We start from the raw sequence: 72,089 nt of genomic DNA, 5'->3' as shown, positions 1-72,089 counted from the left end.
AACAGTAGAACCTATTCAGTTTCACACAACAGAATCAGTTGCTCAAATTCCACCCGCCTCACAGTCCAGACATTTTAAGGTCACTCTTTCAGCTATGTTAAAGTCTAAGATTCAATGTAAGCAAACATTCCTGCAATCCGGTAAGGGGCTGAAAGTTCTGGTGGTGGCAAGGGGGAAAAAAGCAATTCTTTCTTGCTTTATAAGGAAGGCAACAGTGATAACAATTTGATAGGTGTCCTGATTAGGCTTTTGATTGCTGTGAGACACCATGACCAAAAGCAGGTTGGGGAGGCAAGGGTCTCTTGGGCTTAAGTCTCCACATCATAATCCATCATTGAAGGAAGTTAAGACGGAAATTAAAACAGGCAGGAGATGACGCAGAGAATGTGGAGGGGTGCTGTTTACTGACTTGCTCCTCATGGAGTGCTCAGCCTGATTTCTTATAGAACCCAGCACCACCAGGCCAGGGATAAGCACTACCTACCCACCATGGTCTGGAGTCTCCTCCAACCACTGCCAAGAAAATGCCTTACAGTGGGATCTTACAGAAGTTCCCTCCTTTCCAGTGACTCTCGCTTGTGTCAACTGACATAAAACTAGCCAGCACAAAAATGTAATAATGCAGTACTTAAATAGCATTTACTGTGGGCCTGGTGTTGCTCTAAGGAATTTATAATGCTGTCGTAATTGTGTTAAGGATACTATTAGCCTTAGTTTTCAAAGGGGCAAGGTTAATTTGAAGTGTAGAGGGGCTAAGTGACTTGTTCACAGGAATCTAGAAGCAACAAACATTTACTGAGTACTTGTCGTGCTCCAGAAGTTAAGTCCAGAAAGTATATACTCCATCCCATTACCTTGTTTAATACTCAAAATAGCCTTAAGATAGTATTGTTGCCATTCCTTTTGGATAAAGCCTGAACCCAGAGTCCAGACCTTTAATCACACACTAGGTCACCAAGAGCAGGGGAACAGATACAGACTAAGAGTGAGTGGACTGGGAATTGCATAGACCTCAGTGAAGGTGCCAGGATTGTAGCCCAGAGCTCAAGGCAGAATGCTGTGCCTTCGAGCCACTGCCCTCTGCTGTTCGTGAGGTTCGCCCATGCACTGTGCCCGCCGCACCTGAGCCATCGCCTCCCGCGTGAGCCACCCTAACCAGGGGAGGAAACGCAGCCAGCTCTGACACCCGTCTCCGGGACTCAAGTACTTCCCCACACCCGCAGCCTTACGCACATCCCTCCTTCCTCAACAAGCTATGAACCCTCGCCTGGCCCTAGCAACCCATATTCAGTTGCCATGGTGAAGGATGTGCGAGGAGCCGGAACAGGCGGGGCCATGACCCGAGGACCCTCGAAGGGTCAGTAAAGCCAACTGAGAGGCTTTTGAGTTACCATGGTGACGCAAGCTCCTACAGGCGCGGGAAGGCGCTCTCGGGTAGCAGTCTGTTCTCTTAAAGGGGCCGAGAAAACTTGGCCTCGTCCTGGAGTAGCCATGGTGACGCCAGAGTAGCGCCGAGAGAGGCGGGGGTCCGCAGCCCTAAGGGTCGAGCACGTGCCGGGTTTGATATTCTGTCTACTGTTCCTAGGAAGGTTCCCGGCTTTATCATAACCCCACCAACGACAAAAAGAGTCTTGATGGGTCAGCGACTCTTACTGGGCTCTGTCAATTCCAAGTTGGATCTACTTGGAGCTGCCCAGTATTAGTTCACATCTGTCAGTGCCTGCAAACCTCCTGTTGCCATAGTGATGCGGGATCCTAGGAGGTGCACTTTGCTTGCCCTTGCTTATGAGTTGGAGAATCCCATGAAACCATTGCACAGGGTCTCTGCTAACACCCAGGACTGGGCTTGTGGAAGACAGACTGATGCTTCCCGGACCATTCCTGGCTTTACTCTGTCAGTGGATATGCAACAGTGTAATAGGTGAACCGAACCCTGACACTGCGGAAATACTGACCGTTAAGGACGCTTAGTTTTATAGATATCCCACAAAGTAATGTCTCCCAACTCTTATTACATGTTGACCTGGTACTACTATTATATGTTGTACCGTTTCATGGGTGTTGGGGGGAGGGGTTGCATGTGCAATTTTCTCTCTAGAGTAATTATCCAAAACTAAATTTACTTTGTCAAAAGACAAATGCAGGGGTTTTGTTGTTTTGAGACAAGATCTTACTGTGTAGCCCTCGCTGGCCTCGAATGTGCTATGTAGAACCCTTTGGCTTTGGACTCACAGAGATCTACCTGCCTTCACCACCACAATGATGAGATAGATTAAAGGAGTGAGCCACCAAACCAGACGATAAATGCAGTTTTAATATTTGTGGATATGGCTAACTTGTTCTACAATGACAGCAAATTTTATACCCTCCCAAATTAGAATCCAATACTTTCAGTTAGGATTATGATAGTGATGAACTATTTTAAGACTTTTCTAGAACCAATGCTATTAATATATTTAATGCTTTTTTAAGAGAGGGGGGAGGGAGGGAGAGAGAGACAGACAGACAGACAGAGAGAGAGAGAGAGAGAGAGAGATATTTTATGTGAAAACACTGTTGCTCTCTTCAGACACACCAGAAGAGGGCATCAGATCCCATTACAGATGGTTGTGAGCCACCATGTGGTTGCTGGGAACTGAACTCAGGACCTCTGGAAAAGCAGTCAGTGCTCTTAACCACTGAGCCATCTCTCCAGCCTCCATTTAATGCTGTTTTGATCAGTTGTTATGCTACATTGCACTATCCAATTCTACTTATTTCATAATAAAGATTTTGTAAACTGAGTTACTTTGGTTTCTGTCATTAAGTTTCTGGCTACCATGTTACTGGAAACTAACAGACTAAGGCGCGACCCTGCCACTCAGAAGCTGGCCTGCCACAGCTGGACCAGGCTGTTCTCATCTTCCCCAAGAAGAGCATCACAGAAGTCCAACCGTGGGAAAACCTGCTTTGGGGACAAAGAAGCAGAACAAGCCTATTTGTAGCTTTGGCAAAGGCACAGACAGACCGACAGACAAAAATCTTGTCACTCACAAAATACTGAATATCTCCCCTACATGGAAAAATGAACGATTGCTACTTCTGTTACAAGTTTCAATGTTATCTCTGTTCCCGTTGACTATAGATTTGGATTTATGGAGATTCTCATAGAGATCCGATCTACAGCAAGCCTAGCTTCCATAGACCCTTTCCTTTCCAATTCAGCCAACCAAACTCAGGCTCAGTAGTGTTTTCCTAACACCAGTAAGTGAAGGTGCCACACAGTTCCCTCCTGGTGTTCACTCCAATACAACTAATGACTTCCTCAGTTTCTGGTGAAGAGGTTTTCGTGGTATCATGGTTAGCGAAACTGCCTTCAGCTACATGTACCATGTCCTGGTGGGCTTTGGTTAGGGGAGGCTGGTACAAGTTCCATTCTCTTCCGGGAAAAATTTGTAGGTCTAAAATCTGTGACTTGGCAGTCTTTTATAAATGTTTAACTAACTCTACACAGGTTGTTTTAATCTGTACTGACTATTTCCGTCAGTTGAGATTTCTCCCCATTGGTTTTTTTTCTTTCTGTTTGTTGAGTTTGTTTTACAATTTCCAATGTTGTTGTTGCTGTTTTGCTTGTCTTATGAGACAAGGTTTCTCTGTGTAGCCCTGGGCATCCTGGAACTCACTCTGTAGACCAGGCTGTCCTCAAACAGAGAGCCACCTGCCTCTGCCTCTCGAGCTGGGATTAAAGGGGGTTAAAGGGGAATAAAGGCACGGACTACCACAGCCCAGCTCCAGGAGCGTTCTTAAAATGTGAGTCTTCTGAGATAAAAACAAAAAGTTAGCAAATACAATCTTTTTGAAATTAAATTCATTCCCGTGTGTGTGTGTTTGTGTGTGTGTGTGTGTGTGTGTGTGTGTGTGTGTGTGTGTGTGTGTGTGTAGAGTGGTGGTGTGGGGGGTGAGTGTGTGTATGTGTGGTGGTGGTGGTAGTGGTGTGTGGGATGGTGGTGGTGTGGGGGGGTGTTGGTGGGCGGGTTCTGGTGGGGTGTGTATGTATTGTGTGTGGGGTGGTGGTGGTGTGTATGTGTGGTAGTGTGGGGGGTGTTGGAGGTGTGGGGAGGTTGTGGTGGTGTGTGTATGTGATATGTGTGGTATGTGGTGTGTGGGGGTGGGGGTGGGGGTGGGGGTGTGTGTTATGTGTGGTGGTAGTGGTGGTGTGTGGGTGTATGGGTGGTGGTGTGGGGTGTGTTGGGGTTGGGGTGGGAGATAGTGGTGGTGTGGGGGTGTGTATGTGGTGTGTGTAGTGGTGATGGTGGTATGTTGTGTGTGTCTGCATGCAGTGTTGCTTATGTCGAGATCTGAGGACTATTTATGTCCTTCTACCTTATGGTCTTGGTGACAGAACTCAGACCATCAGGCTGGACACCAACCTTTACCAACCAGGTGATCTGGTTAAATGAGCTCTATGTCCTCAGACAGGCTTGTGGTTTGAAGGAGAAATTCCCCATCAGGGTCCTGGGTTTGACACTTGGTCTGCAGCTCAGCACTGTTGGGAGGTAATGGAACCTTCAGAAGATAGAGCCTTGCTACAGCTTCTCTTCATGGGTGGAGATGATATAAACCCCTGCCTCCTGCTTCTGCCGCCAGACCGCCCTGTACTGTGGACCGCGCTCTCAAACTATGAGCCAAAATAAAGCTTTCCCCCTGAAGTCGTTTAAGTTTTTGTTCCCAACAGGAAGTAGCAAATATAGCAGCGTCATCCAGTATGACCCAGGCAGGGGGTGGGGATAATCTGCACAGGGATACACCAGAATAGTAGAAGGAACAGGTGAGGCCATAGTGGCCATCTAAAACCAAGGAGGGAGACCCAAGAGAAACTAAATGGCTACCATCTTGATCTTGGACTCCAGGCTCCTGGAATTGTGAAAAAGTAAACTTAATGTTGCTTAAGTCTCTCAGTCAACAATATTTTGTGATGGCAGCCCAAGACTATCACAATGTCCAAATAATAGGATACTTGGGAAATGGGTTGTAGGGCAACCATCTTGTGGAGAACAGTTACTTCAAGATATACCTGTACAAGTCCAAAACTTTGACATCGTGAAGAGCTTCACTTAATGCTCTCCCTTTGATTTGTGGAAGTTTCATTGTATCTAAATACTAACGCTGAGCTCTGGAAAGCCACTCTGATATCACCTTCGCAGGAGGGAAGGGGTATACTGAAGGTAAGCATCAGGTGGAGCAACGGCTACACGACACATTGTTTCTGTCCTTCACTTGTCTCTGTTATTTTAAATTGTTTCAATTTCATAGCTTTGAGATTCATTTCAGTGATTTTTGAACTCCTGTAGTATCTGTGTGGCATCACTTAAAACAGTGACTATCTTCACAAGTGATTTCATATGATGATATTTTAGAGGACAACTTAACCTTGCTGCCTGAGTTACTTTTCACATTACTGTTATAAAATGCCAGAAACCCGATCCAAAGCAACTTATAGAAGAGTTTATTTGGTTTATGATTCCAGAGGAATGGAGTCCTTGGTGGAGGACTTGGTGGAAAGTAACTGAGACAAAGCTGAACACAGTCAATCAAATTGTGTGTCGCTTTGGGTTGCTCTGAGGACAAGGCGGGGGACAAAATGGGTACAACATGCTCTGTATAACTGAACTTGGGGTGCTGGGGGACAGCATACGATGACAGGGACTGCCAGCAGTAGACCGGTATGGAGACATCTCAGTGGCCTGAGGCAGCTCCTTGAAAAAAAAAAAAAAAGGGTGGTGTCTGGGACCCTGAGAAGCAGGAGACACATCCCTCCAGGGGACCCGCCATCTGAAATAGGAGGCTGCCTACAGTAGACTGAGATGGAGACATCTCAGTAGCCCGCAGCAGCTCTTTGTAAAAAAAAAAAAAAAAAGTTGTTGCCATTTCTCCTAACCTTAGCCCTGGACAATGGCTGTATTTCATTTGTGTGTGACTGCTTTTCAGTTGGCCTTGGTGTGCATAATTATTCTATTATATCTGACTTTCCTACTTCTTTCTCCTTCTGCTCTGGTGAAATTCTGTGAAACTAGATGTTTTTTGATGTAATGATTCGAAAACAATTGGAAATTGAGGCACAGGGGCACAGCACAGCACAGCACAGCCCTAATGGCCCAGGTGCATGCTGTGTGTTCTCATCTTGGAAACAATGTAATAACTGCACAATAGTAGTTCCAGATTAATGCTTGACTTGCAAAGAAAGTTTGAAGAAATTATTAGAAAATGAATTAGAATATAAGAAATACTCAAGTTAATTAAAAAAAAAGAAAATGAATTAGAGCCAACATTGGGACCCCCAAGAAAGGAAAAAGTTATTGAAGTTAGGAAATAAGTTTTGCATAACATTTGAGAGTAGTTCCTGGATAAGGAAATATAGAATGCATAAAATTATATACTAGTAAAACTAAGTCAAAACACTGGGACTCTTATGAGAGTCATTGTGTGCAATGTAAAGGAACAGAAAACTAGTGGAACCACTGAGTTCAGGGTTAACCTGATTCTGGCCACTGCCTGGCAGCTTTGCCCATGTCATTTATCATTAGAGCTTCACAGGAAAATGCAGGTAGCTGACCTCGGAGCTCTGAGCTCTGAAGTACAATGAGTCAAAAGTTAAAGTTTACATAATGATAAGTTTGAAATTATTATTATTTTGGCCACAGGCCTGGGAATGTGGGAAGTTTGGAACTATGGTAATTCTTTTTTTTTTTTTAAGATTTATTTATTTATTTTATGTACAGCATTCTGCCTGCATATGTGACTGCAGGCCAGAAGAGGGCACCAGATCTCATTACAGGTGGTTGTGAGCCACCATGTGGTTGCTGGGAATTGAACTCATGACCTCTGGAAGAGCAGTCAGTGCTCTTAACCACTGAGTCATCTCTCCAGCCCACTATTGTAATTCTTAATTCTTTGTGGGATGTGGTTATTCTTTTGAATTTGATTTGGCAATGATTATACAATGTCTTTTTTCTATCTGCTTTTGTATTATCAATAAAAGACTGGGACAAGAGAAGGGCTAGAGAGTGAATGAGATGAGAAAGCAAATGAGAGAGCGAGTGAAGGAGAGAATGAGGAAGGGGGAGAGAGAGAGGGAGGGAGGGAGAGAGGGAAGGAGGGAGAGAGAGAGAGAGAGAGACAGAGAGAGAGACTTTAAGCCTTGAAATTGCCTGTCAGTTTGTACCCAGAGTAGTCTGAGTATATTTATTATGTGCCTTCCAGATGTCCCTGCTTCCAGTTGAGAATTCCGATCCTGTGTCGAGGCTGGACCCTGGCATTGGGGCTTAGTATTTTGAATGGATGTCCCTTGAGCTTGTTAAATGGATACAATAAACTGCTTCCTGGCTTCCACCTCTCCTTGGACTCAGCCTTACTGATGCACTGGCTAGGAAACACAACAGTGCTTTCATCTCCCTGGCACTGCGGTGCTAGCTTCCCTGGGCACCAAGAACAGATCCTTGCCGGGCACCAATGGACCACTCAATATGCAGGAGATTGGCCATTCTTGGGTCCAGGAATCTCTCTTAAAGTGTAATGGAACCCAGTCCCAGGAAGCAGGTCAGGGAACCTCTCCCAGTAGACTACAAGCAAGAACCTGGGTTCAATTGGTTTTGGATATCTGGTTAGCGTTCCTTTGGATGGAAAAGACGGTTGGTTGGTTGCCTTCTAAGGGCCCTTGCTATGTAAATGATCTGGGGAAACACAGCTCCACAGTGACTTCTAGGCAGAGGGCAAGGGATCTCAGTCGTATGGATGCGTGTGTCTGAATGAATGAATGAATGAATGAATGAATGAGTGGCAGCACCTGACTCTGGGGGAACTTTTTCCCTCCCTGAGAATTCCCATCCAAGTTTGGGTTTATATGAACCTGCCATATGCCAACGGGCTCCAGTGTGAAGCAAATGAAACCTACCCAAAACTCCCTCGCCCTTCCCTCTTCCCTCTTGTGTGTGAGCGCCACCTACTGGCACCAAATGAGAGAACAACAGAATAACCCTGCACCCTTAGACAAATTTCAAGAAAAGACATTGAGCAAATGTAAGGTCAAATGGAACTGTCTCGCAAAAGCATTCTGGGCCTCCTGTAAAATAGATTGCTCACCATTTGGGATGGGATGATTTCTGAGGAGTCATGAGAAAAAGGAAAGAGCCATCAGAATGTCCAAAGTTGTCCCAGTGGGTACAGGCCATCCCGGTCAATTCTCCTACACAGACTGATGACAGAATATGACTTTCTCTTGCCCCATCTCTCATGTGACCCCTGTGATGCTGACTCTCCATCTCACCTGTCTCTCTGTCTCCTCTCTCTATTTCTGTCTCTCTCTGACCACACCTCTCTTTCTCTCTCTCTCTCTCTCTCTCTCTCTCTCTCTCTCTCTCTCTCTCTCTCTCCTTAAAGAAAGCCTCTTTAAAGTGGAGCTTTAAGGTTATATTGGCCTGGGCAATGACTTCCTTAAATGCCCTTAATGCGGGGGAGGGGGGGAAGAGAGAGAGAGAGAGAGAGAGAGAGAGAGAGAGAGAGATTATAAAAACTTAAACTAAGTCATACATAAAAGGTCTAAATAAATTAATTATACAGGGTTTATAGTACACAATTTAAGAATGATATATGTTTAATATTTAAGGTTTATTAAAATTCCTAAGGTTATAATGACCTACTCATGGCAACGGATACTAACTTTGTTAACCTTTGTCCACTCGAGAAAACTGAGTCAAAGCAAACCCAAACTTCTTTGAAACTCTTTGGGTCGTTTTGTTTAGAATTCACCAAATGTTATACAGAGGTTAAAGCATAAGGCTGAAAATGCTCTTCTTCTGGGCACTCAGCAAAGCTCGAAAGACTACACCAGAGGGGATAAGAAGGTCAAAGGGGACATTCAATACTTTTGTCCTTGAGATTCATGGTGAGCCAGAACTCAGGGGACAATAAGACACCTCTGATAAATTGCCTGTCCTTTTGATCAGAAAGTCATGTAGTCTCCAGAGATTAGATTCTAACCAATGTGAATCCTGTGATCAGGGAAGCCACTAGGGACCTCAGGCTACATGTGCTACAATTCTTAAGCTAATTATATGGGGGGGTCTACACCATTGCTAAACAGATATGGGGGAATGTGTGACTCACAGTGAGGAAAGGGGAGAATAAACATTTTAAAAGCCTAAAATACATACTGATTGTCCCGGACTAGGTCTTTGGATAGATAGAGATATGTCCCCTCCCTGCTGCTTCTGCTGATAATGTGGCTAAAATTATCTGTCTCCCTGCAAGTTACAAAAGGGGAAATGCTGTTACTGCCAAGGGTAACCACAGAGCAGACAGAGAAGCAAAAATAGCAACTTTTAAAAGTAGTGGGGGGATGGAGCTGGCAATATGATGAGATGCATGAACTCCCAGGCTGTTAGGTAAATGGGACCCCAGGTACTCACAACAGGAAATGACTTGGGTTAAGATTGGAAATGGGGACTATTTGGCCTTTAAAGATGAAAAGATAACCATCTCTGTGGCCATGGTCCTTGCATTTGATAAACAGCCCCATCGGGCACCCATGTCAGCCTGGACAGCTCTGGAAAATGTGTTTGGCTGAAACTTTTATACTTCTTGGCTTTCCAGCATACCCCTATATATTACACACACACACACACACACACACACACACACACACACACACACACACACACACGATTGGTCCCAATCTGGTGCTAGATTTCCGAAGGATTCCTAAGAGCTACTGGTCTTCAATCTACATTGGAATCCTGAAGAAGTAGGTTCTAATGCCAGCAAAGGAATTCCTGAGTGGTAGGATAGATGAACTTGCCAACGTGAATAAGGGCAATCAGGTAATAAGTAAAAGCTTCCTTCTTCCATGTCCTTTTATGTGGGGCTGCCACCAGAAGATGTGGCCCAGATTTAAGGGGGCCCATCTCAAATGACCCAATCAAGAAAGTCTCTCACAGGTGCCCAGTTGCTTGGATTTTAGTTGATTCCAGATGTAGTCAAGTTGTCAACCAAGGTTAGCCATCACAAATCCATCCATCCCTTTTCAACCCGACAGTCACTTCTCTATGTCATGCTTAGTTTATAAATGACACCAATAATGAGATCATAATTTCATGGGACATGATATACCCCACATATGCCACAACACGCATAGCTTAGGAATTGGTGTGACTGAGGTGACAGTGAATAAAAGGACTATATATACACAGAGAAAAGGCTGGGACTGAGGGGCTGTGTGCCCTGATGCAGCTGCAGCAGCAGAAGCCCTGCAACTCAGTACACAAATTATATGCAACACAGTACACTGATTCCATGCAACACAAAGGTATTGGACAGAGGTGGGTGAGCCGATCTTGGCGGGAGGCCTCTAGAGAGAAGCAGTCTCAGGTGGCAGTCTTGGAGAGGGGGAAGCTGCAGTTCATAATTTCTGTACATCCTGGTTTAGCTAATGGTTACCTGTCGGATGATGCCATACAGGTGAAGGCAGGTACAAGACAGAATGAGGTCTGTCATTGGACTAGAAGGAAGGGTAGGCGGGAGAAAAGTTTTAAAGAGAGGAAGAGACTGGAGCGAGGTGGGAGAAGCAGTGGAGAGAGCATGGAGGCTGACGTTAAGATTCCTCTCTGCACCTTTCCAGGTTGTTATGAATGTTCTTAAGGGATGGATGTGTATAGGGCTTTGTGTGTCTCAGAGGGCAGTTATATCTTATCAATTGGTTGTAAGTTAATTGTGTGGATGCATTATACATTGAACATTTAACACATAAATCTGGTTGTTGGGTTCCAGTTTGCTGAATAATGATTTCACTGGGTGTTGGGAGTGTGAACAGAGTGTGTGACAGGAAGCCTGTTAGGCTACAGAATGCTTGGGGATAGCATGGTGTGGGGCCATGCTAGCACAGCCTATGGAATGCTATGTGAGTCTCGGGTGTGGTAACAACTGCCAAGGAGATGGTGTGTGAAAGCAATAGCAAAGAAACAGCTAGAACGCTCGGATTCTTGGGAGTGGGAGCAGCGCAGGAACCAGGACGAATGTCTTCATTTAAAATTTTATAGCTTTGCCATTACTCTGAGCTTGATCCAGGCAAGACTTTGCCAATCCCATGGATCTGAGGTGTTGGGATACTTGATAGGGACACACTCATATCAACAGCACACATTCACTCAGGACTTCCACCTTCTCCCTCACACAATCATAAACGCAGCGTGTAATTCAGAGTAGATGGTAATGTTCTTCAAGGACTGGTTAGGATTTTAGTGTCCTATAACTTAAACATGAAAATAGCCACTGATATTATTTCAATTGATGTTACATGGCATGAGGAAGATGAGTAAAGAAAGCACAGTATTTCCTCAATATATGTGTATATGCACAAACACATTCTTAACAAAGCAGGACAGAAATGGTGCCCATTATAAACTGGTCATATCACCTTAGCTGGTATTTATAACCACCTTCCTCTATTACCCTTCATCTGCATATATTTCCTTCATCTTCAGCAAGCACATCAGAAGGTCTTGGTTCCTTTCCTGAAGGAGTGATACTTTCTTCCTGAAGGGTCTGGGCCCTTCGTCATCTAGCCTGGATTAAGCCATTGTAGTTTCCCATTGACTTTACTGGCAGGACATCTTAACACCAAGAGTTGTCCTAAAGGATCTCCTGTACTCCAGACATACTCTTCCTTCCCTCTATTGTGAAGAAGCAACTCAATTTCTTCTTGGTAGTCTGGATCAATCATTCCTCCTAACAGTGTTATTTCTTTCTTATCCTGTTGGCTTAAGAGCATCAGAAGCCCAAAGTGGACAGAAAGAAGTCTGAGTTCCAGTTCAATGGAATGTTTGTAGTATTTCCTGGCAGGAGAGCTCCCCAATCTGGAACCAAAATTCCTAAGCCATTGTAACTTAAGGTCATCAGAACAGGAAGCAAAGCTCTTCCTAGGGGGTCATTAGGGATGATTGTGAGTGGGATAATTCCCATTTCCACCCCTTGATTCCTGCTCCCATTAACCCTAGTGATAGACACTCCATATACTGCATTCTGGAGATCCCGACTCAGCCCTCCAGGCTGCTGCCACCTAACTGGCACCGTAACTGCCTTCAAAAGGCCACACCACTGTTTTATCAAGCCAGCTGCTTCATTATGGAGAACATGGTAAGCCCAGTGGATTCCATGAGCATGGCTCCGCCATTGTACGTCCATGACTCTAGAGCGAGTTCCCTGATCAGAAGCGATGATGTATGGAATACCACGGTGGTGAATAAAGCCCACAGATGGTAGTCTGACAAAAGCATTATGATCAAGAAAGGCAAATCCATAACCATAGTAAACATCGATTCCAGTAAGACAACATGCCCATAAATAAATTGGTTCGACAAGGTCAACCTGCCACTGTGTCACTGGCTAGTCAGCCATTCCTGGAAATGGTGCCATACCAGTTGAACCCAGGTTCTTACTAGTAGTCTAATGGGAGAGGTTCCCTGACCTGTTTGGTCTCTGCTGCTACTAGATCTAGCACTTAGCAGCAACTATAGCCAGGTCAGCTTTAGTGAGAGGTAGTCCATGTAGTCAAGGCCATGTTTAACCTCTATCTTTGCCACCATGGCTACTTTGTTCACGGGACCTTAGGACAATGACAAGAATGGCTGTGGAAAGAGGCTGACTGTCCAGAGAATCCTATCATACTTGATTATTGAACTTCTCCGTTGAAGTCACCTTTTAATGAGCATTTATATAAGACAAAAGTGTCTTTAAATTCTTTGCCCATTTGAAGAAATTTGTCCAAATTCTTCTCCAAATGTCTTTCTCACCAATTTTCCAATCATTTTCTTTCCAAGTTCTTGACTATTCACCCAACCCATTGGCTACAGCTCATTACTCAGCAAACAATTGAGTACCTAGTCATTTTCTCCTTTATGATGGTTTGAATAAGGATGGCTACCATAGGCTCATATATTTGAATGCTTATTCACCAGGAAATGACACTATTTGAAAGGATTAGAAGGATTGGGAGGTATGGCCTTGCTGGGGGAAGTGTCAGTTAGGGGTCAGCTTTTAAGGTTTCAAAACTCCATGCCAGGCCTAGGCTATCTCTCTCTTTGCCTAGGGGTCTGGATGTAATTCTTGGCTATTGGGTCAGCATCTGCCTCATGCTGCCATACTCCCCGCCATGATGACAATGAACTAAACAACCTCTAAAACAGTAAGCAAGCCCTCAATTAAATATTTTCTTTCATAAGAATTGTCTTGGTCATGGTGTCTCTTCACAGCAATAGAACAGCAACAAAGACATCCTTGTAAGCAAAATTATATAGCCATATGTACTGCCTGAACTTCTACCCACTATGAAGGGTACTTTCCCTTTACCAGTGTCTTTCAGAGACATCTGAGAAAGGAACTGTAATGTTGCAACTGTCTACTTCGGGGTAGTGCCTGAATAGTGTGAACCACCAGTAAAGCAGGGTCTAGTCTTCTCTTCCTCAATATAATAGGGCATACCCCATGAGGGTACAGGTGCATGCTTAGGAGCAGACGGCATTTTAACAGGAATTGAAACCAAAGGCATTTGTGCAACTTCTTTATTTAACTTCCTTGTGCCTTCAGGACTTGCTCAAGTCTGATCACATATATACAACTTCCATTTGATAATGGATTTCTGCTGTTCGTATACCACTTTATGGCTTGGTGGATTAGATAATACATGGGTCATGATGGATAGCTCAGTTCACATGGTAACTTGGTGACCCATTGTCATAATTCAGTTTCCATTAAGGCCCAATTACTGGCCAAGAGCTGTCTCTCAAAGGGAGAATAATTTGTTTGAAGATGGTGGTAGATCCTTGCTCCAAAATCCCAATGGTCTTCTTTGTGATTTATCGATAGGGGATTGCTAAAGGCTCCAAAATTATCTCTACCTATTACCAATACCTCAGGAACCATTGGGTTTGATGGATCATATGGCCGAAGCCGGAGAGGAACCTATCAGCAGCCTGGACCTTTTGAAGAGCCTTCTCCTGTTTCAGACCCAATTCAAAGACAGTAGCTTTCTGAGAGTCACTTGGTACATAGGCCAGAGTAACACACCCAAAAGGGCAATGTTTTGTCTCCAGAATCCAGACAGGCCCACAAATCATTGTGCTTCTTCCTTAATAATAAAAGAAGTCAGGGGCAGTGACTTATCCTTTACCCTGGAAGGACTATTTCTGCATGTCCCACACTACTGAACTTGTAGAAATTTCACTTGAGGTCAAAGGTCTTTGAATTTTGGTTAGACTTATTTCCCTTTCTCTGGTGTACATATTCATTACCAACAAGTTCAAAGTGGTTGCTACCTCCTGCTCTCTTAACTCAATCAGCATAATGTCATTGATATAGTGTTCCAGTGCGATATTTTGTGGAAGAGACAGATGATCAGGATCACTTTGAGCTTAAGTTACGACTCAGGGCTGGAGAGTTAATAAACTCCTAAGGTAAAACTGTAAAGGTATACTGCTGGCCTTGCCGGATTTCTGGAAGCAGATTGCTACTGGGGGTCCTTATGGACAGAAAAGGGGGTTTGTTAGAACAGTGGCTACATATCATGTACCAGAAAATGTGTTAATCTGATAAGTAAGGGCACCATATCTGATACAGCAGTTGCAATAAAAGTCACTTTTTAATTAGGTTTGCAGCAGTCATCTGGCATTCTCCATGATCTATTGGTCTTCACAGGCCAGTTTGGAGGGCTAGAGAGAAATGCAGTGAGAACCACTACCCCTGTCTTGCAAGTCCTTGATGGTGGCCAATATCCAAGGATGTGATATTGATTTTGGTTCACTACAATATCACATATACAAAACACACATATCAGTTCTCTTCCTTTAGAGAACACTGACAAATAGAGATTGCAGTTCCAGGAGTGGTTCTAGAGAAACAGAGTTGTACAGCTGAGTTACTTAAGTACCTGAAACAGGTTTTCTAATTCGACGACACCTGTGGTTCCAGAAGGCTCATCTGATACCATGGAGAGCCCTAAAACGGTATGAGCTACTTAGGGAAGGTACAGGATAAATTCATTTTATTGTACTGGCTCACCTATGGTAAAGAGCAAGGGATTTAGCAACTTTTCACACTTTTTTAAAACCTTTGACAACTTGTGAAAAATAATGGTGCTGACTGGTGGCTTCCAGCATCTTAGGATAAACTGATTAAGAAAAAGAATGAGCTCCTAATAAAACAATCAACTCCTAATCTCAGGACGCAGTGGCCAGAGAGAAGAATAAACTGGGTTCTTTCTATAAGTGACTAGTTCCCGATTCACATAACAGTCCAAAGGTTTCTAAGTATGCCCTGGAAGAGAATTCTCTCTATCAAACCCGATCCCACATTAGAAGATTGGCTGACCTACAGTTCCTGTCTAGGGACCATGCTTGTGTGTGTGTGTGTGTGTGTGTGTGTGTGTGTGTGTGTGTGTGTGTGTGACAGTGGTTAAAGTGAGGGTACTAACTGGTGGCTTGGGATGGAGATGTATGAGCACACTAATGAGGCAGAGGACTTTGAACCCTCAGTCTAAGGGGTTTGTGTTATCTAAAAGAGTGGCCTCCCCACCCTTACTAGAGAATCATCACACTCTGCAATAGTGACCTCTCCAACTTTTCTTGGTGGAATTAATCCTTCATTATCTGACAAACTCTGTGTGACTTCACCTGAAGGAAATCCCAGGCATGCCAATGCTGCTGTCCCTCAAGGCACCTCTAGACCTATAACCAGACTCAAGGTTAAACAGGATCCTAGAGAGGAGAAAGTATAGTCCATGGGGAGGTGTGCTATAGAATTAAACAGCTTAATGAGTTTGCTAATTCACTGAAGCAGAAATCTGAGCAATATATGTGGGAATGGACATTAAGGGTATGGGATAATAGTGAAAGGGACGTAAACTGGATCAGGTTGTGTTTGACAAAATATACCCACCAAGTGGAGAGCCTAGGTTTAATATGGAAGCTCACCAAGTTATAAAAAAGTGTCAAGAGTTTGTTTGATTAGTTGGTTGAGTCATTTATCATAAGATAGCATACTGAAAAGGAACTGGAAGTGCCTGATATTCATTGGCTTAGTGTCGATGAAGGGATATTTTAAGAGTTATAAATTTAAGCGATAAAATTTACGATGCAAGAGTGACTGTTGTGCAATATATTTAAAACCTGATCTTCCATAATGGGAAGGCCCAGAAGACATGCCCTTAATTAATGCTATAAGTTGTAAAATGGTGAGAGAAGCATTTTCAAAGTGCTTTGTTGTCATTGCCCGTCCCGGCTTTCAGCCCCAAGTGTCTCTTCTTTTGGTTTCCTTCAGCAAAACATGGTGATATACTGAAGCCTAATGACGGAATAAGAGAATCATAGTCTACTGCTCCAGCATCACCATGTTTTCTAACCATTACACTGAGCCTAGAGGGACTGTGCTAGCTCCTTTTTGTCCACTTGACACAGGCTAGAGTCATCTGGGAAGCTGGGACCTCAATTGAGAAAATGCCTCCATCAGATCGCCTGTAAAAAAGTCTGTGGGTCATTTTCTTGATTTATTGAAGGGTCTAGGGACTGTGTGTGGTGCTAGCTCTGGGCAGTGGTCCTGAGTTATGTTTTAAAAAGCTGAGCTAACCATGAGGAACAGGTCAGTAAGCAACATTCTCTTTTTCAGATTCCTTCCCTGACTTCCCTCAACAAGTGTCTGTGATCAGAACATGTAAGTCAAACAAATCTGTTCCTCCTATGATTGGGACAAGGTTCCTCCATCTAGTCCCTGCTTCAGTCCTCTCCCATGGGAAAGTCCCTTAAAAAATTATCCAACCCTGTCCCAGGGTCCTGCTGTCAAGATACCCCAGCTAACTGCTGCTTTTTGCTTCTGTTAAACTGCTTGCTTGCTCTGCTTCCTCTTGCAACTGCCAACCAGAATATGATTTTTGCCTTTAAAAGCTCCCTGCAGAAAGCAAATGGGGCTTCTCTGTGAAAACTGACTCTTTCCAGGCAGTAGCCAGTTTAATAAAGATTCTCAAATTTGTAATCTGGTTTTATTCAGTGGTCCTTGGAGACTTTGCCCCAGGACATTCCTTCAAGTTGCTTTTGTGTCATGATATTTATCATAACAATGGAAAGCAAACTAAGACGGGGACCGTCAGGTTTATGGTGAAACCTAGTGTCTTCATCATTTTAAATTAAACGTAACCATAAATATAGATCTTAACATGTACTCTACTCATTGGAACGTGATGTTTATGCAAATGAGCAGTTGTCCAGTATAGTGCTGAGTGATTTATCAGCATTTGTCAGTGGTTTATTGGTATTTGCCAAACAGAATCATTTTGCACAAAGCAGTCATTGTGTCTGATTTGGTGAATATGACTGTTGTAAAAGCCCCAACAAAGTCCATTATTTGTTTTCTAATTTGAAGAAGACTGAGGACTATAATGATCTCCCAGATGGCTTTCTGGAACTTCTGTACATCTCCGGGACGTTAATGAAGAAGATGAGGTTGTTGGTCTGAGTAAAATGATGCCCTTAAAGAAACTTCCCAGCCAGGAGGTGGTGGCCACGCCTTTAATCTCAGAACTTGGAAGGCAGAGGCAGGCAGGTCTCTGAGTTTGAGCCAGCCTGGTCTACAGAGCAAGTTCCAGGACGGCCATGGCTACACACAGAAACCCTGTCTAAAAAAACCAGGATGGGGGGAGAAAGACAGAGAGATAGAGAAACAGAGAGACAGAGAGAATGTAGCCAGAGTGGCTCTTCAACAGCATGACATACAAGTCTTTGGAAGGAAAGTATTTAAAGGTATTCAGCATGATTCTGTGTGATTGAGACACATTGAAGACCTATAGAAACTTGAATTTAACTAATGGATTTAATAATGATATCTCTACAATACGTCAGACTTTGACTAACTTTCACCAGTGTAGTGTTTTCTGGAAACAAGCTACCCTGAACTGAAGATGGAGCACTGCCAAAGTGACTGCGTGCAACTTAGAAAATCATCTCATTTATCAAAATGAAATTCATGACACTCTTCAAGTAAGAAAACAGCCAACCAGCATTGACTTAGAAAGAGTGGATTGCTGGGTTTCCACAGAGGCCACCTTGCTGTGGATGATGAGGTAACACCACAGCTCTGGGTGGCCTTTATCATGACATTCATGACATTTGCTACGGCACTTGCTGTGCTGTGTGCCAGCCTCAGCTGCCCGAAGCACTCATCTGTCAGCATCTAAAACAGGGCAACACGCAGCGATTGCTTGCCAGTTAGTTGAGATTTTCACACAGGATTCCTTCAGAGACATGGAACCAAGTAGCCCTGTTCCCACACAGCACAATCCTGAGACATGACAGAGCGTAAGGATGGGGTAGAGAGAAGCCACTTGGAGAGAGAAAGGACAAGCACATTCCAGGCAGAAGGACAGTGGATATAAATGGCCTGACTCCAAGTGATGAGGGCCTGGCACACACAGAAGCAGGGGAGAGATGAGCTGGTCAGGAGTAGCAGGAAAAGCATTACTGTTATCTGAGGTGCAAAGGGTAGACTATGAGGCTTTCAACAGAGGCAGCATGGACTGTCTCACCTTTGGAAAGATCTTTTGACTGACCTGTGGCAAATGGCTCTAAGAAGATAAGAATGCAGTCAGGTCAGATAAGGCACTCCTACAGAGGCATTATCCAGTGAGAGGCAATGGAGGGGAGAGGTCCAGGTGAAGAGAATGATGGGAAGTGGATAGGGTTTGCTGAAGAGAAGATGGACAGGCAAGCAATAGCTAGGGGAGTAGCTGGATGGGGGTAGATATGTGTGCAACTTTTGCAGGCACAAAGCTTTTGGGACGATTACAGAGTTGGAATGGAGATTAGGAGCTCTCTTTACAGTGTATGAAGTGTGGAGTTTCTGGTAAGCATGCAGGTAATAAAGCAGGAAGCAGTAGGGCACACAGGTCTCCAGGACACTTCAAAGAGGCATAAGCAAAACACAGAAACCTGTGACTTAGCATACAGATGCATGCAAAAATCACAGGGCAGAATGTGGTCCTCTAGGCAGAAATGGGCTGAGTGATGACCCTGAGGAAGGCCAATGCTTAGGCACCACTTGGAGGAAGTCCTGCAAAGAAGATCAGGAAACAGCAGCTAGGGAGATCGGAGGAAATTTCTAGAGATAGATTATATTCAAGCATGGTGTGGTGGAAAACTCCAAGTGTTCTAGTGCCTTTAGGGCACAAAATACATTTCTTTTCTTTCTCCTTTGGCTAAAAGAGGAGTCTAATGCACAAGACCTACACTTTACTACTGCTTCTCCTTTACCACCCACCTTGTCTATGGGAACCAGGTGTGAAATGCTGCTGACTGAGAAAATGTAGGAAAGGAAGCCTTGCATCTCTCCAGTGCCAAGGCCTCAGGGTGGCTTTTGATTTTACCTTGAACCCGTGTGTGTGTGTGTGTGTGTGTGTGTGTGTGTGTGTGTGTGTGTGTGTGTGTGTGTATGTGTGTGTGTTCCTGTGTGTGTGTGTGTGTGTGTGTGTGTGTGTGTTTAATTTTATTTAATCTTCTTCTACAGTCCAGACTCCATCCTCCTTCCGGTCTACCCTCTGACAGCTCCCCATCCCTTTCCCCTTAACCACTTCCCCCCCCTCATTCCCAGTCTCCACAAGGATGTCCTTACCCCACCATCCCACCAGACCTCCCCCTCCCTGGGGCCTCCAGTCTCCTGAGGGTTAGGTGCATCCTTTCTGAGTCCAGAGCTCACGCTCTAAGATCATACATATACTCATGTTTTTTAAAAAGATTTTATTTGGGGCTGAAGCAATGGTTCAGTGGTTAAGAGCTCCGACCACTCTTCCAGAGGTCCTGAGTTCAATTCCCAGCAACCACATGGTGGCTCACAACCATCTGTAATGAGATCTGATGCCCTCTTCTGGTGTGTCTGAAGACAGCTACAGTGTACTCACGTACATAAAATAAATTTAAAAAAATCTTTAAAAAAAAGAAAGAAAAAAGATTTTATTTTCGTTTCTGTGTACCTTTGTATCTGTAGGCCACATGCATTTGCCTCTTCCATTTAAAAAGATGCATGTCTGTAAGAACACGCATGTGTACATATGCCTCCGCGCAGAGGTTACGAGCACATGTACGCCACCCGTATTTACTTTGTTTCTGGCGATCAAACTCAGAGTCTGGCAGTGCTTGTAAGGCAGGCACTGCACTGGGCGAGCTGTCCTCAGCCCTGCACTGAGCGAGCTGTCCTCAGCCCTGCACTGGGCGAGCTGTCCTCAGCCCTGCTCTTGCTTTGTGTACTGCCCATGTTCAGTCTGTGCTGTTATTGGTGCTAACTGGATCTACCTTCTTTTTCTTTTTCCATTAATTTATTTATTCACTTCACATCCTGATCATAGCCTCCTTCTCTCCTCTCCTCCCAGTCTTACCCTCATACCCCCTCCTCCTCTCCCCATCCCCTTCTCAGAGAAGAGGAAACCTCCATTGGGTTCCAGCCCACTGGTCATCCAATAGAAACAGGAGTAAGCCCATTCTCTCCCATTGAGGCCATACACAGAAGGCCAGCTAGGAGGGGAAGGGGATCCAAAGGCAGGCAACAGAGTCAGGGACAGCCCCTGCTCCAGTTGTCAGGAACCCAAATGAAGACCAAGCTGCACGTCTGCTACATATGTATAGAAGGTCGAGGTCCAGCCCTGCATACTCTTTAGTTGGTGGTTCAGTCTCCGTGAGACCCCAAAGGTCCAGATTAGTTGACTCTGTAGGTCTTCTTGTGGTAATCTTGAACCCCCCAAGTCCCTCAATCCTTCCCCTAACTCTTCCACAAGACTCCCCGACCTCTGCCCAATGTTAGGCTGTGTGTCTCTGCATCTGTTTCAACCAACAGTGGGTTCTACCTTCTAAACATTTCTAATTCTGATACAATTGGTCTCCATGGCATAAAATAAGGTTGGTATGATTACTGTGTCACTGTTTATAAAAGAGAAGAAACGTGTGCACGCTTCATTGTAAGAAACCCCAAGAAACTATCCAAAAGGCACTCAGTTTCTGAATTTGCTGTTGGTCTGTCTTTTTGTTTCTTTTTTTTTTTTTTTTTTTTTTTTTTGAGACAGGGCTTCTCTGTGTAGCACTGACTGTTCTGGAACTTGCTCTGTAGACCAGGTTGGCCTTGAACTCTTGAGATCCACCTGTCTCTCTGCTTCCGAGAGCCACTTGGGATTAAAGGCATTTTGTGCATTAGACTCCTCTTTTAGCCACCACTGCTTGGCAGTTTCCCAATTTTCAGTACCTTGACTGTTAACTCCTCGTACTATACGTTCAACTAAGTTTTTCACACAAATAAGGTAATTGACTCTTATGTCATTTCCCTCTTCACCCAACAGAAAGTCTAGTCTTCTCTCCCTTGAGGCCCCACAACCCACCCAACCACCTCTGCTTTATCTTCTAGCACCATCTCCCTTCAATGGCGCTATCCTGACCTTCTCTTTTTTTTTTTTTTTTTTTTTTTTTTTTTTTGGTTCTTTTTTTCGGAGCTGGGGCCTTCTCTTTTTTAAAAGGAGATTTTACTTTTATTTTTTTTTATTCTGTGTGGGTGTCGGTCTGCAGGAGGATTTATGCCATCTGAATGTAGGTGCCCAAGGGATCTAGGAGGTCACCATCAGGGTCCCTGGGGCTGGAGCTCCAGGCAGCTGTGAGCCACCTTGTGTGGGTGCTAGGCAGAGAACTCGGGTCCTCTGGAGAAGCAGAAACTCATCTTGGCAGCTAAGCCCTCTCTCTAGCCCCTCTGACTCCTCTTGGTCCTCCATGGGGAACTGAGATCTGTTCGTCCCTGGTGGCCCTGGGTAGCAGATAAGGGTTCTGCTACAGGCTCTGCTTGGAGGTCACTTCCTCAAGCTTTTCCCAGAACTCAGTTTAATGTGATGCCCCTCATTCCCAGCGCTGAAAAACCCACACCCTCCTTTCTTCATTGCGATTGCTCTATCTGAAATTATGTCATTTATCTGCTATTCCTATGTCCATCCTGTCCCCAAGCCCAGCTCACGTTACACACAAACCTGTTAATGAACAAGTGCATTACTGACAACTCAGTGGTGGTCCTTGACATCCTATCTAAAATTGTTACTTTATGGTTCATAGCAGTCATACACAGAGAGAGCAGTTTGGATGCTGGCTTTGTCTGTCTGTCTGTCTGTCTGTCTCTGTGACTTTGGGTAAGTGGGAAGCATTGTAGGTTTGGTGAAATCAAGTGAAATCTGAGGTAGAAAGTGCCAGTTCTGGCAGACCTCGTTGGGTTCAAGCTAGACAAAAGCACACTACATAATTAAGACTGAGGAGCCGGGCCAGTCAGGACTCTCCTGGGAAGCAGAGCTCTACATTTTCAGGGTTCTCACTCCATTCGAGCACACAAAGAACAGCCAGCTTTTTCTCTTTTTTGCTTTCTAACTGGATAAGAGCCCCCCACCTCCCCACACACATATCATACCCCCCCATGGGATTAGAGTCCGCACTTTGTGATTGACCCCCTAATGGATTCCCCCCTTAACCCCCTAATGGGTTCCCTCCTTCCTGGTGATTGGTACTTTACCTTTGGATTTTATCTTTTGTAAGTGAGGGATACATTTTAGCCGAGAAAGGGCGCAGCGAGTTCCAAACAACACCATCACATTAAATGCGGTGCCACACTGACTCAGGGCCGCTGCTCATCTCTGTTTCTTAGAAGGAACAAAATGGTTGATTGGTTTTTGCCTCCGCCCATTTATTTGTTAGAACTGATTTAAAAAACACACACACACACACACCACACACTAACGTTTATAGCCAGAGAATTGAATCTGCATTCTAAGCACTTAAGTACAAAGCCATTTTCCAGACATCTTGTTGATTTTATTTTCCCCATTTAGACTGCAGCCTGCAGGGACGGCGGCTGGATTTGTAGCGATCTGGAGAAAATTTGACAGCAGATGTCACTGTCGCTCACACAGTCATCAGCCCCGCCATCTCAGAGCACCTACATCTTTAGCAGAAGGCAATTTTTTTGAAGATGGTTAAAAAAAAAAAATCTTCTACATTCTTGCACCCGTTCTTACACTGTGTCTGATCTCACTTAGCTCTGCACTGGCTTCAGGATGTCACGTTCATAAACCACAGGGAGAATGAGGATCAAGGTGGCCCCAAACTGCCTAAGTGACCCTCGTCTATGCCTAAAGTTGGGCTCTGCTCACGTTATCCTTGGGTACGGTCCAGTGTTGCTATAAATAGTCCCCTGAGCGGTCCTTCTCTCAGAGCTTCTGAGCCACTGAGAGCTAGAGTGTCATCCAGGGAAGTTGATAGACAAGGAGGCACGGGAATGCAGACTCTAAGCAAGTGAAATGACGTGCGGAATCCCAACAGGCCCTGAAGGAGCAGCTCTGCCATGATGCTCAGGCACTGACATTTGAAAGCCTTGACGTTGACAAATTACGCATCCCATTTCCTTTTCCATCTCCCGCCTGTGAAGCAACAATCAGCTTTGTCGTCCGCTCCTCAGGAAGCCAGCCAGACTGTGCCAGGATTGAAACTGAGAACCTGGAAACAGAGCCGTGCTGCACCTTTCTGACTTGCAGGCTGTTTCCTGTGTGAAGAGAGGCCCTGTGGGCTTGAGGAGGCGGGGCTAGAGGAAGGTACCCAACTGCTGCCGCTGGCTTTTAAGGATGGAGGACGAGTCCTGTCTATGGCCTTGCACATATGGTGTCATCTAATCTCTACGGGTCCGCTAAATAGCGTAGCCTCAAGCCCTCCGCTCCCCATCTTTCTGGTGAGTTATAGGAGATGAAAAAAAAATCTATTTTCAATTAAAATAAACAAAAGAGCCCAGAAATGCAGTGATCATAAATAAATAAATTTGATTAAGAGAACCCGACTCCGCAGCTTGGTCAAGCCTCCACAGCCAGGTTTCTCTGACAATTTCATTTATGCATCTGAATGCCCAGGCCCACGTCTTCCCTGCCCGTCTCTGGGGAGAGCACCGTCCAGGTTCACAGTGGCGCACCGTGTCAACGCTCTGGCTCTCAGTTTTGAAGGAGAATGGCAGCTGTTGTGATGGCTCCAACCAGATACGGTTTGCTCGGCACCCCCGCTTACACACCCACTTTGGGTTCAGTTTCACAGTCGGGCATCGAGAGGGCAGAGTCTTGTCCTCGTCCATGGAGGCTGATGGATACAGGTTTGTGATCTGTACGTGCCATACAGAAGTAAGCAATATGAAGTGCACAGTTTACTCCACTGAAATGTGGAGACGGGTTCTTCTCTAAGAGCAGCCTGGGAGTAGGCGAAAATTTCTCTCTTCCTTTCTTCCTTTCTTCTTCCTCTCTTTCTTTCTTCCCCCTCCTCCCTTCCACCACCATCCCTTCTTCTTCCTTTTAATTTTTTGGTTGTTGTTTCTTTCTTTATGTATCCCTGGATGTTGTGGAATTCAGTAGATAAACCAGGCTGGTCTTGAACTCACAAATAGCTGCTTGTCTCTGTCTCTTTAGGTCAGAATTTTTCAAAGAGAAAACTAAACAAAAATAGACCCTCTGAAAAACGTAGCAATAAGAGACTTTGACAAAGGCAAAATGGAGGGTCCCATATTTTCAAAGCCTTGAAGCCTGCATATCGCTGAGCAGACAATGGGTTGCTGAGGGCCGGGAGGGGCGGGAAGGGGAGGGGAGGGGAGGGGCAGGGAGAGCAGGGAGGGCAATTTTCCTTCTTGTGGTTCAGATCCAGGTTTAGAAAGAACCACCTTGCTGCCCCTGATTGGTAGGACTTCTTTCTTTTCTCAGGTGAAGGATCTGTACCTGTCCATTCATTGATTCATCATCCATAGATAATTTCATTCATTCATTCATTCATTCATTCATTCATTCATGCCATTTGTCTTATACTCCCCAGCATTTGACATTAGCAGTATACATTCAAATAGTCTAAAGAGACAGATCAGTGTTCAGGTATAGATAAAACAGGAGGAATAAATTGTATGTATAAAGTGCTTTCTATAATTCTGTTTCCTCAACTACACCATCTCTGTCCATTCATTCTCCTCTCATGGGATCTGATGTGCAAGTTGATAATAACTAGAGCTGAGGGACGGAGGAGCAGGAGCAAGGCACTGGTTACAGGAGAGCCAGGGGAGGAAACTCAAATGGAGTGCGTACGAGGTCTGAGAGTGATTCTGACTGTGCTGCACTCTGACTCTAAAGGCTTCCGAGCAGGGAGGGGCCGTGGTCCATCAGAGCACTCCCAGCCTATGAGAGGTGGCAGAGGCCTCTCTTTGTGCCCTTTATCCCATTTTACTCTGGAAGGCTCACCAGACTCCTTTGGGAAAGCTTTGCTCAGGTTGTCCTGAACCCAGTTGAACGCCTTGTGCAGATCCAAGCTCAGACACCACCCAGTCCACCATACAGTTTTCCTTCTTTACTCCGCTTTGCACGTCACCCAGAAGCAAGAGCAGCACATGCAGGACCTGAAGCCTCACAGGATCTGAGAGGTCTTGGGTGAGGGGGAAATCCACATGTTCACAAGAAATCCTCATTTTTAACAAGTACCCAGGTGATTCTGATAAAAGTTTCCCATTCTACCTCAAGTACAAATGAAGAGTTTGACACTCCTGAGAACTCGTCATGACCCCAGAATAACCAGAGCTAAGATTAACTGATCATATCCTGCACATCAGGTCCTCTTCTGAAGACAGAGGAAGACGGAGTCACTGAATCTTCATTCGTCTTGGATCCAGGAGGAGAAGCCATCATAATCTTACAACGTATCTACTGTATTAGAGATATGTGTCGTAAGTCAGGAAAAGGGAGCAAGATAAGCTGAGGTGTAGAGAAAGTTCTGTGACAGAAAAACAGCAGACGGTGACCCCTGGGGCCGTGAGCTCTCCTAGCACGGGTTTTTGGCCTGATTTACAGTACCAGGCACGTATTTCCTCTTGTGGAGCAGAGAGTGACTGATTACTCCCCATAACATCCAATGGCTCTATGCCATCCTCAGGCATATCTTGCCACAGCAGTGAAGTGGAAGTCTCTGGATATGTCATGTGATACAGACTCACACAGTGTTTTGCTAAGACAGACTTATGTGGTGTTGTGTTAAGACAGATTCATGTGTCGTTTTGCTGATGGTGAGGCAAGACCCACGGGAGGACGCGTGATGTTTGGAAAGAGGATAAATAAGACTCAACAGACAGTGACTGTGATTACATGGCCAGCTTTGCAACGCTTCATTGGCCTCAAGCCTTCGTCTTGCTGATCTTTGCTTTGTGGAGAGCAGCATGGCAGAGAACGTCTCCTGGCATCCCAGCTGGCCCCGGTCACTCCCCCACCGACTCAAGCCAATTCTGTGGAGGGAAGCCTGGCAGTTTCTGCTGGATTGTGCTGTAGCAGCTGCTGATTAGTGTTTGGTATCCAGACACTACTGAACTGGACTGCTAATATCCTGAAAAACTAAGATTGGAATTGCTCCAAGGAACTACTTCTGAACAGGGCCACATCCCTTCCTATTTACCATCTCCTCCCCCCTTCCTTTGGACAGTGGGCTAGGAGGAGGGGGTGAAGCATCTGAGAACCTTTATTGAAAGTAGGTTTTTAAACATCTAAGCCTCCATACCGTCATTATCGCTCACAGGCCTCACAGCTGCAAACGACTATTATGACTCCCCTCACTAGGAGCCTGCGCATCATCGTCCAGCACTGGCAGGGCTAGCCATTAGGGAAGGAGCTTCCTCCAGGTCAGTACCAGCTTGATTTTTCCATGACTTATGACAAAAGTGTATGGTGTCTTCAGCCACAGGGTCTCACTATCCCACTCATACCAGCAGCAGCAGTAATTACCTGAATTGTTTTGGGGATCTCTTAGGAGACCCTGACTCCTACCAACAGCTAAAGGGGAGGTGTTCCACACCTGGCACTGGGCTTTTAGACAACCTCTGGTTGGAGGAGGAGCTTATATAGGGTAACTCCAATTAAATCTTTTTATGAAAGTGTATGTGTATATAAAATAGGTTTCCATGTGGCTTTTCCAAACACCCAGAGTCAATACCATAAAACTTTTAATAGCCAGGTCTGATTCAGAACATCTGGGATACAGTGTTAAATGGTCTCTCATCACACTAAGGAATTCAATTCAATCATTCATATTGTTTAAAAACAAGCAAGCAAACAAACAAATGAAAAACTATTGGAGCCAGGGATAGAGGGACAGATGCTGCTCTGGCTTGGGAGGGGGATATTGGTTAAGGAGATCTTGGGGAAGACTAGAACTCCCAAAGCAGAAACCATTCCATAGATAAGGTGAGAAAGGGTATTGCAGAAAATAAATCACTCTAGTAGTTCTTACAAAGACTAGACCAGCAGAACAGCTGGTGTGTGGTCTGTAGGCTGTGTGCCCTTTGTTTTGGGGGTATTGTTGTTGTCGTAGTTGTTGTTATTGTTGTTGTTGTTGTTTTCTGATGTTTTAAAAGAATGCCTGAGAGTGAATAACTTATTAAGAACAGAATAATTCATTAAGAACTTAATTGGCTTGTAAATCTGGATGCTGGGAAATTCAAGAACATGCTACCTTCATCTGCCAATGGTATTCATACTGACCATCCCATGACAGACAGTAAGGGCAAGAGGTGGCAAGAGTGAGAGAAGGAAGCATCCATCGTTACGACATGCCCAGTCGGCAGTAACCGATCTACTCTTTCCTCAGTGACATTAATCCATCCATATGGGCAGACTCTTCATGGTCCAGTCAGTCCTACGTCAAATCACAGTAGCATGAACACATGCATATGTGAGAGAGGTGGCCAAGGTGGACTCTAGAAAGCACATTCTAGACTAGGCTGTGACCCAACTAGAATGATAACCACATGTAGTTTCTGAACTCAGAGATTCTTTTGGTGGTAGTGTTGGGGAAAGGTGGTTATTGAGTAGAAATCAAGCTTTTCATCATGATTTTTTCCATGAGAATTCTGAGGTACAGAGAAAAGGGATTCATTTGAGCTTGTACCATTTTGTTTAGAAACGGAGAGGGAAGACCTATTCTGCGTCTCACACACTAGCCCTTTCTACTCAGGAAACAAGAGGGAAGAGGATTAGCCATGACGGAGCTGGGCCTTGAGCCACACAGTTGGTGCCTGTGCTCTTGTTTCATCTGTGATGTAACCAGGAAGAAAGTGAGAATCACCTTAATTGTCTAAACAATGTGACCTGAAAAAGGTACTTCACTCCAGGGACAGCTCAAGAAGCCTTGTTGGAGGAGGGACTTTAAAGCTCTATTAGTCAGTGTTCTTTAAAGCATGGTCACAGGCCAGTATCACCATCACTGGACCCTGTGAGACATACATGTTCTCAGGCCCCACCACCCATCACTCCTGTGTGAGGAGAACCTCTGGATGAAGCATCTAAAAGGTGGATGGGTGTGGGTGCCCTACAATCCCCAGATTAATCTTCAACACACCCTCCTGACCTTGAGTTTTCTAGGGATGTTGAGCCATCTCTCTCGCCCCCTAGAGATAACTCTGAATCTCTCTGACCCTTCTGACTTATTCTATACCTAATCAGTAGGTTAGCATACAAGAATGGAGGAAACAGAAGACTGGATTTTTAAAAAAAAAAAAAAAAAGTGTCTCTGTTTTCAAAACAGTACATTTGAAGTCAGGAGAACCCCCATCCAAACACATCCTGAGCACAGGACTGCTGGATCCATGGGAAGGACTGTAGAATGGGCGTCAGTGACTTCTAAGGGCACTCGCTTCTACCTCATTGTCTCTGAATTCATGCTTCCTGGAGGACTTCAGAGAGATGTTTCCACATCATACGGAGCAGAGCAACAGAGGCGAGTGGGTTCTCCAGGGCCCTAGTATAACCCTTCTTGCTTTCCCTTACACCGTGGCTGAACTATTCTAGTCTCTCCCTTGGGGGAGGGGAGCTTCCAACTCCTCCCCAAGAGGCGGAAATGGCTCCCTGGTGGGCCCAGCTACCAGTGACTGGCAAGTAAACTGAAAAAGGCCACACCAGAGTTGTAGGTAAAAGAAGCCACTTGACAGATAAGACTGGAGGTTCCTGCCTAGCTGGGCTTCATAAAACAAATGAAGCATGTACAAGAAAAGCTCATAAAATACAAATGTGTGACAGATGGGTACTGCCCAGGTGGCCTGTAAGGGCTCACGGCCTAGCACATGCTTTGCTCTATCTTGACAAGCCCACTCTCATTATGTGAATCATTTTCCCTTTCTTAATGAACTGTCTCTTTCTGTTTCTAAATAAGAATCCATGGTCCAGGGCTGGAGAGATGGCTCAGAGGTTAAGAGCACTGACTTATCTTCCTGAGGTCCTGAATTCAATTCCCAGCAGCCACATGGTGGCTCACACCATCTGTAATGAGATCCAATGCCCTCTGAAGACAGCTACAGGGTAGTCATATAAATAAGATAAATAAAATTTAAAAAAAACAAACAAAAAAACATGGTCCAGTTCTTTGCTCTGGGACACAAGAACATGGGTGTAGAGTCAAATCTACGCCTGTAACATGCATGCCTCTGGAGCAGGGGTAGTTCTGTCACTAAGTCAGATGCCACCACACTGGCCCAAACCTGGGATATGACAATTCCGTCTAAGATGGTCACTTATTAACATCCCATACGTAGAAATAAATCTGAACTCCTGAAGAAGTAGAACAAAACCCTGTAATGCTAAATTAAAAGACTTTAAAATTTTCAGATGACATTCCCCAGGTTGAGCTATAAATCCCACATGATCACTATTGTTAACACAAGAAGCATGTCTTGTGGAACTGTAATGGGCCAGATTATAAAGGAAGGGTCAAGGGAATTACAGCCAGAGATAGATACCTCAGATGAGGACTGCCAGAGTTGACTCCCCCTGCCCTCAACTTGGTGCCATGAAGCCGGCTGCCCCACCATCAACCTTAGAAAGAATTTACTACCCTGACAGTTATTAGGCCTCACTTGGTCTTGTACGGATCCCCACACACACCCTACAGCCCCTGAGTATACAGATGAAGTATCTTCCAACACCCCTGCCATGGCCACTTGTACACAGCCACCCAAACTTTGCCCCAGGGACCCTAGCCACTTCCCCAGGGGCATAAGTTCCCCTTTCTTTCCCCCAATAAATGAACCAGTCCTCTGAGGCTGTATCTGGGTGTATTTACTGCCTATGAAATAATTGTCAACCGAGATCCTGCATAGCACCAGTCAGTGCTCAGTAAAGCTTCCCTTCCTCCAGCCCTGCTTGGTGCACAATGGACTGGACTACCCTAGGGGATTGGGAGTGAGGAGCAGACACAGGACATGATTTATTCTAGGGCTAAAATTAAACCATGACCAAAGAACATTCAGGTCTCCCCAAATACTATGTTCCAGTGGAGTAGCAATTTCATGAGCTCTTTATAGTAACAGAACAAAGAAAGTCATAAACGGAGATACTTTTCAAATACATCAGTAGTGAGAGGATTATGGCAAGATGGGGAGAAGTCTGCTGTCAATACTCTGATGACACTCTTGGCCCTTAGATTGGGGGAAACTGAGGTTCTGTTAGGTTAGTAAAGTCCATTTTGTCCTAACTAAGCAGTTCTGATCAAGGTGTGGTCCTATCCACTCATTGTCTGGCCTCGGGACTGTCTCTTGCAAGGCAATCTGACAAAATGTCAGAGCTGTGTGGAATGTCTTTCCAGGGGACAAGTCCCCACCCACCACCTACCATCCACCTCCTCCCTAACCTACCTCCCCTTACCTGGCAGTGGGTTTTAGCCTTTTCTTTCTCCCAGGGTGAGATTTCTGAGGAATTCCCAATCCCTTGGTAATTCAGTGCTTCAGTCATTTGACAGCCAAAGAGCAGGGCAGGACTGTCTCTACACCTCACTAACACGGGGGCAGCTTCCAGTAGTACCTGCATAAGGGTGGGCAGGCTACTTAAGAGTTAGGATTTAGAAATAGTCCTTTACATTCTAACACTGGATCTAAGACAATTCAGCGAGAAAAGGAATCATCTTTACAACAAATGCTCAGGAAGTAAGCGAATCCCCGTGCAACAGAATAAGTTGAGCCTCTAATTTACATCTCCCAAAATTCCCTCAGGTGTACCATATAAAAGCTTTCTGTGTAAGGCTCATGCTGTAGAGTTGATGAGATGGCTCGGGGTGAAATAAGTACTTGTGTAAGCCTGGCCACCCCAGTGGAAGGAGGGAACTTGCTTCACAGAATTGTCCTTAGGCCATTAGAGACCTGACTTTCAGCCCAGAGAAATCTGGCTGCCTGGGAAGCCCGGTGCTGGGGCAGGACTGCAAGCCCAGACACCTCTCCCCAGAGGAACCTGTAAACAAACGCTTTTCCCTTAGTGATGGGCTGTTATTGAAGTGTAACATGTATAAACCGTTTCCTCCCCAACTTGCTTTTGACGGTGATGTTTACCACAGCGATAGGAACGCCAAGACACCCTGCAAATCACAAATCATTATTCCCGCTTCTATGGCTCCCCGCTCCGTCCCCTTGGCTTCCCTCATGGTTCCTCTTCCCTAATTTCTGCAGTTACTCCAAGCTCTATACTCACATATGAGATGTGGAGCCAGGAACCTCAGATTCTTGCAAAGTTTGACTTTCTGGGCCTCGGTTACCCCCCCTCGACCTTATCTTTTCTAGTTCCATTCATTTACCTACAAAGTTCATGATTTTTTTTCTTTACAGTTGATTTTACTTTTACACAGTGTACGTACATGTTCACTATCCGTTTATCAGTTGGAGAAAATTCAGGTTTCTATTTTCTAACTATTGTAAAAACAGATCAGCACCGAACACGGAGGAAACCCCCGCAGAATTGGGTGTTGAGGCCTTTGGGCGCATGCTCAGTAGTAGCATAGCTGGGCCACACTGACTTCCGGAGCGGCAGGGCCTGTTCCCAGCTCCACCAACGGTGACTGAGGTTTCATTTTGCCCACACCCTCTCCACATTTGTCAGTTACTTTTCTGTTACTGCGGTAAAACACTCCAACCAGGCACCTTAAGGAAGAGTTTCCTTTGGCTACTGTTGCCAAGGCGTCAGAGTCTATGATATGAGGAAGCAACATGGCGGCCAGAGCAGGAAGCTGAGAGGACACATTCTTTACCACAAACACAGAGAAGAAATGGAACTGGAACTGGTGGGCAGTCTTTACCATTCCATAGGTCACCTCCAGGGACATACTCCCATTAGACTGCACTTCCCAAACTTCCGTTGAACATAGCTACCAACTGGGAACCAAATGTTCAAGCATTTGACCCTATAGAGAACATTCCGATTAGAACCTCTAGACACCAAATTCCATGCCCCAGCATGCCAGCAGTTTCGTGAGCTTCTAATAGCAACAGAACAAAGAAAGTCGTAAATCAAGGAGCTTGCCAAATACACAGATGGGAACATGAGGTAGGCGGGTTAAGGTAAAGCACGAAAAGTTCTGCTCTGGCCTCAGGTGCTCTCTGATGACAGTTTTAGCTCTGGGGTTGGTTAGAAACTAGTGCTTGGCACATTCCAAAGGATTTGCCTAATATCACAAAACTGCTGGGTCACGTACAGAGAGGAGGACAATAAATGCCTATTAAGGGTACTGAATATCCCCAGGATAATTAGGCTCTAAACTTGCAATATTCCAGTCTCCTCAGTGAATGACATTTTAATCAATCAATCAATCAATCAATCGCTTTTGCAGAGGGTTCAGTGCAAGCCCCAACTTTTTTCCTGGGAACTTTAGTTCACACAGACGTATGGATACGCCACAGGGGAATCTATTACATTGTATGTAACCTAACAAATTAATTAGGAAAAAATTTTTAAACCCCCAGACAGGACAACGACGACGACAACGATGATGATAAGCATTTGTTGCCCCAGGTGGCTTGGTGGGTGCAGTGGCTAATGTGGGACAGTCACCAGCTCTGTGTTCTCAATGCTGTTCAGCGGCATGGTGCCAGCCCTGCTGGAGCTGTGAAACAGTGTCCACCGCACTTACCAAATTAGTGGTAGGTTACAGCAAGCCGGATTCCCTCCTCCCCCATCTCCCAGAGAGGCTAGTTGGAGCAGGCTAGTTGGAGCAGCTTTGGGGGCGGATCTCTGAATCCCAGAGTGGTGGGAGTGCCCCAGGAGATGTGCTCTCCATGAGATGAGATCTCCATGGGAACACCTTTACATTTGTAACCAGTAGTCCAGGCTGTGGTGCTGCAATAAACAGGCTCTTCAAGACCCGCCCTTCTAATAACTGACAGGACCAAGAAAAGCAGTACAGAGGAGGGAAGCAGAGGGTGGATGATGGGTAAAACGAAGGTATGAGGACATGTATGTGTGAACATACTGTAACGAAACCTATCACTTTGCTAACTTTAAAAATCGGTCAATTGAAATAACAAGGGGGCTGGAGATATGGCTCAGGAGTTAAACACTGACTGCTCTTCCAGAGGTCCTGAGTTCAATACCCAACAATCACATGGTGGCTCACAACCATCTGTAATGGGATCTGATGCTCTCTTCTGGTGTGTCTGAAGACAGCGACAGTGTACACACATACATAAAATAAATAAATAAATCTTTTAAAAAACGAAATAACAACAATGTATTATTTAACAGTCACGACACACAAAAATTTCATGACAGCAATGATGTATTACACAGAAAGTGTAACTGAAGTCAGATTACACTAAGTGTGCAAGTGGGGTGTGGCTGGGTTAGTATTACGCTTGCCTGGATGCACAGGCCCTGTAACTTCTGTTCCAAGGGGATTGATGCCTCTGGCCTCTGCAGGTACCAACACTCTCTCATATATGTGCACACATGTACACACACATAACACATAGGTAAAATAAGATCTTTTTAAAAACAATCTAGTATAAACCAGCAGGGAATTATTAGATGATATAACAAGGGTCAAAGGTAGATGGTTCTAATTCAGCAGCTCAATTACATTAGGAGATAAGATCTATTTTCTTGATCTTCCCTTCAATTTTAAGATGACTGCCACCATACTACCTATTACATCTGTGTTCAAGGCAGAAAGGATAAAGAAGTGTCCCAAATCATCACCCTTACCCTACACTCAGCTTGGCAGACTTTAGCTTAGCCAGAAATGGGTCACAAAGGCACAGTTAACTGCAAAGGACACAGAGACTGCTGTGGAGATTGTCTTGGGCTGACTGACTCGTGCCATGGATGTGGGCATAGTCTTCTGGAGTTTCCTTTGGTGTCAGAAGCTGCTGTACTTGTTCCTGGGCCACTGCTTGCAGCTGCAAGCATCACAACTTAAGTTCTATATCAGCACCGAGGCCAGACGAGGCATCCCAATTAGGGTAACAGGATCCACAGGCAGGTAACAAGTCAGGGACAGCTCTGCTCCAGTTGTTAGAGCATCCACATGAAGACTCTGAACTGCTACATATGTGCAGGGGACCTAGGTCCAGCCTGGGCTCACTCTTTGGTTCATAGTTTAGTCTCTGGGAGACCCCTTGGTCTTTCTGTGGAGTCTCTATCCCCTCCAGTTCCCTCAATCCTTCCCCCAACTGTTCCTTCTATAAGACTCCCTGAGCTCTGCCTAATGTTTGGCTGTGGTCTATTCATCTGTTTTGGTCAGCTGCGGGGTGGAGCCCCTCAGAGGACTGTTAAGCTAGGCGTTTGTCAACAAGTATAACAGTATCGTTAACAGTGTCAGGGGTTGGTTCTTGCCCGTGGGATGGGCCTCAAGTAGGGCCAGTCATTGGTTGGCCTTTCCCTCGGTCTCTGCTCCATCTTTGTCCCTGCACTTATGGGCAGGACACATTTTGGGTCAAAGGTTTTGTGGGTGAAAGGGACCTTCTGGGCTTCGAGGTGTAAATCAGACTGCTTAGAACTCAATCGTTTTACCTGTGGACTATGCAAATAAACGTAGGAATCTTGGAGATTTGGGCAACAGTGCATCTAGGCAAGCATGATACCAAGTTCTGAATGTACACCATTCAAACTAACCAGATAGGTAAAGAAAGTAAGTGTTTGTTTCTGTGTGAGTTACAACACATAACTGTAGCGAAGCCTTGGCTCAGAACACACATTCGAAACATCCACTTACTCTGTGATGGTGGTAAAAGTGTATGCATAGTAATGAGTTAATTTAAAATTAATTCCAGGGGCTGGGGGAAAATGGCTGAGCACTTAAGGGCACTGGCTGCTCTTGCAGAGGATTTGGGTTCTTTTCCTAGAACCCACACAGAGTCAAATAAACTCACGTGGAAGTCACAGGACCAATCTGAGGAAGTCAGTTCTCTCATTCCACCATGAGGGTCCTGGAGACTGAACTGAGGCTGTCAGGCTTGGCAGCAAGCACCTTAGCCCAGTGAGTCACCTCAGACTGGTCTTGAGTGTAAAAAGTTTAAAACACTCCCGGTCTAAACATCTTGGTTATCTGTTAGGTGGGCTCAAATGGTGCTCTCATGCCAATTTTGGCCTCAGATTCCAAGTAGTGTCTCTTTCCTTACACAGAATTCCTTCTAATGCCTCCACTTTGTTCCATGATATCCACTATCACTACTAACCCTGGCCATAAAGAAAAAAAGATCCACACCCCCAAACCACAAAAATGTCAGGTGTTAATAAACTGTGGAGTCCTAAGCAGACTTGCATTGTGCACCACTTCGTAGGCAACATAAAACCACACTGTCCACCCTGTGTCTTTCTGATCATTTTTAGACACCAGATCATAGAAATTTCCATGTCAAATGTTGACACAGTGATTTTACTTTACCGCCCTCACGGCACTAATGGAGTAGTTTGGGCATTTGATGAGGAGTGGAGAGGGACAGAGCAGCACACGCCAGCTTCACGTCCTTCAGTCCTGGCTCCTTTTGAGAGAGGAGGGACTCCTTAGGGTCCCACACTACTTGTTCAAGTCTCCGCACTGAGATTTGGGTGGCTGTGTGTCCTTGTGATTTTCTTTACTGGACTGCTCAGTCTTGGTATCTCCAGTGCGCATGCGTGAACAGAGATGAGGTTCGCATGACCTCTCATAGGGCGCCATGCTTACCATGTGTGTTAGTCAGCTCCCCACTACTGTGATAAAGTATATGAGGGGGAAAACGTTCAAAGGAAGAAAGGCGGATTGGGTTTACCATTATCCTACTGTGTGTGATGGTAGTCTCTAACAGATACAAACAACACCACCTAGGGGTAGCTGAGAGGAAAGATATGCAGAGGTTTCTCTTGCCCCTCCGAGGAGAAAAGCAAGAGTTGAGGTTGGCCTTCAAAAGGCTTGGAGAGGAGAGCAGGGCATGGAGTAGGGAGGGGACTGGGGAGCAGGTGTAGGGAGAGCAGGGGCGGGAACAGAAATGGAAGCGGGTTGGGGGGTGGGAGTGGGGGCAAGCCCTAGGAGTTGCCAAAGACCTGGGTGGGAGAGGCCCCAGAGTGTCTTTACCTGAGACTCCTAGCAGTAGGGGATATGGATCCTGAAGTAGCCACTTCCTGTAGTCAGGCAGGACTCCCAGTGGAGGGACAAGGACAGCAACCCACTCACAAAGCCTTCGACCCAAAATGTGTCCTGCCTACAAGATGTGTGGAAAAGAATAGAGTAGAGACTGAAGGAATGACCAACCAATGACTGCCCAACTTGAGACCCATCCCATGGACAAGAACCAGTCCCTGACACTACTAAAGATACTACTCTGTTATGCTTACAGACAGAAGACTACATAACTGTCCTCTGAGAGGATCCACCCCGCAGCTGACCACAACAGATGCATAGACCACAGCCAAACATTAGGCAGAGCTCAGGAAATCTTATGGAAAGAAGAATTGGGGGAAGGACTGAGAGATCCGGAGGGGATAGGGACCCCACAAAAAAGTCCAAGAAGGTCAACTAAGCTGGAGCCCTGGGGGTTCCCTGAGACTGAACCACCAACCAAAGATTGAGCACAGGCTAGACCTAGGCCCCCTCCACACATGTAGCAAAACTTGAACTTGGTCTTCATGCAGGTCCCCAACAACTGAAGCAGGAGGCTTCCGCTGACTCTGCTGCCTGTCTGATTGCCTGTAGATCCCGTTCCCCTCACTGGGCTGCCTTGTGTGGCCTCAGGGAGAGGATGCACCTACCCCTGCAGAGACTCGATGCATGGGTGTGGGTGGGCGGGGTGTGATACCCAGAGAGGATTCCTCCTTCTCAAAGGAGAAGGAGAGGGAGGAATGGTGGAGGAGCTGTGTAAGGGGGGGGGGGGCTGATACTGGGACATAAGGTGAAGAATGAATGAATGAATGAACAGGCATGCTTTGTGTCACCTGCTGCATTCTGCTTTCTGATTTCTTCATGCTTTTCTCTGCTGCTCTGCCTTGGTCACCGAGAGCTGCATCGCTTTTTATAGTGGGCCCATTCAAGAGTCCAGTCCATATAGCTCTTAGTCTCAAACGGATATTTCCAGGAAAGAGATTTGTGAAACTAGATAAGCCTACCATTGGTTCAACGAGCTATGTGGGTTTCGATGGGGTCACAGTGCCTAAAGAAGAGAGCATAAGATAACTAAACTAGCCCGTGTTTCAAGGGTGTCGAGGTATCTATCTTTAAAATGGTCTACTAAAAACTCGTCAGGAAACGTCAACAACACCCCAGCCACATACCACAACACATTAACATCTGCAGTCACGGGCGAATGGACATGAGGGTTTTGCTCCCTTCCTAAGGAGCTGGTGTCAGCTCGAGCACAGAGATGCTACTTGTATCTTAGTCACCTTCCGTGTCTTGTCATCACGTAGACAACTGGCCCAGCTTTGCTACAAAGAAGGCTCACAGATCCCACCCCCTGACAGGAAAAAACCAAACAAACAAACAACCAAACAAAACACCATTTGCTGATATACTGTGCCGTGGCTGAGTAGCCCAAGTATAATCTTGAATAACTGGAAATGGAACAGTCCAGACAGAATGGGTCCGTTCTCTGGAAAATACAATTTCCCCATACTGACACAAGAGGGGCCGGCTAGCAGACGGCTCAGCAGTTCAGAGCACGGGCCTCGGTTCATTCCCAGCACCCACATGTCAGATCACAGCTGTGTGTAACTCCAATCCCAGGATATCTGATGCCCTCTTCTGGCCTCCACACCAGAAAGCACATGGCTCCCAAATGGACATGCAGGTGAAACATACATGCACATTAGAAAAAAAAAAAGGCTGACATAAGAAACAGAAAATCTGCAAAGCATTCTTTCTATTAAAGACATGAATCTTCATTACAATAATATGGCTAGCCAGGCAGTGGTGGTGCATGCATTTAATCTCAGCATTCAGGAGGCAGAGGCAGGTGGATCTCTGTGAATCTGAGGTCTTCCTGGTCTATGAAGCAAGTTCCAGGACAGCCAGTGTGGTGGTTAGTTTTGCTACGGGTGGATGGCACCCCCACACCCACCCAGGAACTATCTTTAGATCCGAGAGTGAAAGACACACACACATTAGCTTATTTTTAAATGCCTTGGCTACCTCAAAAGCTGGGCACTCCTAAACCTTCCCCTGCTACCCCAGGCCCCATCGAGGCAGTGGCTACACAAGGAAAACCTGTCTTCGAAAACAGAAGATCAAACAAAGAGTACGACTAGGACACATGTAGTGGCACATGCTTGCAATTTCAGCATTCAAGAAAGAGATCAAGACTTCATAAAGATTCTACACCAGTCTGGTCTACTTAAGTACTGTTTCAAACAGAATATAAAATAATAAAATTTAAAAAGAATATGGGGGGCTGGAGAGATGTCTCAGAGTTGAGAACACCTACTGCTCTTCCAGAGAACCTAGTTCAAGTTCCCTCACCCACATGGCAGCTCACAACCGTCTGTAACTCCACGATCTGATACCCTCACATAGGCAGGCATGCAGGCAAAACACCAATGCACATAAAAGTAATAATAAATTAATTATGTGATATATAACATATATTAATTAATATATTACACCCAGATTTTTTAAAATGTGGTTTCATCGGTAACTTCTACCAGACTCTTCAGCCTCCTTCCGTGTATCTGTCTGCTGTGAAGAGAATGTAGAGCTAAAACTCTTTTCCAGACTCTTGTGCAGCCACCTGTGCTCATCATCTTGCTCTCCCATACTCCTGCCCCGCCCCTTCCCTCATGCCTCTGCCTAGCTCCCAGACTATAAATTAGAGCAAATCAGTTTTTTTTTTTTAAAGTAACACAAAATGGGTGTGAGCTATTGGGAAACAGGAGTGCCAGCATCCAGGAGCAGAGGACAAATGCTCAAGTTAAGAGTGAGCCATTCTTCCTTTGGTGGGCTGGCTGGCTAGTTTCTCTGTAGTGAATGGAACCCTGCCCTCAAATGGTGATGAGGGTGATCATTTCCAGGAACACCTTCACAGACGCATCAGAAACAAGGTTCTATCAGCTGCCCGGACATTAACCCCAACAAGCAAGCACATAAAATGAACCACCACAATCCCTAGAGCCCTCCTTTGGAGTTCAGCTCCGTTGAAAACAGAGGCAACCTTCTCCTTAGCTTCTATTACAGGTCCCCATTCTCCACTCCCTCCGTTGGCATTCCCTATCCTTCCCAAACAATCCACTCATATTCAAATCCTAGCCTCAGAGTCTGCTTCTGCCAGAATCTGCCAGAAGACATGTCTGGCGTCTCTCTTACTAGAGTGGGATGGGAAGTCTCTGGGAATCTTTGATTCATGGAGAATCCTGGCTGGCATACCAGAAGCTCTGGAACATTTATTTGTTGAACAAATTATTTGTGCAGTGAATCCCAGTTTGACAAATATTTATAGAATGCCTGATGTGCTACGCTCTACGCCAGGCATCCAGGACATCCCTAAAGCATGACAGATGGGAGCCTTTCCCCCTGGTGCTTAGAGTCTGGTAGGAAGAGAAACTCAGCGAATTGCATGCGAACAGTACTGAATCAGGAACACGGAAGGTGTGAGGGCCTAGAAGAAACCCAGAGTTCAGACACTAGGGCAACAGCCTAGAACAGGATTGGCTTCACGAGCATCTAATCTAAACTTTTATAAAGGCGCGCCTTTACACGGATCCTACATTTAGCTTAATCTTTGTGAGGTTGTCTTAGAATTCTTAATGTGTTTCTTTGGATGAGCACTGTACATTTTCTTTTTTCTTTTTCTTTTTCTTTTTCTTTTTTTTTTTTTTTTTTTTTTTTTTGGAGCTGGGGACTGAACCCAGGGCCTTTTGCTTGCTAGGCAAGCGCTCTACCACTGAGCTAAATCCCCAACCCTGTACATTTTCATTTTGCACTGGGCCCTACATGTATGTATCTGTCCCGTGTAGAATGGGATCTTCAGTGAGCGCTGAGATGAGGTGTGTGTGCATGAGGGGAGAAGAGTGCAAACTGCTTAGTATATGTGGCAACACGTTGTTATTATACTCTCTTACAGTCTAAGGCCTTATAGCCAGTTAATAGACTTTGAGATCATGTAAGGCTTAGGGCTGATATTCTACTGTTACTCAACCTGCTTGTTTAACCTGCCTTTAAGAGAACAATGTAACAATTGACTTTAGGAGAACAATGTAGCAACCTACCTAACTTGCCTTGGATTTTCCACTTAATGAGATTTACAACCTAAGCTAATAATGCACAGCTGTAATCTTAAAATATGTACTCTTCCATGCCCCAAACCCAGAGAGCAGTACATATCTGTTTGTGTGCACATTATGATAATCATTGACTGAAAACAGCAAACGTAGGCTCAAAGCAATCTTTTAAATGAGCAGCCTTAAGTGTTGAAGACAACGTGACTATGTCTCGATGAGCAGTGGTGTTTGTAATACTACTTGTTATGTGAGTCAGTTGGAATCAGTGGCTTAACTCTTAGTAAAACTCCGTTGAAGATTTGTGTAGAGCATCCCACTCCTTCCCCAGGTGATGCTTTCTGTGCTGTTCAGTATATACAGAGCAGAAGCCCTTTGTTAGACACATACACAAGGACACACACAGACACAGGGAGCCAGGGACATTCAGGTAGGCACAGATTCAGACTTGAACAACAGTCCGGAGCAGCAGAAGACATGCAGCTCTCAGTAGCTCCTGTCTTCATGCCAACCCCCATGTGTTGACGAAATCATTTTCCTGGGAAGAAACAGATTAATGAAGCTAGGCGAGTCTCCCAGCCCAAGTGCAGCTTTCCACCACTTGGAGAACACTTCCTCTCCAGGAGTGACAGCTCTTTGTGTCCCATACTGTGCGCAGTGCACAGCAGCTCCCAGAACGTTCCTAATCTCAGCAGCTCCTGATGGACCCAGCTTTGCCTGTGTGTGGGAAGTGTACCTGAGGGATAGTCTACAGTCATCAGTCACTGAGGTGAGGAGGAGTCTTATGCCTCCACCCACTAGCCCTGTAAATTCGATGGCTTTAAGGCCTGACCCTTGGCAGAGTAGGACTTGGAAGTGACACACCATGCTGGTTCCCTCCTTCACTTGTAACCACCACTCTGTTTCCTGGGGATGGTTCCATTTAAATCACTGTGCCAGAGAAGGATTCAGTTGAAGTCACTTTCAAAGGAATCCCTGTCTCAAGGTCAACTTCTGAGGAGCCCAACCCAGAACTTTTTCATGGATTCCGTCCTTCCTTGTCTCTGGACCCTGAGGGAAAAAAAAAACAACTGAGAAGTGGCTAGTTGGAACTTGCACAGTTACCAAGTGGCCTGGAGGAGGACTAAGACCTGAAACATCAAACCTATTGTGCACATCTTCAGAGAAAGAATGGCAACTCCAGCACTGCCTGAGGAAGAAGTCAGGCCTCATCTTTGTTTTGCTTCCTGAACGCAATGGACCTTGTGCAGCAGACACCTGCTCAGGAGTGCACCTCCCCAGACAGCCGGTTGAGGTTTGAGTCTCCTAATCTGGTCCTGCAGTGATTATGCTACCCGATAGCAAATCGTCATTCATGCTGGTCACATCCTCAATGCTGTTGACTGTAACTGCAGCAGGCAGACCATGGTGTACTCATTCACTGTACCCTGACTTAGGACCTCTTGCATTTATTTGCATGTTATTTGATTGGGTCTAGGAAAGGAAAATCAACAGATGCAGTTCCTAAATGGGCCCGACTGTCTTCTCTTTCATTTTATGGAGCGGGAGGTCCAGGAGCACCAGGCTCTGTCCTGCTCCGAGATCTATTCTTAAACCACAGCTGAGCTGGTTCACTTCTGCAGCCCCACAGGTCTTATCTGGGCAGGAGCTGGGGCTGGTCTGTGAACCTCACATCACCATGGGCTCACCTAGCGTAGGACTGAAGTGATGCCCCATCTGGATCCCCCACCCCCCCATTGCTCCATGCTGGGGGCTGCTCGGAAGCTAATAGCACCTCCATCCGGTCACGACTGCATTCCGCAGCCTCGGCAAAGATGTTTTTATAAAGCACTGATTGTTACACAAATGAATGAACAATGTGCACGGTCTAGTTAATCTTTCCAAAACAAGGTTCTTCTGTTCCTGTCTTGCTCAGAAATTCTCGATGGCTCCGTGTGAACTGGAGAGGAAAAGAAATGTGCTGTCATTCTGACAGCTAGTGCCTTTTACATCTTTTTTCAGAACCTGTGACTATACGAATAACACTTGCGTAAAAATTCTGCCAAACCTTGCTGATTTTTCTGAAACCCAGTCCTGGAGAGGTGAAGAGCTGAAGTATTTTACTTGCCTAAGTCAATTTACCAATTCTTCCCTCCTTCCTTTTCCAAAGCTGGCTAGAACGCCCTGATGTCCAGGGCCAGAACCAAATGTCACAGTCAGGAGAGGAATCTTAGAAATGATAGAGACCCCTTGGAGGGGTCTTGGTGGACATATCGAGCAGAAATCATCCATACCCAAGGTGAGTTAAGATTAGAATGAGCTTCCCAACCAAGCCGATTGATGGCAAGACCCTGCATGCACTTCCCAAATCTTTCCAGAAGAGGGCGGCAGTATCCCTGGTTCTGAGTGCCGGCAATCTTCGGCATATCTAAACAGGCAAGCCATGTATAGTGTGTCCCCGTGTGCTTGCAAATGTGTGGGAGAACTGAGCCTATGATCAAGTGCACATGAGGGAAACAGTGCTTGTCGTAGAATGTGTGTATACAACCTGTGGCGCACAGCTCAGGAGAGTTATACACCTCCCACCCCCACCCCCACCACAAATCATACCATACCTGGAATAAACCTAACCAAGGTGAGAGATCTCTACAGTGGAAGACTTTAGGTCTCTGAAGAAACAGATTGAGGATGACCCGTTAAGATGCAAAGACATCCTGTGCTCATGGATTAGTAGGATTAATATTGTGAAAATGGCTATTCTATCAAAACTTATTTGCACATTAAATGCAATCCCAATCAAAATCCCTATGTCATTCTTTGAAAAAACAGGAAAAAGAAATCCCGACATTCCAATGGAACCACAAAAGACCCCACATTGCCAAGGCGGTCTTCAGCTTTGCTGGGAGGACCAGTGCTGGAGGGATGGCCATTCTAGATTTATTAGAGAGCTACAGTAATAAAGTATGGCACTGGCAGAACAGAGACTTGTAGATCAATGGGACAAAACAGAAGACCCAACCCAAGTACATGTAAATACTGCCATCTGGTATTTGATAAGGATGGCAAAAAGCATAAGTGGAGAGGACATCTTCAACCGAGGACCTGGGACAACCAGATCTCCATACGTAAAAGACTGAAATTAGACACATGCCTATGACCCAGTACACAAATTAAGTCCAAATGGACAAAAGGCCTCACTGTGAAGCCTGAAACGTTAGAGGATTACACAGGCAGAACGTACATATGTATGGAAAAGGGCTTTCGGGCAGGATTCACTTGCCCAGAAATTAAGGCCAAGAACTAATAAACGGGGACGCTTAAAACTCAAAAGCTTCTGTATGGCTAAGGAAACAATCAACTGAAAGGAAAGGAAGACCACGGAATGGAAGAGAATGGCCGCCAAGCACACATCCAGCACCACGCGTCGTCTATACATTAATAATCAGAACGTATAAGAACTCGAAAAACAGTGTCAAACAAACGGCCCAATTGGGGGCTTGGGGATGGGAGTAGGGTGGGCTATGGATTTGAACAAAGTTTTTAAAAAACAAAAGGAAAATGCGTAAGAAATATCTCCAGAAAATGTTCATCATTCTTAGCAAGTGGGGGAATGCAAATTAAAACCACTTTGAGATTTCATCTCGCCTTAGAATGGCTAGATTTAAAAAAAAAAAAAAATCAGTAAAGAGTAAATGCAGGGGCTGGGGATTTAGCTCAGTGGTAGAGCGCTTGCCTAGGAAGCACAAGGCCCTGGGTTCGGTCCCCAGCTCCGAAAAAAAGAACAAAAAAAAAAAAAAAAAGAGTAAATGCAGGCAAGGGTGCTGAGAGGAAGGAAACCCCATTCACGATGGCGAGGCAGCCGAGTGCTGCAGCCATGCTGGGAATCAGTGTGGAGAAGTCTCAAAGAGCTGAAAGGAAAGTCTACCATAAGACCCAGCTGTGCCACTCCTCTGACACCCTACTCCACAGACACTGGCTCGACCATCGTCGCTCCACTCACAACAGCCAGGAAAGGAAAACAATCTGCATGTCCTTCAGAAGATGAGTGAGTGACGAGAATGCAGTCCATGCACACTACGGAGTATTATATTATTCAGTACAGAGATGAAATCATGACATTTCTGGTCAATGGTCAGGACGAGAACAAACCCTACTAAGGGCAGAAACGAAGACCCAGGAAGACAAATGCCACACATTCCCTTTTTTTTTTTTTTTTTTTTTTTTTGGTTCTTTTTTTTGGAGCTGGGGACCGAACCCAGGGCCTTGCACTTGCTAGGCAAGCGCTTTACCACTGAGCCAAATCCCCAGCCCCCACATTCCCTCTTATACATGGATCCTACCTCCAAATCTTTGGATGTGAGTATATAATCTGGAGGAAGCACAAACACCAGAAAAGTAAAAAGAGACCATGAGGTAGGGGAGCTCTAGAGAAGGGAAGAGAAGGATACAGGTGAGAGGGGATGGAAAAGTGGGAGGAGTGCTTTAAACGGGGAGGAGGGAGGACAATACAGAGGAAGGGAGGGGGAGATAACACTCAGGATATTTGAAAACCTAAGGAATCATATTATATTATACCTAAATATAATTATCTACCTAAAGTAAATGTAAGTGTATGCGTGTACACACTCCCCCCACACACACACACACCGGCACGCACGCATGCACGCACGCACGCACGCGGACAGAAACAAATGAATTTTACTGGCAAACAGGCTGGCAAGTTGGAAGGTGAAGGACTTCCGAGCAAATTCCTTCCTGCTAGGGGCCTGAAGATACAAAAATCACATGGCATTTCTAAAGGGTAGGTGATAGGGGCTGTTGCCAAGCAACAGGCCTCAGCTCAGGCCCTGTCTCAAGGTCAACCACCCACTCTCTAGCCTATTTCTGGGGTGTGGAATTGTCAAAGGCATCCTGGATTTGTTACTTGCATTAAGGTTGATTGGGGAGGGGTGAGCTCTTAGGCCTCTATAAATCACCACACCCCTGCAAAAGCAGATTCATTAAAGGCTAAAATAAATACTCACACTGTATCATCAGCTTTGGCACCCAGAGAAGAGCTGGGGGGATCCCCAAAACACAGAGCAAGTCTGGTTTGGGTACTGGAGGGCCCCGATTTATCTCCTAATTCCTATCTCACTGGAGAGGGGGCAGATGGTTCAAAAGAGGTCAAACTCGAGGCCCAGGCTCATACAGCAAGTAGAGGCCAGAGCTCGGATTCTGTTGCCCAAGCACAAAGAGTACAGGAATCCTTTATGCACCTTTTGCAGGTGGAGTCTTGCGTGTCACAGAAGCTTCGCAGGGACCTGCAAGAAGTGAATGGGGATGAACCCACAAATGAGACTCTAATGTCCTTCGTCTGCTAACGGTCATTTTATTTGGGTCTCACAGCCAGGATAAGATGGGCCAGAGTTCCTGACCTTTCCCCAACCCCATGCTCCCTCTGCCCTTGTGGGAGGGAATGGGAAGTAACAATAGGTTATCTGTGAATGCTGGCTTCCCAGTAGGGACTATCAGCAGCCAGGGTGAATGACTCCCTTTAAGGGCAACATGAAGATTTTTCTCTCAGCTCAGATGCATGATGATGATGAGCCACTCTTCACTGCCAGGCTCCCCACCAACTAGAACGGCAATGTCGGGGCCAAGTCTGTGTTGTTGACAGCAGTTCCCCACCCCCACCTTTGACACTCATCAGGCGTTCAGCAAGAGGAAGGCAGGAAGCTTCGTGACCTATGTAATAGGAGCATAGATCACTTTTAGCTAACCAATACCCATCTTCTTTCTATTAATCAAGGTTCTCTAGAGGAATAAAACCAATAGGATGAATAAATCTAATAAATTATACATGTGACACACACACATACACAATCTACTAATGAGCTTATGTTAAAATAGGAGCTACAGTTGTTTCACACCTGCAAGGTTAAGAACTGAGTAGCTGGGGCTGGAGAGATGGCTCAGCGGTTAAGAGCACTGACTGCTCTTCCAGAGGTCCTGAGTTCGATTCCAGCAACCACATGGTGGCTCACAACCATCTGTAATGGAATCTGATGGCCCCTTCTGGTGTGTCTTAAGAGAGCAATAGTGTACTCACATACATTAAATACAAATACATATACATATACATTTACAAATACATATACATATAGTCCTTCCATCCTTGAGGCTGGGTGCCTTGGAAGTTGGAACAGTCCCAGAGTGGTGTATCACACTCCAGAGGCCAACCACCCTCTCAGTCACAAGGCAAGGTCCCTCAGCAGTGCCACGCACGCAGCCTGAGAGCACTGGTTCTGAAGTCAGCAGAGTAGGAACAACAGCAGCCACAGAGCAAATTGACTTCTCAGCAGTGGGGCAAGCCAGGCAGGCAAGAGGAAAGGTCAGACTGAGAAAAGGTGCAATAATTCTCCTTCTGCTACACCATTTCTCATCTGGGCCTCGACCAGGCGACATCCACATTCATGGTGGGCCTCCCACATAAATCAAGGTGCAATCAGTTGAGCCTTCTTATTCAGGAGCTTTGAATTTGTGGCAGTGTAGGCCCTAACATCAACCAACGCGTTTCTCTCCCTAAAAGTGCACAGACAAATTCACATCAACCGTGTTTGGCATGTCGGCGGCTGGAATCTTGCAGCTCTCCTTCCTACTGCAGATTTTAACCGCAAAATGTGCTTAGAATTAAAGCGCGGCAGCACTTGGTGAGAGCTTTCTGAGTACGAAGTGCCCCTCGGGGTTCCACGCCTGCATCTCACGGTTTAACCTTCACAGTCCAGTCAGTAAGGAAGGAAACTGCAGCCACTGGTGGAGAGCAGGCAAAGGACTTGCTAACCGCTGGCGAGAGGGGGGGGGGGGGGGGGGTCCTGAACTGTGATGAGCTTTGTCATCAGTCTGGGATGTCTCCTCCTCAGGTCCGCCATCACACTCATGACCAACGCTGGATGGGTGACTTGTAGCCACATCAGACTAACTCCTGGGTGAAAATATGCCAGGACTGAAGACCTGGGGAGAGAGGCTAATTTCCTAGGTCAGACCCTGACAATCTGGTAACTACTTCTCTGATTCTAAACCCGCCTCCACAGCCTTCCTGGGGTCTCCAGAAATCTCCCCAAAACTCCCCCTTTGACCCATAAATCCATGTAGGTAAAAGAATGAGAGACAATGTATCACTAACTGTTTCTGTGGAACTAAAGGGCCCCAAGCCTTAGTGAGTTAAAACATCAAATAATTTCCAACAACTTAGGGCTCTGCTGAGAAGCTCTGGTCCAGACCAAATCCCCTGAGACCAGCTAGTCTAAGACGGCCATTGTTTATCCATCCAGCACAACTGGGACGGCTTACCTGTGTCACGGCCTCTATCGCTCCCACAGGCTAACTCAGACTCTAGCACCACAGTCTGAAGAGCGTTCATTGCTTTCTAAGTCTCCGGCACATTAAGTTCAACATTGTCACCATTGGTCAAGCAGGTCGCAAATCAATGACCAGGTCAGAGGGAGAAAATACCACCAACGGGTTCGACGGCAAACATGATGACCGGGGACGGTTTACAGGGCTTGGGTTGGGTTTCCAGCACCCACAGGGTAGCTCAACCATGCCACTCCAGTTCTAGGGGATCTGACGCCCTCTGCTGACTGATGCGGGCACTGCATGCTTATGGCACACATGCATACATGGCAGCAAAGCACAGGACAAAGATAATTAAGTCTTGAAGAAGAGGAACATGAGAGGAGGTGCTCACCATTTACCGCCCGCGAGGACTCAGAGTAGTTGTGATGAGCAGACAGGGAAAGCCAGAGGCACAGCACAGTGGCTGGAACTCGGAGTCGGAAGAGGGAGTCCACTGTTCAGGACTCGGTTTAGTTTTCCTCCGTAGGACATAATCTCTCATGCCATAAGGAAGATGTAACACTAAAACGCTTGTTGTGTAAAATAAGTTAGTCTCCTTTCCGACTGCCACCTTTGGGTAATTGCCTTTGTGAGCAGAAAAATAAGATGAACCCGAAAGCGTTTTCCAGAGTCCAGAAAGGTTGCCTTCCTTTATTTAAAAAAAAGGAAAAATCAATTATGTGTTCGCACTTGAGAGAAAAACACTTCATAGGGCATTTTACATTCTAAATGGAATTCAGCTCCAGGCTGCAATGTACCTGGAAACCTGTTTGTGTAGAAGACAGATGGAAATCTCTGTTACCTCTGCTTCACCCACTGAAGTTTCAGCAGCGGCTATCTCAGTAATGAACTGCTTTGTTTAGATCTGGAAGGATCTGTAAATCACCTTCCCCTCTCCACTTCCAACCCTGTCCCTCCCCCTCTACACACACACCCAGGAAAGGACTGAAGCTCTTTCCCTCTTAGCTCTGCCCCACCAGAGACCCGAGCTCAATCTTGGTCCTTCTGCTCCCTTGCTCTGCACAGCTGGCTAATGACTCCTCGGCTCTTGGCCTTGGCTTTTCTCCTTTTCTGCAGGAATAGTAATGGTGTTCCACGGAATTGGGTGACACATCACCCTAAGGGGCAGCTGCACAGGACAGAGCTTTACCTGAAGGCAAGGGCAGGGGGCTGCCAAGGGGAACACGTCTATCCACCTCTGGCTTCAGCCTGCCCATAGTCTCTGCTGCTGGGCAGCCAAGCATGGCAGTTCCCATGGACAGGCGACGAGAAGCCAACTAGAAAGGAGTGGAAGGAGCTGAGGTATCCTCGGGTGAATGAGTGGAGATGTGGGCACATTTGCCTGAGTCACTGTTGTGTGACGGACTTCTGGGGAGTTGAGACACACAAGTCTACTCACCCCAGACAGGGAGTTCGTGACAGGCCAAAGTACATATGCCACCAGCGTCTGGCCTGGTGAACCTATGAGTTTTATTGGTGTTATTTACAGGACTGGATATGGCTCAAAGGCAGCTGTATCCCAAAGCCCACCCCAGCACGTCAGACACAGCTCACCAGGCTGGGAACCTAGAGACAAGGCTCAACAGACAGAGGGGCAGACCTCCCTTCCAGGTGGCCTCTTCTAGGTAGGCAGCTTGGCTGATCTGATTCTTTCAGGAGACTGGGTTTCTCTCGGAGTCTTCTTTGTATCTTGGTTCATCTGACAGTGACTCTCCACGGTTTTCACAGTTTACTCTGGGAGGACGGAAAGGCCTGGTTTCAGGGACTTCCTGGACTTCCTTTGAGTTGCTTACTTTGTGTCTAGAGGCGCCTTCCAGCAGGATCTGATGGACGACAGAGCAGGTGGACAAATACTATGGAGGTTCTGCTGGCCCCGCCCCGGGCAGAGGAAGCAGTGTGGGCTAAAGCCATTTTCACAAGGGCAGTGCATTCAGGAAGAAGGATCGAGAGGCTATGGGGAGGAGAGGGAGCCCTGGCTGGCCACAGCCTCTCTGGTTATGACAGAACCAGGCTGAGACAGCAACCCTCAGGCAACAACTATTCCTCCAGCTTAAAACGAGGACAGAGATGCACCATCTTTGTTGTTGTTTGGATTGTTTTGTTTTGTTTTGTTTTGTTTTCTGGGGTGTCGTGGTCTGCAGTGCGAGGACATGATCCGGGACGGTATTGCTGACCCCACTCCATTTGTACAGACATCCTGCCAGCCAAGCTGCTTGGCTCTACCCTTATACGGACCAGATACTCCATACTTCTTCCCTGCCATCTTGGCCAGAGAGGAGCCAGGATGCTGGTGCTGGCCCCTCAGCCCCTCTCCAGCCTCTTCCTCGAACTCCTGCCTCAAATTGACTTCATTTCCTCTCCTTGCTTTCTCTGCTAAGAATCCCTCTGGCCTCAGGCACACCCAGACCTTCCTCTCAGGACCTGTGAACTTCCTATGTCTAGGCTCATCCTGCCCTAGGTAAACTCCTCCAACGCCACCTCTACAGAGAAGCCATCCTGACCCCATCCTCTTTTCCCTATGTCCTTGACTTCTCTGTCTTAGAGTTTTGCTGCCTGAGGGTCGCTTTTGCCCCCCTGCACTAGATTCTAAGTGTCAACAGAGTAGAAACCTGAGGGATGAATTTTGAGACCCCAGCAACTGCCCTGTGGATGTAACAACGGCCCTTGCTGTTGACCTTGAGGGGAAGCAAGGCTTTCTCATCACTCTGGGAGGTCAGTTTGATTTGAGGGTAGGCAGAGGATGACTGACTGGGTCTCTGTGGGTAAAGGAAGCCTAAGGTGCTGGGTAGTGCACCTCAGGCTGTGAGCAGTGCAGGAAAATGCCACCAAGCAGGTAAGCAGTCTCCCACAGTAGCATTTTAGAGCCCTAAGCATGCGCAGGCAGGTGACTAAGTGAGAGCTGCCCAGGGCACCGAGGCACCCAGTTACAGCATCAGATGCACACCACAGCCCAATCTATTCCCATGCCCTAACCCTCCATCCATGAAGGCTCCTTTCAGAGCCAGTAGGCCTGCTGAATGGGTGCTGAACCCTGTCAGTGCAATTAGGAAGCAGAAAGCTGAAGGGTTGATAGCCCAGTATGTGGCTTGGAGAAGTTTCTCTGGGCAAACACAGAATAAAGGATCTGCCTGCCCCTTTCACCCCTGCCCAGTGCCAGGTTATGTAATGTGTTGATGCTGCAAGTGGCATCTACCCAGCCCTCTGCAAGCTGTGCCTACACCCCAGGAAATGAGTCTCAGGATGACCCAGATAGCTGGATGCTTCAGCGGGGGAGACATGTGGCATCAGAGAACAGATGGGAAGGAAGGTCAGCATAGCGCTGCCCAACACGCATAAGCATACACACACATTCATGCACACGTGTACACTGGGTTCACACACACACACACACACACACACACACACACACACACACACACACACACACGATACATATACACCACCGTCCAGATAAAGGCACAAACCCACCTTGGGAATCATTCACACCTAGTAGTTTCTATTATGTTTTATTAAGCGCGGTTAAAAAGCAGAAAGACAGATGGAAATGAGGTATTGGAGGTACTGAGTGAGGGCGACAGATAGACACGTGACACATCCCGGTGGATGTTTATCGGCGCTCCAAAGGAAAACAGCCCGCGGAGAAGCTGAGAAGGCGCAGGCTGGAAGAAACCAGGGAAGGGGCCAAGGGAACATTTCAGAAGCATAAATAAGGCACAGCAGCCCCAAGGCAATAGTGTACAACCTCAAAGTTTTAGGAAAACTGGTGAGGTTTGGACAGCGTGAGAGGGAGGGGTGGGGGAAGGGTAGGATGCAACCGTGGACAAAGAACCTCGCTTTCTTGGTCAGGGCTTTTGCCTCAGGAAGAGAGACGCGCAGCATCAGAGAGCAGATGAGAGAGCAAGGGTGGTCCTGGGCAGGGGCGCAGAGCGATGGATGCATTTCAGCTACAGGTCGAGCTGGGGAGTCCTGCACCTCTTGAAACCATACTGCAGAGCCACTGGGCATGCGCAGCTTGCCTATGAATTACTACTGAATACGCACCTCATCCATGTACCTCAACCAGACCTTGTAGACCATCTAGAAAGGATGAGAGGAAGGGAAAGCCCGTATGAGGAAAGACAGAGGAAAGCTCATAAAGGATAAGCTCCTGATATCCCTGGTCCAGGCCCCATACACCGGCAGGCTGGGAGGCTGACAGATTCCGAGTATGGGTCTTGGGTACTGCCTGCTACCCAGAGGTCAGAGCCTTACATGGAGCCTCCAAGCTGAAAAAGCTCTGGGCGGCCAACCATCCATTTTGGTCCACTTCCAACTTTTCATCTGTATTTTCACAATGGCAGGAAAGGTAGAGGAATCCCACAATGCAGACCCCTTCACTCCTCACCCAGGCCCCTAGATGGAGCACGTGGCAACATACGTGTTCTCTTTTGCTCTCTTCTCCCTTGGCAGATGGGTAGGTGGGATATATCTATACTACACGTATGTATTTCACACGAAAATGCACCATGTATCCAACTAAACAAGGGGCACTCCTCCATACAACAATACCAAATACTGGGGGCTGTCAAAATGGCAACCTTGTCACAAACTATAAAGGCAAGCCTGAGTCTTAACAGCTTTCACTTTTATTCTTTTTCAATCTAGGATTGATTTTACTGTTCCCATCAAGGAAGAGCCTCTTCATCTGGCTAAGTCCCTCTTGTTTCAACTCTAATGACCCCACTGGCCTGCCCTTTCCGACCTTCTTTCATGACACTGACATTTTTCAAGAGAGACAACCCAGTTGTCTAGTCGAATGTCTCTCAAATTGGGCACAACTCACTGTTTCCACATGATTAGATTCTGGCTAAACGCTATGGGTAATACTCTCAGAGAGGTGGGGCTGTGTCCTACCCACTGTTACGTAAGGGGTTCCTCCTATCATTGGTGATATGAACTGTGCTCATTTGATTAAAATGCTTCCGTTATGAAGGTAATCCCTTTTGTAAATAATAATTCATCTGTGCGATGGATTATATTTGAGACGTGAATATGCTGTTCCATCACAAATTTTCACAAAGTGACTGTAATAGCTGTTGATACTTTGCTTGAATTAATTATTTTGCATTAGTGGCTGCAAAATGAAGATTTTCCGAATTCTGCTATTTTTTTCAATATACTTGTATGCAGCTTTCCCCATTACCCTTCCCTCTCCTCCTCTCGTTCTGTAGGAATACCACGTACTTATGCGGGTTTTTAAAGTCATTATTCAGTGCTTTAAAATATATCACTATGGTCCTTTTTATGTTTGCTTTATTACAAATTTTGCTGGGGGAATGAGTCCTTTTAAGCAAATCTAATACCTTTTTCCTTTTTGTTCTGAAACAACTTTGTTGAGGCATCGTTGACATACTAAACTGCACATCTTTGAAGTGTGTGACTTAATAGATTTTCACATGTTTGTATTCGAAGCCATCACTGTACACAAGATGAGGAACATATCCACCACCCTTATAGTCTACTTTCTAGCCCTTCATTTCCCAGAAGCAACCCCTGGCCTGCCTTCAGGTATTGTGTATTTGTCTGCATTGTTCAGGGTTGTATAGAATAATGGAGCTGCAATTCTTTTGACTCGAGTTCCTTTTGTTCAGCATAATTGTGTCAAGGATATTCTGTTACTGTGTGCACCAAATAGGTTTCGTTCTGCTCTGTTTTTTCCGTTTTGTCATGAGTAGACCCTCCACGGTGTGGATGCTTCACCGTGCAATTATCCAGGTGCTGATCTGCTGACCGCAATTGGGCCTGGTTAGGGTAGGGACTGCTATGGGTAGGGACTGCTATGGATATTGTGTAGACCTCTGTATGGATACAAACTGTCTTTTAGTTTGGAGAAAACATGGAATGGATGACTGCACTGACTTCTAACAATTGAGAAAACCATGGGCACATCATTTCCCACCTGTACCAGCAGGCATAAGACTTATAGTTCTCTGCCCTTCCCAGCATTGGTAAGCTTTAGTTTTTCCCCAGTCTATTAGATGTGTACTACTATCTTCTTGAGGCTTGTCTCAGTTACTTTCCTGTTGCTGTGGTAAAAGTAAGGCTTTCTTGTCACTCACAAATCAAAGCCACAGTCCATCATGGAGGAAGGCAAGGTGGCAGGAACTTGAAGCAACAGGTCACATGTGACCACTGTCAGGAGGAAGTAAGCAATGATTTTCTTCTTTATACACATTCTAGGACCCAATCCCAGGGAATGGTTCTGCTTTTGTTTAGAGTGGGTCCTTCCATCTAGATAAACTTAATCAAAATGAACCCACACAAGAGGCTGCAAGTTTGTTTCCTAGATGATTCCAGCTGCTGTTAAACTGACAACCAACACTAACCACCACAGGATGCTGTAGAACTGAAACTGAAACATTCCATCCTGCAGGGAAACTCCTAAGGCAGGAAGGTAAGCCATCAAAAGTACTTCAGGAAGTCCCTGAAACTGACCAGATTTGCTAGGCTCCTTCCTGCCAGAGTAAACAATAAAAGCTGAGAACTCCTCTCAGATAAGCCAAGATTCAAAAAGGACTGTTAGACCAGACCAGACCAGTTTTCCTGGTAGATGCACAAGTCAGCTGACCTGCCTAGAAGAGGTTTAGACCAATGAAGTCACCTGGCACAGACACTCTAACCTGTTGAGCTGCCTGCAGGCTGTGCAGTGTGCTTTAGGTTCCATGCTGGGGGAACTCATGCCTTTCATGAGTCTTTGAGTCGTTTCTGTGCATTTATGTAACTTCTCACCTATATTCTTGTAAGTAACACCAGTAAAACTCATTGGTTTACTAAGTTGGACTTCTATGGTATCTGTACTTTGGTCTGTTGTGGGTTCTCTACTTATGGTGATTAGATGTATGTGCTGTGTATCCCCAGGAAAAGTTTTGTCAAAGGATACCCAAGAACCTCTGTGGTTATAAAGAAGAGCTAACTTAGATATTTTTGTTTGTTTAATAAGTTTTTAGAAAAACCTCGTCCATCAGCACAAGATCTACATTACTTCTGCCTCTCCTCTCCAGTTCCTCTTGTATCCCTCCCAAATTCATGGTCTCTTCTTTAGTTCTTATCTTTAACAATTGCATACGCATATACATAGGTAACACATACATGTATATATGAAATTTGAGTCGCTTTAGTGTGCTCATATGTACAGCTTATCCCTGGAGGAATCAGATTATCCCTCTCGCTCAGCGGATACTACCCCACCTATTGCTCTTCACCTAGGGGTGGGACCACATGGGAGTCTCACATTGGCATGACACCTGGTGATGTCATTACCACCCTAATAATGATTAGTCAAACATAATGTTGAGGTTTCGTGGATGCAACTTCCCTGTCACAGATAGAAGACACTATTTCACAAAAGATGTACCTCTGACTCTTACAATCTCCCCAACCTCTCTTCCATGAATTTCCTTGAGCCTTAGTGTAAGTGCTATATTAGGGATGTATCAGTTTGGCCAGGGCATCTCACAATCCCCTATTATCTGCACTTGATCAATCGTGGATCTCTGTAATAAATAGTCTCCATCTGTTGCAGTGGAGGGGGTGCTTCTGTGAGAAAGAAAGAGGGTTACATTTCTCTGAGGTACAAGGATAAGTAATTAGAATGCAGTTAGAGGTTACCTGGTTTGGGAAAAATGACAATAGAGGGTTCTCTAAGGTCTGTGATCTAAGCCACCTTGGGAAGTTGGTTAGTGTCGTGGTTTGAATGAGAATGGCCGCTGTGGGCTCATATGTTTAAATACTTGGTCCCCGGTAATCATAAACCCTTTGACATCAGACAAGTATTACAAGAATAGTTGATAAAAAAATGTTTGGGAAGGATTAGGAGGTATGGTCTTGTTAGCGGATGTGTATCACAGGGGTGGGGGTTTGAGGGTACCAAGTTTGGGAGCCAAACTTGGCAGTGTCATCCACATGGTTCCGGCTTTCCTGAAGGAGACATGAGTAAAAGGGTTGTAGAATCTTCCTCCATGGTTAAGCAGCACCACTGAGGCCAGGCACCTAGCAGGGGAGTCCCTGAATGGAGCCCCTAAGAGGCTGTTGCATGAAACTGTAAAATTGAAGCCTGGATTATGTTTGATCCCCCAAGATGTTAGAGGTGCCAGAGCCATGGGACATCTGCCAAGGATTGCTGCATGGTGGAACCAGCCCAAGAGAGACAAGTATATCTGAGGTGGCAAAGCTGGAGGGCAAAGGCATCTAAGCCCTTTGACATCAGACATGGAGCCAAAGTAATGGAGTTCGACATGCTGGGTTTCAGCCTTATTTTGGTTCAGTATATCCTCACAGTGCCACTATGCATCCCTTTAAAGTGGTAATGTATATTCTCTGACACTGTATGCTAGAAGCCTGTAATTTGTCTTTTGATTTTACGGGGATTTCGATTAAGAGAACGCCTTGAGTCTTAGCGTGACTCAAGGTCTTTTGTGACTGTGAAAGACCATGGGGACTTTTGAAGTTCCCATATGGGCACAAGCCTACAGGGACAGGGTAGTAGAATGTGGTGATTTGAGTGTGGCTCCCAGAGGCTGATGTGTTTGAATACTTGGTCTCTGGTCTGAGGAGAACTAGAGATGGCCTGTATACATGTACACATGCATATATGAAAGATATATGTCACTGGGGTTGGGCTCTAAGGTTTCAAGACTTGTGTGATTATCAGTGCTTTCTCTCTCTGCCTGGTGGTTGTTGATCAAGATGTGAGCACTTCGCTATCACTTCCTTTGCTTTGTGGACTCTAAGTCTCTGAAACAATAAACCACGTTAAACATTCTCTCTTATTAAGTGCTTTGGCCCCAGCAATAGGAAAGTTAGTGTCTTAGTCAGGGTTTCTATTCCTGCACAAAACATCATGACCAAGAAGCAAGTTGGGGAGGAAAGGGTTTATTCAGCTTACACCTCCACATTGCTGTTCATCACCAAAGGAAGTCAGGACTGGAACTCAAGCAGGAACGTGGAGTCAGGAGCTGATGTAGGGGCCATGGAAGGATGTTACTTACTGGCTTGCTTCCTCTGACTTGCTCAGCTTGCTCTCTTATAGAACCCAAGACTACCAGCCCAGGCTGGGTCCTTCCCCCTTGATCACTAGTTGAGAAAATGCTTTACAGCCGGATCTCATGGAGGTGTTTCCTCGAGGGATGCTCCTTTTTCTGTGATAACTCCAGCTTGTGTCAGGTTGACACACAAAACCAGCCAGTACATTAAGGTAGGGCTACAATACCAGGCATAAGTGCCATTCCTATTGAGAGGACTTTAATTATAACTAAACAGCTCTGGTTACCTGAACGATAAAAGTGCCACAATTGCACAAGTGTGGCTGTCTTGCCAATCCAGTCAGGGTTATGGTTCATAGGCTGGGTGGGAGAAACTACCTGTTTCTCCTCTTCCTTGGCAGCTTGCACAACATCTTCTGAAACTATGAGAGCCAGTCCTCAGGGTGGAAGCATTCAGGTGAGTTCCAGATTCCTCAAAGTCCCATATCCTAAGTATGGTGTCTCCAGCAATAGGCAAATTCTTATCTTCATGTTCTGGGAGGCAACCAAGGACAGTGGCAACAGTCTACACGTGTCTCATGAAGTCCGCTGGCAAACAAGGGAGGTTTCCACTGCCTGACAGTAGGGGTTTGTACATCTATGAGTTTTGGAGGGAGAATTACTATCCCAAGAGGCATAACTTGATTTATGTATGTATATATGACTTACATATGTAATTTAACTGAATATAAAGTAATATATTTCCCTATGGTTTCTTTGATCATCCTTGGTGTTATATAGTCATTTATTCACTTTACATTCTGATTGCACTCCCAGTCTTACTCTTACAAATACCTCCCCCGTTATCCCCCTCCCTTCTCCTCAGAAAAGAGAAGCCCCTCCCCCTTGGGTACCACCTGACCTGGAACATCCAGTCACAGTAGGACTAAGTGCTTCCTCTCCCACTGAAGCTCAGGTTTTCCCTTCCTTTCCTCTTCCCTCTCGTTCCTCCTATCAACCCCCTTACAGCACTCTGTGTGCTACTCTCCTGTCCTCAGCTCCTTCTGCTCCACCCCATCCAGTCCCTTCCAGTCCCTTTCTATTTTCCTGGTTCCTATGGTTACTCCAAGATATATATACATCTAAAGATTTGGAGGTAGGATCCAAAAGTAAGACGGGACATGCAGCATTTGTCTGGATCGCCTCCCTCAGTAGAATACATTCTATTCTATACATTTGCCCATAGATTTCTTTCATTCCTTCCTTCCTTCCTTCATTTATTCATTCATCTATGGCACGGGTGAATAGTATTCGGTTGTGTTTACATACCATTTTCCTTATCCATTCACTGGGCGAAGGATATTCAGGTTGTGCTGACTTCCTAGTGCTGTGACAGCCCAGCAGTGGGTACGGCTGAGCACGTATCTGTGAAGTAGAAGTCAGGTCCTTGGCCTTACGCCAGGAAGTGGCATAGCTGGGTTGGGTGGCTCATTTATTTTTAGCTTTTTGAGAATTTCTCCACACTTCTTATTTCCAGAGTGGCTGCAGCAGCTTGCAATCCCACGGCTAGCGAACGAGGGCTTCCCTTTCCCCAGTATCCTTGCCAACATTCGGTCTAAGTTGTTTTTCATATCTTAAAGTGTTTCAGATTTGCATTTCCCTAATTGCTAAGAATGATGAAAACTTTTGGAAATATTTCTTAGCACATGAATCATACGCACCGGCGATTAACCCTGAGTTGCCAGTAACGCAGTTGTCACATTTAGAAAGAAACCAAAGCACCTCTCCCCCTCGGACCCGTTTAACGAAGCGTGAGTCTAGGACAGACTTCCTCACTTTGCGCTCCCTGTGTCTTCCGTCCGCTGTCTATTGCAAAAGTCTGAATCTGCTGCTGCCTGAAGAGAGTTTTGCGAATCTGTTTGTCCCTATGTCTGTCCCTATGTGTCTGTCTGTCTCTGACAAAGGCCTTTGCTCTGTATTTATTAAACAGCATAGAAAGCTGTTAATAGGGGAGGAATGGGAGAGTTTATAGAAATCTCTAACAGAGTTGTACAATGGCTCCTTCTGATTCTCTCTGACCCAGATAACAAATACTATTGTTTATCAGCCAATATCCATAAATGGTTGTTGTCAACCTCAATGGTAGATGTTACAAGTTGCTCTCAACTTTGACGCTTCCAGCATATGATGCCCACGTATTATCTGGATCAAGGGCACGAGGGAGTGCATAGTTTAAGATTACAGCTAGGCATTAGCTTAGTTTGTAAAAGTTGACCACATGGGAAATCCACAGCAAGTAAGGCTGACTGTTAAACTATTCTCTTAGAGGAAGGTTAAACAAAGTTTGAGAATTCAGTAGGATAGCAGTCTTAGGTTTTAAGTAACCTCATGATGTATCATTAACCTTGGCTATGAGATCCAGTAAAAGTTTTTAGAATGTAAGAGATGTTTTCATAATACTGTATCACCACAGCCATTTTTATTTCTTCTTTTGAAAACTCTTTGTTCAAATCCACAGCCCGTCTCCTCATTGGGTCATTTGCTTTCTTTGCCCAGTTTCTGAGTTCCTTCTATATTCTGGATATTAATTCCCTATAGTTATATGGCTGCTCAAGATTCTTTCCCACCATGTGGACTTCCTCTTCACTCAGTTAACTGTTTCCTTAGATGTACAGACGCTTTCTAGTTTTATGAGGTGCCATCTGTCAACTGTTGGCTTTAATTCCAGGGCAAACAGAGCTCTATTCATAAAGGCCTTTCCTACACACATATCTTGTAGGTGCTGCCTGTGTTTTCTGTCTCTCAACTGAGGTCTGAACCCATTCAGAGTTGATTTTGTACAAGGTGACAGATTCGGGTCTGATTCCATTCTTCTTTGGGTAGACAGACATCGTCTCCAGCAGGATTGGTTGGGGATGCTGCCTTTTCTCCACCGTATGCTTTTTGCCATCCTTATCAAGTACCAGATGGCGGTATTTACATGTGCTCGGGTTGGGTCTTCTGTTTTGTCCCATTGATCTACAAGTCTCTGTTCTGCCAGTGCCATGCTGGTTTTATTACTGTAGCTCTGGATTACTGTAGCACTGCTCAAGCCTGCTTTGGCAACGTGGGGTCTTTTGTGGTTCCATATGAATTTGGGGATTTTGTTTTTCTGTTTGTGCAAAGAATGACATGGATTTTTCTGTGGGATTGCATTTAATCTACAAATGGCTTTTGGTAATATGGTCATTTTCATAATATTAATTCTACCAATCCATGAGTATGGGGGGTCTTTCCATCTTCTAATGCTATCCTCAGTCTCTTTCTTCAGAGATAGGATATTTTCCTTACAGAGAGCTTTTGCCTTCTTGGTTAGGCTTATTCTAGATGTTTTACTACTTTTCCAGGATATGGTATGTGGAACACATCTGTGACCTTGTTCTCGTCATGTTTATCGTTGGTTTATCATGAAAGACTACTGATTTTTGAAAGTTGATTTTGTATCCTGCCACCTTATTGAAATGGTTGATCATTTCTGGTGGTATCTTTGAGATCTTTAATATACATTATCATATCTGCAAAAAAAGTGATAATGGCTTCACATTTCCTTCTCTGGTCTCACTGTTCCCAGAACTGTACTGAAAAGGAGTGGAGGTGGTGGGCAGCCCTGTCTTGTTCCTGATTTTAAGGGGATTGATTTAGGCTTTTCCCCATTTAGGATATTGGCTGTGGGTTCGTTAGTCTTCATTGTGCTAAGGTATGCTCCCTCTAGCCTTACTCTCCTCAAGACTTTTATCTGGAAATCTTGTGGCATTTTGTCAAAGGCCTTTTAAGTATCTATTGAAATAAATGCTAAGTCTAAAAATCATGTGATTTTTAAAAAACTTTAAACCAGTTTACATGGCTTATTTTAAATAATTGTTAACTTATATAAGTTGAACCATCATCTCTGCATATCCAGGATAAAGTCAACTTGATCATGGTGAATGATTTCTGTGATATATACCTGTATTTTACTAAGAATTTTTGCATCTGTGTTCATTGGCAATATTGTTCTGTAATATCTGTGTGTGCACACTTAACCTGATTTTTATTAGAATGAAAATGGCTTTGTAAAATGTGGTTTAAAATGCTCTTTCTGTTCTTTTTCTCTTTTTTTTAATAACTTAATAGTTTTTAGCTGCAGATAGTTTTCAAGAGCCTGGTAGAACTCTACTGGGAATTCATCTGGACTTGGGCTTTTGGTTTTTTTCATTCAGAAGGCTTTTTAATACTGTTTCAATTTTCTTCTTTTTTATCATTTTACTTAGGATGTTGATCTCTTTTTAACTTAACTTGGGTAGTTTGGATGCCTCAGTAAACTTCTAGAAATTTGTCCATTTCTTTTAAATTTTCCTTTTTACATTTTAATTTAATTCAATCTTATATGCATGGATACTTTACATGTCTCTATGTTTCTGCACCATATATCCAAGTGCACATAGTGTGCACGAAGGAAGATGAGGGCATTGGCTCTCCTAGCACTGGAGGCACAGATGGTTGCAAGCTTCCATATGGGTGTTGGGCATCACACTTGGGCCCTCTGGAAGAGCAAGCAGTATTCTTCTGAGTCATTTCCAGCCCCTAGATTGCATATACAGTCAAGTTTGGAACCAAGGTTAGCCATCACAAGCTGTCAGAACTTGTGTGTGTTTTTTAAACTTGAATTTTTTTTTTATGAACTTTATGATTTTTTCTTTTAAGTTCTGAGGCCTGTGTTTTCCTGGGTAATTCTCACTGGACACCATTTCCACAGGACTGATGGATTTGGGGTAGGGATGAGGGTCCTATTGTCTTGGCCTCTCATGTTTGTGTTTTTATGATGAGACATGGACATGTGAACTTCTTTTCTTGGTTGTGTGTCTGATGAGAGGTTCTAGGTTGCCTTTGTAGGGTGGGGGTTTGATTGTGTTTTTATTGTTGAAGCCTGGTTTATTTCAGATCATGTATGAGAGCTTGGTGGGTCAGTCCTCTAGGGAGACAGTGTTGCTTTTGGGTTGGAGGAATGGGGGTGATTCCAATTCATGGTTAACAAGAAACAGGTGAATGGAAGTAATGGCTGGCTCTCCAAGTGCTCTCCAAGTTTTGCCTAGTAGTGTAAGGATGGTGTGGGTGGACCAGGGTCTTGGATACTCATGTGTCCAGCATACAGGCCACATGGCTGAGGCTAGACCTGAGGGGTTGGTTGGTATGATCATTCAAGTTTCCAGGGACTCACCAGATCATATAGGCACACAAGTGAGTTTTGCTAGCTTGGAAGTTGAGTGTAGTGCAGTTTGGTAGTGTCCAGAGGACTCACCATACTAGACCAGCAATAGTATGTGCTATCTGGGCTAAGCCTGGAGTTGGATGTGGCGCGAATGGTCTAGGGTTTAGTGGATTTAGCAGGCTGGACTAAGTTTCTTAGCACTTGGCAATGGTGCAAGCAGAACTCACTAGATTGGGCTGGTACAGACAAGATGTGTGAACTGGGCCAGGTTTCAGGATTGGGAGGACACAGGTGGACTAGGATCAGGTAGATTCACCAGACTCGATTAGAGCAAAGGATTTGTGATGTGGGATAGGCCTGGATATGATAGGCAGGATAAATTTGAGTGAATTCAGTGGATTGGACAAGGCATAGAGGGTCAGGTAGACTTACACGGCTGGGCCAGAGCACAGAATGTGGAAACAGGAGTAGGACTGGAGATTGAATATGGTCTAGATAAGTCTTTTCTTTCTTCTTCACTCCTACCTAACCTAATCTTTTTGTGGCTTTTTAATATTTTTTTTGCTGTGTTTTGAAGTCAAATCTGCATTTGTATGTGTGTGATAGGGTTTTTCTGTGTGAATTAGGGTGGTTTTGAACCCACAATGTAGCCCACACTGACCTTGAACTTGTAGCAATTCTCACGTTTCAGCCTTCCTCGTGCTGGAATTTCATTCATGCACCACAACTATTATTAGTAGCCTTTATTCTAGTAAACCAGTGGAATATCTAACATCATAGACCAGCTAGCTGCCCTCTTCCAATATCTACTCTCCTTTAATAACTGTGTTCATAATAAACACAGTTATTATGAACTTTGCTTCCCAGCATTCTTGGCAGTGCACATATATAGTCATGTGACTAATTTTTAGCCAATCCACGTAGAAAGAAGTGCGTTGTCTGTTTTAGAAGGTTAGGAAAGCAGAGGGAGTAGGCTATTTCCCCTCCCCTTTCTTTTTTTTTTTTTTCTTCTTTTTTCTTTTTTTTGGAGCTGGGGACCAAACCCAGGGCCTTACGCTTGCTAGGCGAGCGCTCTACCACTGAGCTAAATCCCCAACCCCTCCCCTCCCCTTTCTTTATGCTGCTGTTGGGATGAGGATGAAGTGTGTGAGGCTCCAGCATCCATTCTGCACTGGGAGGGACCTTAGAGACTGGAACTCATGGACTGAAGACAAGAAGATAAAACTTTGCTGACTTGATACATTCAATATGAGCCCTGTATTGCCCCTTGTTGTATGTGTGAAAGAAGACAGATTCTGTCTTGTTTCAATAGCTGTTTGGGACTCTCCCATTTGTGCAGCAGTGACGAATCCACACACACACACACATATACGAATCACCCTCATTTGTATATGAGGAAACTGGGTTCTTGAAAAGTAGAGCAGCTTGGTACCCATGGGGTTTCATAGTAGATCCAGTGTGCTGAACCACTAAGTGGCAGGTGCCTCCAAGCCAAGGATAACGGGATGTGTTGGTGTTCGGTAAACACTACATGACAGCGCCAGGCTCTGCCAGTGTGGAGCCAGGAATGTGTGGGCTTGGTGCCACACTTGATATGCTGTCTGGAGCTACCACTCTGTGTTCTTACCCACATTCAAATTGTCTGGTCCGTGCTCCCAAAGCATTCGGGCAAGAGACCTAGACTGTTTATTAAATTCCCAATATTTCTGTTTGCCCTCAGGGAACCAGAAGAATGAGTAGAGGAAATTACTGAAGGTTTTGCAAGAATGATGTGATTATAGTCTCATGGGAAACAGGATGGGGCGGCTAAAGTCGCCTGGAAGGAAATCGGGTTCTTAAAGGTGTAGAAATTATCTTGTTCAGCATCTCCCAATATGAACTCCAAAGCATTTCTCTCATGAAACTAGTGTGAGGAGATGTTAGGAGGTGCTGTTCAATGTGAGACCAGTGATCTGAGAAGCTTGAGGAAGAGCACTTGGTACAAGACTTCTCAGAAGTCCCAGAAGGGAAATAAAAACAAACAGCCTCTTTAATATATCTGAACTTAGAACCTTTTTATTTGAAGAGTGTCTTATAGGGTGTCTGTTGGTTTAAGAAACAAAACTAGGAAAATAAGGGGTCCCTAGACCATGAACACCAAATGTTGACTTTCTCCCAAGCTCCAGGCACTGACAAATAGGAGTCTTCAGATACAGAGAAACTGACCTAAACTTCTGCCTTCCACTCTGCTCCTAACACCCAGAGGCAAGGTGTTCCTAGACCCCGAGACTTCCAACACCTACTCACTCCCAGTACCAACAGATAAGAAGCCCCAGACTCAGCCTCCGAGCCACCCTTCCATTCAACTAAGTCCAGATGTGCAAGTTCCAGTGCAGAAACAAAACAACATAGAAATCCAAGTCTCCTCCAGAAAGTACTAATCCATAATAACGAACCCCAGGGAGAATGACCTGGAAAAACATCCAGACAAAAGATTCAAACAAGCTCAAAAAAGACAGGAATATACTCCGAGAAAGAAAAGAGAGAAATAAAATAAAGAAGTTAATACAAGAAATGAAAATGGGAATCAACAGAAGGAAAAACTAATGAAAAGCCAATTCTGTTTTCGTGTGGAAAACAGAATCAGAGCTGGAAGACAAGGCAGAGAAATTGGTTCACACCACAAAGGTCAATGATAAATTCTTTAAAATATGAATGGAGGAGTTGGGGATTTAGCTCAGTGGTAGAGCGCTTGCCTAGCAAGCGCAAGGCCCTGGGTTGGGTCCCCAGCTCCAAAAAAAAAGAAAAGAAAAAAATATGAATGGAATATGGGAATGTTCCAGGACACCACTAAAAAGACCAAATTATGGGCATAGATGCAAAAGAATAATATTGGGCCAAAGGCGTATAATATATTTTGACAATGTCATAGAAGAAAAATGTCCACACCTAGAGAAAGAAAGGTATAAGAAGTCTACAGAACATTAACTAGACAGGGACAGAAAATAAATTCCCCGTGACACAGTTAGAACATCAGAAACACAGAGTAAGGGAAGGGTATTGAAAGCTGCAGGTTACTAATAAAGGAAGGCCTGATGGAATAACAACTGATAATTTTACAGAAACTGAAAGCCAGTGCATGCCTGAAAAGATTTTAACTTGTGAAAGACCATAGCGGTCAACCCAGACGATTCTACCCAGCAAAACAATCAAGTAAAATTGAAGGAGAAACAGAAACCTTCCATGGTAAGAACAGAATAAAGGAACTAATGAAACCAACTCTACAGAGGATGCTGGAAAGAATGCTTCAACCGAAGAGAAGGACAGACACACCCAAGAGGTCATAGAGAATAAGTCAATAAACAACACTATGACAGGGGATCAAAAGAGATCTAAAGGGCATCACAAAATCAAGAGACTGTCAGACACTTTAACAAAAACCCTGAATATTAATGATTTTAAATCCCCCCAAGAAAAAGAGAGCCTAGCAGATTGGATTAGAAAACAGAATCCAAGGCTGGAGAGATGGTTCAGAAGTTAAGAGCAATAGCTGCTCTTCCAGAGAATCTGAGTTTGATTCCCAGCACCCATACAGTGGCTCACAACCATCTTTTACTAGATCCAAGGGACAGGACACCCTGTCCTGGCCTCTTTGGGCACCAACACATGCTTCACAAACATCACATTAAATTAAACTTAAAAATAAAAGAGACAACCCATCTTTCTGATGCCTCCAAGAAAAACACTTCACCATCAATGACTAACACCACCTTAGGGTAAAAGATGGGAGAAATAGTCCAAGTAGATGTAATGTCTGACAAGACACCCTTCAAACCAAAACTAGTCAGGAGAGATAAAATGGGGCATTTCATACTCATGGAAGCAACAAGACACTATGGGGATATTATAGTTCTAAACATACACACAATAAACACATGTGCACCCAATCACACAAAAGAAATACGGTAAGGTATAAAAATACTAATCCACTGTGTTGGCTTAATCCCAGCGCAGTGAGAGTCGGAGAATTTAAAGCCACACCATCACCAATAGACAGGACACCTGGATCAAAACTGAACAGAAAATCTTTGGCAGAAGTGAAACCACAAGGCAAATGGACCTAGCAGACATCTAGAGAACACCCCACCGAAACCGTAAAGAATACACATTCTCTTCAGGAGCATAGGAAACTTTCTTCAAAACTGATCACGTATTATGACACAAAATAAGTCTGAACAAAGAAAACTGAAATAATGTTCTGCATTCTCACAGTGGAATAAAGCTAAATATAAACAGCAATAGAAACTACAGAAAGGGGCTGGAGAGATGGCTCAGTGGTTTAGAGCACTGACTGCTCTTCCAGAGGTCCTGAGTTCAAATCCCAGAAACCACATGGTGACTCACAACCATCTGTAATGAGATCTGATGCCCTCTTCTGGTCTGTCTGAAGACAGGGACTATATATATATATATATGTATATATGTATATATGTGTGTGTGTGTGTGTGTGTACACACATACACATTAAGTAAATAAAACTTAAAAAAAACTACAGAAAATAGTTTAAACTACTGGAAATTAAATAACATACCACCAAATAATAATAATTGGATCACTAAAGATACCAGGAAAGATAAAAATATTCCTGGAGTTGAATGAAATGACAACACAAATACTAAAATCTGTGAGGCACAATGAAAGCTGCTGGCAGAGCATTAAGCCTGTACGTGGAAAAATTTGAGAAATTTCAAATTAATAATTTAATGATGCACCTAACGACCGTAGGAAAACAAGAACCAATCAAATCCCCAAAGAGTAATGGGGAGAGCTAATCAAATATGGGCTGAAATTTGTTGAAAAAATCAACAAAGAAATGATACAAAAAATCAAAGAAATTTAGAACTGGTTCTTTGAAAAGATAATTTTTTTAGACAAGTTAACCAAAAGAAAGAGAAAACGTATTAGAAACTAAAGGGGTGCTCTTCAGAATACCATGAGGACGTATTTTCTAAACCTCGTGGGTGGTTACTTCTGTCTCACGATTTGTGAACAAGCCATCTTTTCCTCAGTGTAGTTTTGACGTCTCTGTTAAAGATCGGGTAGGTGCAATTACATGGAGTTCTATCTGGTTCCTCTCTTCCATTACTTTGACGTATGTGTGCATTTGTGCTGGTACCGTGCTGTTCTGATTTCTATGGCTCTGTAGTATATGAAATCAGGTATGGTGTACCTACAGCCATGTTCTTTTTATGCCACCATATATATAAAATTTAAGACTATTTTTCCTGTGTCTATGAAGCAAGATCTTGGTATTTTAGCTGGAATTGCACTGAGTCTGTAGGTTTGGTAAGGTGGCTCTCTTCACAATACTGATTTTTCCAATGCAGAAGCATGGAAGGTGTTTCCATCTTGCGGTCTCTTCCTCAGCATCTTCCTCTGGCAACTGAACAAGTCTGTCATTTCCTCATTAGGTTCGCTCCCAGGGTTTTCACTTTATTTTGTGGCCATAACCTGCTACGGTGCTTAGGGGATTAACTCTAAAAGTGTCCTTCTGGTGGAGTCTCCAGGGTCTCGGGAAGAGAATCGGGCCATCTACAAATAGCAGTCCTGACTTCTTTTCTAGTTGTATCCTTTCCATCTCTTTCTACCTAAGACTCCAGGCACTAAGTTGGAAAGGAATAGAGAGAACGGGAGCCCTGATCTTAGTGAGAACGCTTTGGGGTTTTGTGTTTAACTGATGTGTATATAGCCTTTTTAAAAAGTGTTCCCCCAAAAGAGTTGGTGATGACATCGCCAAGGCTACTGGTGACTGGAAAGGTCTCAGGATTTCAGTGAAACTGACCATCCAGAATAGACAGGCCCAGATTGAGGTGGTGCCTTCTGCCTCTCCCTGATCATCAAAGCCCTCAACCAAGAGGCAGGAAGAAGCAGAAAAGCATTAAACACAGTGGAAACATCACTTTTGATGAGATTGTTAAAATGATGAGACACCGGTCTTTGGCCAGAGAACTTTCTGGAACTATCAAAGAGATCCTGGGTTCTGCACAGTCTGTAGGCTGCAATGTGGATGGCCGCCACCTCATGACATCATAGATGACATCAACAGTGGTGCAGTGGAGTGCCCAGCTAGTTAAGAAACAACTAGAAAATATTTCAATAAAAGACTCTCTGATAAAAAAGGCTCAGCAGTTAAGAGCACTGACTGCTCTTCCAGAGGTCCTGAGTTCAAATCCCAGCAACCACATGGCAGCTCACAACCATCTGTAATGAGGTCTGATACCCTCTGCTGGTGTGTCTGAAGACAGCTACAGTGTAGTTATATATAATAAATATGTAAATCTTTTTTTAAAAATGTTTAGTTACTGACCTCTGCATCCCTAGCCTCCCTGAGACCTTTTCATGATGGAAAATTTAGATTTTGTCAAAGACTTTTTCTGCATCTCATGAGACGATCATGTTTTTCTGCCTTTTAATCCAGTAATGTGCTGATGGCTAGTTTTCATGGCTTTATCTATGTTAACCCTTCGCTGAATCTCTGTGAAGCTTGACCATGGGAGATGAACTTTTTTTGTATGAGCTTAAATTAGGTTTGCCAGTCTTTTACTGAGTGTTTTGTTATGTTGACCAAGAGATTTGTAATTTTCCTTTTCTTTCTTTTTTTCCTTTATCAGGTTTGGTATCCGAGTGTATACTGGCTTGATAATGAGAGTTTGGAAGCCTTCGTTTTTCATTTCATGGAATAGTTAGAATAGTGACGGCGCTAGTTCTCTGAAGTGCTGGTAGAATTCTGCAGTGACTCCATCTGGTCCTACTGTTTTGTTTGTTTTTGAGACTATTATGGCTTCAGTCTCATTGCTGGATGTGGATCTATTCCTCTCATCTCGGTTTCATTTTGTGTGCATGCTTCTAGTAATTCATCCATTTATTTTAGATTTTCCAATTCCATAAAATAAAGGTGTGGTTTGAATAAAAAAAATGCCAACCATAGGCTCAAGTACTTGAACACCTGACCCTCAGCTCACGGTGGGGCCCTCTGAGGGCGTGAGGGAAGGAGAAGAACGGTTATGCCCTTGTTGAAGGCAGCTTGTTACTGGGGACAGACTTTGAGAGCTTACAGCCACGCCCCTCTTCCAGTCCGACCTCCATGAGGCCCGATGCCCTGAACCTGCTGACAGGAAAGCAGGGGCAGCTTCCAATTCCAGGCACAGGTAAGGTCTTTCTGAATAGAACCCTGATACCCGAGGAAAGAAGATTGGCAACGGACAAATGAGCTTTCATGGAAGTAAAAGCTCTGTACAGCAAAGGAAGGAGCCAATCAAGTGAGGAGGCAGCCCACAGGAGAAGGCAGAACGTCTTTGCCAGACATGCATGTAACCGAAGGTCACCATCTAGAACATACAAAGCACGCACAAAATAAACACTAAGAAAAATAAAAAATTAAAAAAGAAAATCTACTTAAAAACTGGGCTACGAATGGAACAGAATGTCCTCAGAATTCCTCAATAAATGCTTAACAGCATAGCCATCAGGAAAATGCAAATCAAAACTATGTTAAAGGACTGGAGAGATGGCTCTGACTGCTCTTCCAGAGGTCCTGAGTTCAAATCCCACACGGTGGCTCACAACCATCGGTAATGAGATTTGATGCCCTCTTCTGGTGTGTCTGAAGACAGCGACAGTGTATTCATATACATTAAATAAATAAATAAATAAATAAATAAATAAATAAATAAATAAATAAAATGTTAAGAACCTCTCTCACCTCAGATGGCCATCATCGGAATATAAACGACAACAAATGCATGAGTGTGGGGGACAGGGAAACTTTATCATTATTGTGGGATTTTATAGTACAGGCACTCTGGAAATCAGTCTGGAGGTTTCCTAACCTAGAAAATCACCATAGGACCCAGCGACAGCACTCCTGGGTACAGACCCTGAACTGTGTTTACTGTAGAGATGTGTGCACGTTCATGCTCACTGCCAGCCCATTCACAAGTTAGTAAACTGAGTCAGCACTCAGATGCCTATCAATGACAAGTGGAAAACAAGGGTGTGCTGCATACACATCAGACCAACTATTAGTCAGCTTCCTAAAAAATAAAACAAGGAAATTTGCAAGTAAATGGATGGGACTGGGAGTCTTTTGCTTTTTTTGGTCTTTGTTTTTTAAACTTAGTAATGTCACTCAGGCGCTGAAAGACAGATGTTGGGTGTTCTCTCTTATATGTTGGTGGTAGCTTCGAACCTTGCATTTTGTGTTTTAGTGTGGGGTAAATGTAGAAGTCAGAAAACCAGTAAGAGGTCAGTGGGAAGGGGAAGTATTTAAACGGTGGGCAGAGTGGATTATAGGAGACGTGAGAGTAGAAAGGAGGCAGAAAGGTCCAAGCAGCTAATGAAGTGGTGCTGATGGGAAATAAGGGAACATGGAAAGGGCTAACCAAGTGTGCATGAAGAAGCTACGTGGGGACATAAGTAACTTATGACCCAAGTTAAAAAAAGATAGTAAGAGGAGATAGCAGACACACGTGCTATGGAAGAACAGCCAGTAGGGGAATCCAAGGAGTAAAGGTTTCCGTGGAGTTGTGGGAGGAAACCTGAAGGGCAGGGGTTGGATTAACCCTAACTAAAACTATGAAGGAGCATTATGAGAGCGCACTAATCTGTAAGCTTTAAGCATAGTTTTTAAAAGAAGTTTGAAATTTTTTGCTCCCAGAAGACATAGCTTATTAGCATCGGGTGCAGGTTACCTCCCTATAAGTTATTATCAGGGAGGTTCCTGAGTCATCCAAAACAAGACAGGCTGTCGCCATTGCTCTTGGTTGCCCCTCATGACTAGATGCTAACATCTTGTTGCTGAAGACACACTCATGTTGCACGAAGGACATAGAGAAATCATGAACTGACCGGCGAACTCTATCCCTAGCTTTCACAGTGATAGAAAGTGCTATGCTGCTGTTAGGGTAGAATACATCAATGGTTTCACTCAGCTCTGGCTCCTGATGCTACGATAATGACCTGCTAGGGAAAATGTGCCCTCTGTGAGAAGCCGGGGAAGCCCATTGGTGAAGGTGCAGTTGAAAGTCCAGAGCTGAAGGAGTCATACAAAGAAGTTGAGGCTTGGCACCACGAAGAGAGCCTATGAGAGGCTATTGGTGAAGCCCAGAAGCCTAGTTGCAGCAGAAGACCCCGTGGTTTGGAGATGCCAGTACCATGGGATGACCACCAAGAACAGCAGTGACAGTGGAGTGGGTCAACCTGAGCTTAGAGCGCTAAAGAGGGCAGATCTGGAGAAGTGATGCCAGCCCTTTGGAGGAGCCCAGAAGATCATGTGTGGATTCCAGACATTGAAACAAGAAGCTATAACACTGAAGTTGCCTTGGAGACCCCAGGATGTTCAAGATGACAGAGCCATGGGCTATCTGCTAAGGAAAGCTGCTAATAGGGAGTAAAACCAGCCCAGGAGAAAGAAGTTTGTTGCAATCAACAAAGATGAAAAAGGAGTTGGAGGTCTGAAGACCGCTTTGACACCAGACATGGAGATGCAGAGTTTGGAGTTTGCCCGGCTGATTGCCTGTCTTCTTTGGGGATTACAATTAAGTGATTGGATGAATCTCAGAAGAGACTTTGAACTTTGGACTCTTAATATTGCTGAGACTGCCATAGATTATGAGGATTTAGGAAGTTGGACTAAATGTATTCTTTATTATGCTATGGGTAGGTATGGTCCTCATAGACTCATGTGTTTGAACAAGCATAAGGGGGTCAGGGAGTAGGATGTGATGGTTTCTATATGCTTGGTCCAGGGAGTGGCACTACTAGGAGGTGTGGCCTTTTGGAAGAGGTGTGGTCTTGCTGGAGTAGGTGTGTCACTGTAGGCATGGGCTTTAAGACCCTTGTCCTAGCTGCCTGGAAGTGCCTTCTCCTAGTAGCCTTCAGGTGAAGATGTAGAACTCTCAGCTCCTCCTGCACC

The 72,089-nt window shown here is 45.0% G+C and overlaps 2 long non-coding RNA genes and 1 pseudogene across 7 annotated transcripts in view; 2 read left to right on the top strand and 1 right to left on the bottom strand.

Annotated features, from left to right (window-relative positions):
- The window catches only part of LOC134486443 (uncharacterized), a 2,321-nt gene extending 273 nt beyond the window's left edge, over positions 1-2,048 (bottom strand). The window contains exon 1 of one of the 2 annotated variants that reach the window (XR_010065388.1): positions 1,392-2,048. This is a non-coding gene — a long non-coding RNA (uncharacterized LOC134486443). Of the gene's footprint in view, positions 1-1,233 lie in introns of both variants that reach the window. The other variant, XR_010065389.1, reaches the window with a different exon arrangement.
- A 20,825-nt stretch (positions 2,049-22,873) lies between these two features.
- LOC134486152 (uncharacterized) lies at positions 22,874-29,472 on the top strand. Of its 5 annotated transcripts, none has more exons than XR_010064895.1 (4): positions 22,874-23,799; positions 23,975-24,207; positions 26,649-26,751; positions 29,277-29,472. It is a non-coding gene; the product is annotated as an uncharacterized LOC134486152 (long non-coding RNA). The 5 variants fall into 5 exon arrangements; XR_010064894.1 differs by having other exon boundaries at positions 28,029-29,472; XR_010064898.1 differs by lacking the exon at positions 23,975-24,207.
- Positions 29,473-41,790: 12,318 nt separating this feature from the next.
- Positions 41,791-69,787, top strand: Rpl12-ps5 (ribosomal protein L12, pseudogene 5; annotated as a pseudogene).
- The last annotated feature ends 2,302 nt before the right edge of the window (positions 69,788-72,089 follow it).

This window comes from Rattus norvegicus, chromosome 3, assembly GCF_036323735.1.
Source record: "Rattus norvegicus strain BN/NHsdMcwi chromosome 3, GRCr8, whole genome shotgun sequence".
Classification (NCBI taxonomy): Eukaryota; Metazoa; Chordata; class Mammalia; order Rodentia; family Muridae; genus Rattus; species Rattus norvegicus.
The sequence above is the reverse complement of the archived record's forward strand: the minus strand, read 5'-3'. Positions and strand labels throughout refer to the sequence as shown.